General features: G+C 42.4%; 1 protein-coding gene across 1 annotated transcript; it reads left to right on the top strand.

The window, feature by feature from the left end:
• The first annotated feature begins 36,016 nt into the window (after positions 1-36,016).
• GRAP2 (GRB2-related adaptor protein 2) lies at positions 36,017-53,592 on the top strand. Its single transcript, XM_009574033.1, has 8 exons — positions 36,017-36,094; positions 39,276-39,367; positions 41,706-41,825; positions 43,556-43,724; positions 45,388-45,519; positions 47,651-47,770; positions 50,031-50,206; positions 53,248-53,592. The coding sequence occupies exons 1-8, from the start codon at positions 36,017-36,019 to the stop codon at positions 53,252-53,254; spliced, it is 894 nt and encodes a 297-aa protein (XP_009572328.1). The 3' UTR covers positions 53,255-53,592.
• The last annotated feature ends 17,713 nt before the right edge of the window (positions 53,593-71,305 follow it).

A 71,305-nucleotide genomic window follows, 5' to 3' on the forward strand; every position in this document is an offset into this window, starting at 1 on the left:
TTCCTGCTGCAAATTCAGCTCAAATGAAATTTACAGCGTTTTAGAAGATTATCTGAACAAAATTAACTCCTGGCAATATTAATTATTCAAAAGTTCCCCCTCCTTTCATTTTATCGTTTAAATGTTATGTAGAATTATTTACTCATGAATAAATAGCCTTGATGTTTTTTAGACCTCTGTAATATCTGTAATATGTAAAAGCTGTACAAAAATAACTGAAAATATGCTACCAGTGGGCAATTTCTCTTTGTTTTGTGGCACAAAGCCATACTGATTTAGTTAACACTAGCATACAGTCATCATATTCCTATGTTATTTCACAGTGAATATCATCTGACATTTTATTCTGAAACTAGTGATCTACCTGGAAAGTGGAGGACTTTTTTGAATCCTGCCTAAAACCCAAAGAATTAATTTCTCCTTTTGCCTATATATCCTATATAGTTTGTGTAAATACCAGTAATCTCTAAATTATGCAAAACATCTGTAGCTGGGATGAAGCATAAAGAAAGCTGTGTTACAAATCTACTGTAACCATTCTATTGATCTCTACCCACCTTTTCAGAGCATTTAAGGAAGCATTACAGCTTCCACAGCCTGTTCTTCTAGTATTGGTCTCCGTACTTTTCAGTCCCAATGCCATTGCACAGTTTGAACAAGAGTCCATTAAACTGGTTACTTGTTATTCCCCTACTGATACTCTTCCTAGTTCTGTACAGGCACCTCAGTCTTGACCCAAAGCAATTCTTTGTTTTCCTGGTTGTAGAATCCCAATGCACTTTCTGCCAAGCTATTTTAAGTCTAACCATCAATAGACCCTGCTATTCCAGTTTTGAATGAAATCTTTTAATCAAACCAAGTTGTACCAAATAGTGACTAAGACAATAGACAAACAGACTGAGACAGAGAAATGTTTGCTAGATTTAAACACCCACAATACAACTCTATTTGTGACTACACAAGAGAGTACTATAACAGACCCATTACTTTATTCCTAAGTGCTTCCATTTTCCCCTTTTTCTAAAACCATTGACCTATAGTTTTTATTGCATTGTATGGATTTTTAACATTTATTTTTAACAGATAGCACTTTTTTAGCATAGAAAGTAATTTCATTTTTATTCAACTAAAGTTTTAGCACATATATTCTTAAAATTTATGCTTGAGCTGTTGAGGTTGAAGTTTGTCTGAACCAGGAAATTCTGGTAGGAGCTGAGAGAAATACAATGTTGATGAACAGCCTGTGATAGTAGCCCTCTTAGGGGACAGCATAACATAAGAGATACAGCATCTAGTTGTGTTTTAGTTATCTTGATGCCTGTTTGTCATATTACTACTTCTGATGCTGTCAGGAACCATAGGAAAGGGAAGATAAGGCAGATTTTTCCTGGGTTTGGCATGTCGAGCAGAGACATTAACATATGCTACAGAATGCCTCAAGAGACAGGTTGCAGAAACTGAAAGACCTCTGGCTTCCTCTTCTCTAGAATTACAAACCTGAAAATTCAGTACTAAGATCTCCTTCTCTGTGCATTACTTCTTCTCCTTCATTTCTTATTTCTATTGTTGATAATTTTTTCAAGCACTGAATCTGATAACGTCCTTAGTCTCCCTGTAGTGCCACACTGATGAATTCTGCTCTGGAGTGTCCTAAATAGACTGACCTGATGGACAAATTAATTGGAGTTGCAGCTGGTAGTTCAGGTGGTTACTTCAGGCGGTCTTTGATGAGTACAGGGCTTTGAAATTGCTTTTCAGAGGGCTTTTGAAGTTGAGATATTTTACTTCACAAATGGGATGGAGTAAGACTGCATGTATTGTCAGTTGTCAAAACTCAGGTGAAGGGCAATAGCTAGTTAAGACAGTGACACACCTCTTAGAACTGAGTGACCAAAGGTTAGTTGGTTCTTCTGACTTGTTCTGAAACCACATTAAACCACATACTACTTTCAAGTTAAGCAGTGATGAGGTGGAAGCACATGCCATCTTTTGCCGAGGGAGGAAAGAAGGGCATTGAAATGCAAATTCTCATGGTACAGTTAGAGTTTTCCTTAGTCTAATCTCATAGCCCCCAGATTTTTGTACAATCATTAAACAGTCTTGAATTTATCTCATCTATCAGTGTAAAATCAAGCAAAATCATTATGCACAGCTGTACTAGAGAAGCATTACAATGCAATTATTTCATTGCACAGAATGGATGCATGCTGTTGGCACCTCAGAGCCAGGAGGAGCTGCATGGAGCTTGTATCAGCAAAAAAAAAACTTTCACATACATCACCTGGGGACATGAAAGTGCAATGTGACAGGCCCATCACTGCCAATAATTCAACTAATTTACTACGGCAAGGTGGATACTTGGTTGTGTCTGAAAGTCAACAGATCAGTGACTTCATCTAGCAGCTCATGCTGTTCCCAGCAGTGCTACATTCCTACTAATAATTTAATCTTGTATTTGAAGTTCAGTTCCTAGCAGTTTACCTCCTCTTTCTCTTTTTTTTTTCACTTCTACTTAAAAATACAATGGTCCATTTCAGCAAAATTAACTGCAATTTCATGGATCACTACAGGAGGAATAAGTAATCCACACATACATATTACATAATATTGTCATCCATCTATTTGTTCCCCAGAATGCAAATTGACTTGATGAGAAATTCTGTGTCCTATGTAAATAACCCTAGTTCTAATTGAGAATGCTGTAATTTCAGTGAAGAAGGGGGAGGGAAAAGAAGATTGTTTCTCTGGCTTTGACTTTCTGATAGTTGTTGCAGGATATTTCATTTAAACTTTAAAAAGTCTATCATATAGAAAATACAGGCAACTGCTACCTTGATTTCTTTTTGAATGAAAACTCTGGTGCTCTGCTTGTGCTTCATTCTTTCTTTTCCTTAGAAAAAGTAGTTTTCAAAATTTGGATTCTCATATAATATGCCAGATGACAATATCTAAAATACACAATTCCTCTATCTAGTAGATATCCAGTTATCATATGGGCAGGAATAGAACATGACTCTTGTTCTTCCATCAGTGTGTCAGTAATGTCCAAGAAGAAACACTCTGCAATAGGAAGAACAATAGGAAGTTCTCTTTCCATGGCCCCTGTTACATTCAGATTCTCTGCAGGGATTGCCAGCAGGTGGAATAATTTATATGAACTGGATAATTGTCTTTGTAGTGTGGCTACTTTTCTACTATGTATTGATTGGCATTTCCATTTCTATTCACTATGAAGATATTAGTAATTATCAAGAACTTCTTGCAGGTTCACAGCTAAAAACAATGTCTAGAGATGATGTTGAAAATAAAGATAACAGCTTTTATATGCTGTTACAGGTCCCCTAAACTACAAAGTTTCTCAACCAATGTGATTAATTATGAAACAGAAAAAGTTACTTAAACGTCAATGGTAAAGATGTTTGAGTGGTAAACATTGAGTCTTGTCTTTAAATGTAAACTTCATTGAACTACTGACTTGAAGTCCCTTAAGTTAGCGTAACCTAACTTCTCCAGGAGGAACAAACCTAAGTTATCAAAATTACCAGGTAGTAGTTTTAAATAAAAAGAAGGAAGTATTCTTCCATACTGTGCATTAAGTAAATTGTGGCATTTATTGCCAGAGTGTAGTGAAGGGCAAAAACGTAAATAGACAAATTTACAGAAAATAAGTGGCTCTTAAATACAATTGTTCAAATACAATCTGTGGCTCAGAAAGTCCCTAGATTGTTGCAGGGAACAATTCTTGGAAGGAATGTCGAGAGAAGGCTCACTTTGTTTCTTTTCTTCCTGCCCATTTTCTGTAAATAGATCTTATTGGCACTCTCAGCTAGAGGACACTGGGCCAGATGGGCCTTTTGCCTGACCCTGTGCACTATTGTAGTGCTCTTATCTGCATTACGGCATCTTTAGTATGATTTCCTGGCAAAATCACATTTGCTTCGAAACCAACTTGTTTCTGCCAGTGGCATCTGTCAGAACTGCAGAATGAGCAAACCTGCTGGCTGAAACTGCTTCAGCAGTTGCTTCCTAACTGACGTACACCTGGGGTGCTGCTTAGTAACTTCTCTGGGCTATTATCACACTGATCAACCACGTTAATCACCCTATTCTCATATTAGTACTCGTAGGAATTTGTATACACAGATTCTGTCTGTCTTCTCCGTTGCAATTCCCTTCATTAATCTAGGAAAATATAGCTATGAGAGAGCAATATAAACCCCAATCTATTTTAATATGTATTTTAGAGCCAGGAATTATTAGTTTGTCTTGCTTATTTTCAAGCCATTAATTTTCAGAAATGCCAAATGGATGCTAATTTCTTTTCAATTTTTTAACATTTCAGCTCATCTGTCTTTATATTCAAAAATATTTCCACTGATATGTAGGCCTAAACTCAGCAGTGATGTCATTTTTGCTAAGTTCTTACTTGTAATGGTGTTGGTATAACATGGAAAAGTCAGTTTTCCTTACTCTTTTTCTGATTTCTTTGTGCAGCTGTAATTACTTCCTATCTTTCCTTGAGCAATTAGTTTAAATAATAGACCCCAAACTTCCTAATTTTAATTGACAGGCCTTCTCAAGTCATCCTTGATTCCTTCCAGTGTTGTCCATATGATGAAAATTCTTCAATGTCTCAATGTTGAACAAGCCCTGTTGACAATGGTGTCTGACTTTCTCTGATCCATTATTTATAAAATAATCCAGCCATGTGAGGCATTTACACATATGCCTCCAGTTATTTCTGCAGTCATTGATCCTGCGGCATACCATGTCCATAATCTCAGAAAGAGAAACTGCACTGTATGTTAGTTCACTGATCTCTCACACTAGTGAACTTGGGGAGCCTCAAGAATTGTTAGACGTTGCTTCTCTGACTTTTACTTTGGCCTCAGAATATTTTTTCCTAAAGTTCTTCAGGTGCTTCTTGTGTGCCATAGGTAAAAAGTTATTTTGCATCTAGAATCAGTAAGTGATGCCAGACGTTTCTCGTGGTGCTTATGCTATTCTCCAAATCAGAAAACTCGACACAGTTCTACAAATGTATCAGCTCAAACATTGTATCATTCACTTAAAATTTTGGAGAAAGCAGAAATAATTTCATTCTCCATTTCTCTGTGTAAGACCGCCAACATTGGGATTTCATGGTAGCAAAATTAATGAACAGGAAGATAGAAGAGACTGCTTTTTGCAATAACCTTTTGGTCCCATTCAACTGTCCTTAACCAAAAATACAGCAACCACGACAGACCCAAGGAGGATATACAGAGAACATGCCTAGCCTCTCATTTTGGCAAGATTACAGTTTGACACCAAACTAGAAGGAAAGTGGCTTGGTTCTACTCAATAATGTATGCCATAAAAATTAAGTGCTTTGACATTTTTAGCTTGAAAACGCCATATTCAAGTGTTTCACAATGAAAAGTCTACCAAGAACACAGAGAGCACTAGCAAGTAAAAGAAGAAATGGATAATTTTATTTTCCAATAAGCTTGTTTAAATGTAGCCTAACACCTTCAACTATTAAACCACAGCTTCAGTTGATTTATGGTGCTACTGTAGCTAGCATTTTGATCACACCTATAACAAGATCCAAATGCAAATGTCAGATCCAGTGAAAATTACATTACAGCAAAAGGACAATATCTGCAACTAGGGAGAAGGGAAGGAAACGTCTCGAGTCAATCTATTGCAACCCTTCTGTCTATGGAATTGTTGAAGAGCTCTGAACAAGAGCAGAGAGGTGACGGAATTAAAACAAGAGCTTCCATTTGTCTGTGAATTGCTCTGCTATAGTGTAACAACAGTGTTTCTAGACTGATCGGCTTGGAACTGTCAGCTTTCACAGCTGGTATACCCAATAGGAGGTGCATTTTAGTCAATGCAATAATAGCATAAAAAGGGAATGCAGCCTCCAAATGATTTAAATGATGCTTGTGAATTGTCATTTCACAGCTTTACGAGTTGTTCCTGTTCCCCTCCCCTCCTTTTATTAGTTAGCATCAGGCTGGGTAGATTCCTGTGCAATTCCCAGCTGAGTCACCAGAGAATGGTCTGCCTTCATCATGTATCAATTTGATTTCAAGCCCTGACAAACACCCAGCCTCAAGAAGGGAGACAATCTGTAATACATTTTATGAGAACAAAAGGTAAAAATATTAAAATTCATAATAAATGTTTGTTTTCTACCTGAGTTCCCTCCCCACAGCCCCACTTTTGAGCATGCTTCTGCTGTCTGCTAGCTACCACAGTCCAGATTGAGGGATATTTTTAATGCAAGGATAGGCATGAATTTCAAGTAAAAGATCAAAACGGTACCTTTTTAATTTTTTAAAGAATAGAGCTAATTAACCTTTTTATCAAACTACACACATCTTCTAATGACTTAGATGGAAAATATATTGGTTTAATCAAGATTTCACAGGGAGAGACAGTTGCAAACGCTTGGAACTGAGAGAAAGTGGGATCTTTATGAGGAGGGTGCTGTATGTTTTACAAGTCCCTGTGTTTCTTTGTTGTTTGTACTTCAAATGGAGTCCATTTTTATCTGTCTTTCTCCTGCTGAGAGAAACTGATTTTATCATGTGTTTCAATGAAGCTATTAAAAACTTAAATCATGAGATTCCTCTTTTGCCTTTGTATGTTTCTCTCTCTTTCTGTCAGAGTTGCACTGTGACATTAGTTATATGGCAGCATACATTGATTTGCTTTGTTTTACAAGTCGGTTAGATAATCCTCCTGCAATCATAACATGTTTTCCTTAGCTGGGTCCCCACTCAGTTTGATTTTTGTAGGTCTAGGATTTTGTTGGGTATGCCATGTTTTCTTCTGTTTCTTTGTTTTTAGTAAATGGTGAAAAGTTCAAGAGTGACAGCTTGAAGTTCTATACACATACAGAAAGAACAACATGAACAATGCCAGCATATACTTCCCCCTCACTTCAGGAGCTCAGGAATATTTCAGAGGTGTAAAAAGAATGTACTACAGTGACATGGCATTACAATACAAGTATTTTGGGGGCAATACCACACAGGACTTCTACATTGACAGATCATATACTCTTAATGCTCAGATGTAGTTACTTATCCAGTACTCTAAGACACTAAAAGGGTAGGATGTGCTAGGGATAAAAATATGTCAAAATAGTTGAATCACCATTAAAACAAGTTATTAGCCTAAAAGATCCTTCTCTGACCAAAAAAAAAACAAACCCAAAACCAAAGCAAAACAAAACAAAACACACACAAAAAAACGAACTGAAATATAACATTTGGTAGATTTGGTTTGCATTTAAATAATATTCAAATTGAGCCATTGAGACTATAAAAGCCAGAAGCCTGGATACAGCCATGCATTAATTTCCTGTCTTTTGCTTTTGTTTGTCAGTTAATGTCAGACAAATCATGTCATATAAATGAAGCTGAACACTGTTTAGGTCTTAGTGTTAGTAGACAAGACATCAACATTTGATTCTTGCATTCTGTGCCTCTGTTCTTGAGCCAACTCTGTGTGATTAACGCTACAATGCTGCATATATAACTGATTTTTAGTTTGCTTGCAAGATTGACGTCTCTAATGCAAAACAAAAAAATATTTTTGGCTGAAGAGTTGAGACTATTTTATCTTAGGCCAAATGGAAAGTTGTGTTTTGCCCAAAAATATTTTTTATTGCTTAAGGTGTTTTTACTTTTTATTCAAATCAAAGTAAATTTTGAGATAAAGAGCTGTTTTAAGCTGAAAAATCAGAACACTTCATACTGGAAGTACTTAAACCATTAAAAATGGCAAAAGAGTAATTTAATAGAAATCCACAAAACAGCTTAATCCTTCTCTGTAACTTTTTGGACAAAAGATATTAAGAATATTTTTTTCAATATTAGATATTTCAATATTATCAATAAAATTTTGCCCATTTTTGTTTGTAACACCTCTTTTAAGGGACACAGATGGAACCTGAGCAATCTGGCTGCTTGTTCTTCAAAGTCAACAATAATTAGGAGTTAAAACATTTTTTTCTGCTGCTTTTGAGCAGCAGGCTGGAAAAAGCACGGACCATTTGGCCAGGCTTTGAAGCATACTCAAGGAAATGGAATCCCATCCAGAACCTCAAACAGGTACAAAGTCAAGAAAAGCGGCTTCAAGAAATCTCTGTGTGTGGATCTCACTGACTCAAGAACTCGATAATTTATGAATCTATTTCAGCTGCAGCAAATGGTCCTTCCCTGGCTTACAGTCTATCACACAGAATTTAGATTATGTTTTTAGGCTATGATTTTAAGTGGTCTTAGAGTGATGGCTGCAGGGAGAAATTGCACTTGATGTCAATTCCTTTTTACTTTTCTCTGAAATGCCTGGTGCTAACGGCTCCAGGCACTGAACCAGGCAGCCCAAGGGCCAGGGCAAGGGCTGTGTTTCCTAAGGGGGCTTTCTGCTCTCCAGTAGCAACCAGTTTTCCAATCACCCATGTCCCTTCTCCCACAGGGGACCTGCTGGCCCCTGGCAGCCTTCAGGCAGGACAAGGGACTGGAGCTCTGAGGGCAGGGAAGAAAAGGTGGGAGGAAAACAGCCTTTTGGGAGGCCAAGCTCTAGCAGGGACAGGATGAGCATAGGACAGGGATAACTCTTGCCCCAGTGTAATTAATGTGTGGAGTTAATTACCAATGGGGTTGATGTAGGTGTGGACACATGGATGGACTCATACCGCCAGGACCAGTCCTCTCATTATCCCCTGTCCCTGCTCCTCATTACCTCAGGAAGTCTGAACAGCAGTGACTGTTGGGCAATCTTTTCCCTGGGAGATTCAAACTGCTGCCAATCACCTGCAAACACCCACCCGCTTTCTCTCCTAATCCAATCAGAATGTTTTCAACCAGCCCTCCCTTCCCCCATAGGGTCCTTGCATTCAGAGGGGCTGTCAATCACTCCTCAAGCCCCACCCCTCCCTGGCTTCCAGCCCCTGCTGTGAGGGATGGGAGGCCCTGCCATTTTCTGTAGGGGTGGCGGGAAAAGGAACTGACAGAGATGTGAGGGGGTCAGCTTAGTGCGGTAATGCAGCAGTGTCTTTTCAGCCTTTACTCATCTGAGGAGAAAGTCTTAATTATAGTTTTATTTCTATGGCATTTATGTGGTCCATAAATATTTTGCCATCTGAAAGAGCCATAGCACAGGTGTTGGCCAGACAAATCATCACTGCTTTGGGAAGATCACAGTCGCTCTGTCCAGGTCACCGGCCTCCCGTGATGCACCCCTGCTAGTGACTAAACTGATGCAACAACGGAATAGGCAAATGTGCCTTTTCTGTGTGCTTATAAGAATCAGATTTTCATGCCTCTTTTCTCACAGCTTGAAGACAGCCCCCCAGTTCACATTAATCGCAGAATCTGATTAAATCCTGGACTCTTTCTTATATCAACTCCCCCTTGGCCTGTGCCTGCACAGGCACAAGATGGTCTTTGTATTTGCCTGTGTTTGCTTACAGAGATACAAGCACATCTTCGTGTGTGAGTGCACTGTGTGTATGCACCCACGGACTCTGTCATGTCAAATGGGATGTGTGGCAGGCGAAGTGTTCCACAAGTGCAAATGCTGATAGCTTATGACCACCACTGTCACCCCATATTAGAGAAGAGGACACATTTTAGGAGACCTTTGATGGCTTGTTCCTGAGGATCACTACTTGTGGCCAAAGGGGCCAGTGCTTTCTAGAAGATACATTAAATAACTGAGCGTTGAGCAAGTTATGGAGTGCCCCAGTGCATGATATGCAGCCAGAGCAGCAAACAGCTGTAGCATTCAGAGAAACTGCTCTAGAGCAGCTGTAACCCTCGCAATAAGAGAATAAAACCACCCTAAGCTGAGTCCCACACCCAGCTTGGTAAGCTACGGTGCCTGTGAGTTCCTGCGTGGTTTGCGGTTTGCACCCTGCCGGCTTGATTGGCTGCGCTTCACGAAGGAGAGGCGAAGGTGCTGTGGCAAAGACTTCTGTGTCCCGCATGGCTCCGCAGACTTCAGCCCTTGCTAAGCATTTGCACTGAAGAGAGGAGGCGAGTTGGTTATCTTGTTAGGAGACTCATGCCATTCCCCACTGCTTTGTCTCAACACAGATCCTGAAACAGCAGAGTGCAACCACCTGCCTCAAAGGTACAGATCTGCTTGGCTGCTTGCTTCTTTCACTGTGAAGTTTTAAGGGTAGATGCGTTGGCTAAATTAGCATCACATTTTCTGCGGAGTTAAACAAGTAAAGTCTTAGCTGCAAGGCTCAAGATTAAGTGTGTTTTCATTTCCACCGCAGGTGCATCAAGTTTTTCTCCTTGTCATTGGGGGATCAGGACTGTGCTCAGAAGGAGGGTATTTATTAGAACAGGGCAAAGAAAATAATAAATGGGGAACTTTTTTTTTTCAGTCAGAAGCACAAAGCAAAGAGATATCTAGATTTCCCAGAAACTTTAAGGTTGCTCTGACAAAGATCAAACTATTGTGTCTCTGAGACACACAATGTGATCATACTGACTGGGGCAAGATGCCTAGAAAGAAAAATGCTTCTGGCAACTGTAGATCTGGCATTGTTGACCCTCCTTTTGGTGTCTCCTGTGGAATGTGGTGGGGTCTCGAGGGGCCAGGCATGAATGTAATTTCTCCTCAATTGCTTTTTAATGTTCTTGTAAAGCTTTTTGATGCATTTTAAGCATAAGATACAGTATTGTTATGAGACATTTCTTTAGAATGGAGTGCTGTAGAGCTGTATGGCAAGGTCTGTGTGTGTTTCATGTGTGTTTGTGTGCATAGAGAAAGTTCATTATACTTGACTTGTCTTGTAGTTAACCTGTGAGCAAAAGGGCATCAGTCTCCAAGACATGATTTAGTAGCACCCTATAAGCACAAAATTTTCTTAGAAAAAAAAATAATTCAAACTCTTTTCAGCAGCAGCAGGAGAAGCTGTCACATTTATATTTGTCTGGAGAAGAAAGGTTTTATAATGACTGAGTTTTTAGTAAATGGGCATGGCAGGAGGAGCCGGGTTTTGCAATGAGAAAGAGTTGCCCACCAGTTATGTTTTGGCATGGAAGACTGTAGCTGATGCAGCTAGCAATGCCAGTCATCCACTTGTAAGCGGAAGGAGAGAGAGGCCCATGCTTTAGCCTCTGCTCCCAGGTTTCTGAATAGGACATAAACCCTGGCTATGATGTGATGGTGAAATGAGTTGTGGAAAATATATGGAGAAAACATGTTCCCTTAGTAGTGGCTTGGTGAAAAAATGCTGTTGGTGTCCCAGTGAAGCAAGTCCCCTTACTTTCCTATCTAGTGACATTTACTTCTGTTTCTTTCTTGCATCCAAACTTGACAATCCCACAGAGAAGAGATTAAACATGAAATAGAACTGTGTGCCATTCCCATTTTTATCAAGAAGGCAGAATAACCTGGAGATGGATGGATAGGCATTGTGAAATGTACACATCTAAACTTAGCTTAGTTTTGTTGTCTGGATTTTGAAGTTGTTTTCATGTCTACCTCTCCCTTTCGCACACATCTCCTAAAATTGTTAAGACTGAGGGATCTGCCTGGGCAAAACAGAAATTGGTCTTTCACAAGGTATAGTTTTGTACAACTCCCAGAGAACCAGGGCTCTGCTGCTCAAGTTAGCTGTCTGTCCTGATCTCTTATACCTTGTTACATTAGTTTGCAGAAGGTACAGAGTTTCTGCAAGCTTGCCTGGTTTTTATAAGTTATAGCCATTACTCTAATAAAAGACATCAATTTTCTTTTCAAACTTTGTCTTCCTTTACCTAATCACACAGAATTTCTTTTTTTTCCCCACACTTACCTTCTACTCTTGCAACCATACGGCAGTGCCCTCCGTTTTTGCTGATTCAAGGGCAACAGCAGTGAGGATGTAGTGCCCTCTGTACAATGTTATACTTTGACCTCCTCATCAATTTGTAGCTTGACAGCAGCTCTCTGTGGCCACAAGCAATATCTGAAATTTTGGCAGGCAAAAGGTTGCTATTAAGCCACAGGTCTGGAACTACTGCTGTAGGCAGTCTCTTTTGGTTTATTTTTACTGCCTGACATAATGAAAATTATCTTCATTCCCTTCACTATGTTTCTTCCCTTAACAGTATTTTCACTTGAAATTCTCCTCTTAGTTGAGCTGAAAGATATATACCATAAAATACTCTCACCGGCAAGTTCAGTCTCTGACATTAGTCAGAAGGGCCTACCCTCTGTGGCTGAGAAAATGCCGTATGTTTTACCAGTAATGAAGTATTGCTATCAACACTTGATATGCCTATGTCTTTGGGGCTCATTTCAGTTTCTTTAGTTGTTACAATATAATATGGCCCCATCTTCCTCTACCTTTCTCGCTTCTCTCCGGAGTCTGGTTTTGGTTTAAGAGGAACGTAGCTATTCTGTCTTCTTTCAGTTCCTCAACTTGCTATACACAATATAATGACTGTCACACACTTGATCTAAAGCCCAGGGCTGGCTGCAAGCCAATTCCAGTCAGCGCAAATGGTATCCATAAATCCCTTGATATCTTTCAAAAAATCTTTATTTTGCAGCTCCCTTGAAGGAGACTTCTTAGTCTTTTCAGCTTAGTTTTCCACCATTCTTTGTATGTTTGGGCAGCAGCAAAGGAAGTCTATTACCATCAGGGGCTATATGGCAGTAACTTTGCCTTTCCTGTATAAGCCTTTCATCTCAATGTCTACACACATTTTTGCCTATTGATGGGCATTTTGCCCATTTGCCCTTAAGACAGGCTCTTTATAACTCCTACTTTATAACTATAATCAGGCCCATGTACACGAATGTAATGACATTGAGATGACAGAAGCACTACAGCCATACTAGCTTAACTAACTTGACAATCTGCAAAAATGAACTGGCCTCCTGAGAAGGCAGCTTTATGGCTTTCGGTACCCCATTCCATTTAAATATCTCCATGTATGGCTACACCGTACTTTTTAGATGTGTCCTCCAGTACAGAGAGGTGAATTGACTTGCCCAGGGTTGCACAGCAAATCTTTAGCTGAGCTGGGCATGAAACTGGATTCTTGATCTTCTTTATTCATCACTAGACAAGGCTGCCTTGTTTCTGCATTTTATAGTGACAGTCTAATTTTAAACACAATTTCAAATAAGCACTTTTTTAAAAGAGAGAGGGCAGGAGAGAGAGAGACTTGCACAAACGTGAGTAGAATCGGTAGTGATATTAGCTAGGCTAACAAGTGTATGTACTATAGTCTTCATGCTTCAAAGTACAAACTGATTCCCATGATATAGCCATTCTAGTGGGTTGATGCTTTACTCAAATGCTTCTGATGTTTGGTCACTACTGTCCCATGGATGTCCGACTTACCTAGCTGGGTAATCTGGATGAGAGGAAGGGCATCTTTCTTTTCTTTTGGCTTTAGCCCAGAACACTATCTCTGAAGTGTAGTTCCTGTAAATACTGTTTCTAAAAGGATTTCAAATAGATGAGGAAAAAAAAGTGATCTTGGAAGGGTCTAAGTTCTTCCTGTAGCCTTAAATTTTTTTAATTGTTCTGCTGATTAGAGAACCATGCTAAAATACCATTTAAATAACATCTAAGCAGCGGAGAGTAACCTTTGAGGAATAAGCTTGCTAAGAATGGACACATTATCCTGGCACTAAGGTCACAGGTCAGTACTGCGAAATATTATGAGATGAAAGAAAATTACTCGAATGCCTAAATGAACAGTATGCGCCAATACATGATGAAATTCTTTTTTCCTTCTCTTGGAGCTCCAAGATTCATCCTTCCTCTCTCTCCCCGACTCTATAACCTTTTTTACATATGGCTTTATCTTTTCGGAGCAGTGTACAGTACTAATTACACGCCATTTTTTTCCCTGAGGCACTGTATGCTTTACGTTCTCTAGATTTTCCTTTCTAGTTCCCCAATTTTTTTTTTATTACCTCATCATGACAAATCCACCAGTAACCCTCAGAGTACAAACTCTAGCCCTCAGAGCTCTGGCATTCCTTTTTTATTTTTTAAAAACTAGCCACATAAATAACATCATGTATCCAGTCATAGCCACTCCAAGCTACAGCTGAGTTCTGGCACAAGAGAAACACTCCATAACCCTGCAATCTAAACAGGGATTATCTTAGGATGTGGACAAACTTCTAAAATTGACTCTGTGCATGAATGTGCCCTGGTAATTGTTTTTTTCATGCAGAAGTGTATAGTGTATAAAGATAGGATACTGGAGATACTCTGTCTGACTGTTTGTACACGGCATTTGCTGTACCAGATCAGACTATTTGTTTGTCACATCCAGTATGCTACCCAAATAGCGGTCAAAACATAATGATTCTAAGAAAGGTGACCGAACCCTCTGTCAACCAAGTGTGCAGAGCTCTATGCGGGAATGGAACAAACACTTTCTAACTCTAATAGGGTAATTAGTTTACAGTTTCAAGTTGTATTATCAAGTTTCATTATCATTACACTGACAGACAGAAATAATGCCATCGTTGAACCATTATATGCTTGGATTCTCCTTTCTTGGTAATCCTAATAGTGTAACAGATCTCTGAGATTAAATCCATCAAAGCAAACAAAAATTCTCCCAATTTACTCTACTGTCAAAGAGAACTGAATCTAGTCTGAAAATACTTTCCCATATTGAACAGAAGGTGAATCTTAATTCATTGAAGTCATCAAGTACTTCAACATTCTTAGTAGAAGGGGATGAATAGACATGCAATATTGCATTGCTGAAAATTATATAGGTGTTGTCATAATCATGTCATTACCTTCAGCAGAGGCACTTGCATCCTTTGCCTGCTATCTCCTGTATCCAAGTAATTACACCTGTGCAACATGCCTAAATGGTTTAATTCTATCTTCTCCTTTTCCTGTAATGAGCCCATTCAATAATCAAAGCCTCTGAATGTTTGTATTGTCAGATTAGCTTTAAATGATGTTCAAGAAAATATTTTTCTTTTCCCACGACATCATAACAAGGCAGTTCTCAGTAGGGTTGATACCACAGCTCACAGTTAAAGTTTCATCATTCAGAGCAGCAGCTGCTTCCCTCTGTTTCCAACAGAAGTGAAGCCAAGTGTCCCTGTTGAAAAATGGTGGAGGCTCTGCTGTCTACCGAGAATCCTGGTGTGAAGAGATGAACATTTTGAAAGGGCCATTCTAGCTGTGGGCAGCTCAGGTAGCTTGAAAGCTCCGTTTGTAGCATCATCTGAAGGACTAAATTAAACACCGGGCTTTTTTTGAAGGGAAAATTTTTTTATAAGAAGATGAAAAAAAATCTTGGAAAACTCTTCATATGTTGTCAATACAAGGTTTTTGTGCTCTTTAAGTACAACAAAAATCTCGATTAATCAATCCATTATCGAAACAAACAAAAGATCAAACCCAAAGTGTCAAGTTTCTTAAAGAACCCACATTTAAGAATAACTTTACTTGTAACTTCTCAGGAAATTCATTATGTGCCCTTACAGTTAGTGCTGTAATTCTTAATGTACGCCATGCTTCTCATACATAGCAAAACCACCGAATCCTTATTTTAAATGCAAAACTCAGATCAGCTGTAAGTACACACAAGTACCTCTCCATAGTATATACTAATTAATTTTTTTTTTAACTGTTTTTCAACACTGTTCTGATTTGCTCCCTTTGACTGTTGAGGTCACTGTGGGAAACGGGGTTGAAGCAACCACAAGATGATGTCTGTAGAAATTAATCATTCATTAATAACTGCAACTGAAGAATGGGATTAGGAATATTTTCTTAAATCTCCAGGGCTTCTGAGGGTCAGCTCTTTAAGTATCCTGAGCTTTATTATTAATTAGTTCTTTTACTAAGGCTTCAACTGACTTTCAGACACTGGGTGTTCTGCACTGACAGAGATTATGTCTTCATTGCCAAAAACAAGCAGTACTTTAATATTCAGGTGGTTTACTCCAGGTATATTCCTTAGTGTGGAATTCTCAGGGAAGAGAAAGCACAGGTGATATTATGGCAATGTGGCTAGCTGTGGTCAATACAATACACCTGCCTGGAAGGTACCTTAAACAGCTACATCAAGGTAATAACTCCATTGGGAATTTACTATGCAGTAGCTGTTTTGATTAAAAAAAAAAACAAAAACAACTAAACACATCAGTTCTTGAGGTGCAGGCAAAGTCATAGCAGGAGAAAACCCAGGTCTCAGCAAGCTCTCCTTCTAAAGAGAAAGGTAAATGAAGAGTGGGAAGTAGAAGGGAGGAAAGATGAAGGGCTTGTTTGAATGAGGATTTGTACCAGGGCAGTTGTTTCAGGGCAGTTGTTTCAGGACAGTTTTTCAGGTAGCCATTGGTACTCCAGAACAAGAGTTCCTTTTTCTGGCTTGATTTCTATCTCTTTGGTAGCACCTCAAAGCTCCCCACACCTCCTTTTACCTGTATTATTACTGTCTCGCTGTAATAAATCAGAGGTACTGCTCTCACCTGAAGGATTCCTTTCCTCTCCACAGCCAGCTAAAGAGCTTTTACCGTTCTTTGTATACCATAACTTACAGAGACACTGGGAATCGTACCACACTTGTAGCCACTGCTTTGAGTTCTCTAAGCACTTTTTGATTTCATCTGGTAATTTAGGGGAGATTTCTAAGGAAACCCGCACCCTCCCAGCACTTCAGGAGATGGTGTTAGTGACTCAGAGAGAATCAAGCCCTTTCTTCTAAGTCAATACTGAATAATATGCCTTAGCACATTTCTTGCACATGAGACCCACAACTGTAGGTTGATTGCCTGTGGTCATCAATCATCCTTCAGCTAATTGCATAAGTCTAAAGGTGTTTGCCCTGATAGCCCAGGCAGATTTCAGTTTGCCTTCTGCACATCTGACATTTTTATTTTAATTGGGCAGTTGTTGCTTCTGCACCTAACTTGCTGTGCACTGCTGAAAAGCACTGGAGGACAGATTTCATTGTTAAGTGGAGGGATAGATACAGAGTCAGGGAAAGCAGCAGCTAAACTGGAGGTACCCTCCAGGGTAAAGCTGGGGGTCAAAGGACATGGTCATCATATTTTAACGTTCAGGCTTACCAGCTCATCTAACCCATACCAGAGGTGTCCAGAGAAGTGTTATTCTCAGTGAGGCTGTGGCAAAAAAAGAGCTCATAATAGGGCTTCTTAATTAAAGTGCTGGGTAGTTTTAGCAAGAGAAGCCAAAGGAGCAGCTGTAATCATTTAAAACACACCAGGGAGAAACTACAGCAGTGCCTAGCACTGCTGCATCCCCCTCTGATGAAGCCTATCAGGATACCAGAAATACAAAGTGAGTCTGAATTTAATTCATGATTGGTGAAATGCATTGGGAATCTCTTGGGGTGAACAGTGGTTGTTTTCTTAATTAATACTGCTGTTTTGAACAGTTTCTGTTCGGTATGTTTAGTTCTACTTTTTTGTTTGAAATGTTTTTTGGCTTTTGAGCAGGATCTTCTTTTGAAATGTTGCTCTCCTGTTCAGTCTAAACAATCCTGGCATGACATTTTTAAGGGGGTGGTTTTGAATGTATCAACTTCTGCTATGCAATCTCAGATGCCTAATTGACTTGAGCTTTCAAACGGCTGAGCATCTACCTCTTCCCTTGACCAGCTGCAGAGCAAAGTCCAACCACTTTCAGACAGAGCAACCAAGGAAACAGTATCCCAAAATTCAGCGAATGCTTTGGGGATATTTGGGGATTAGCTTCTTTTACAAAGATGATCACTTTATTAAATATAACTATTTTTGTAAAGCTAAACTAAAAAGCAAGGCACATCTTCAAGACAAAAGAGACAGCTTACCGTAATCAAATATAGCAAGATATGCAATAGTAATGAATCTGAACAGTGCAGTTCCTTAAATCTGATAGCAGGTAAAGTAGATATGAGTAGAAAAAACTAATAGAGAATGGAATAGAAAATGGAAGTGCAGTGAGCATCATAGGGCTTTGGTTTTTTCATATGGAAGCAGAATTGCAGTGTTGATAATGTTTTTAGATGTATTCAATTTGGATAAAATTCACCCCATTCATCATAGAAGAAGTCGCACTAATCCCTATTTTGAGGGGTTAAATCTCCTTGTAGCAGCGCATGGGCCTTGTTTAAGTCTTGTGACAAGTAATTCTTGCCATTGGCAGGTTTCTCACTGCAGAGCCCTTACCACATTCACAATGTATCTTGAAGGGTGAGCGCTGCACGGTTCCTACAGTTTGCAGCTCTCAAAACTTTCTTCTGCAGACTTTCTAAGGTACGTAGAAGAGGAACACCTTCTTGAAGGCTGTATGAGGTACATGACATATAGCATTTTCTACAGTGCCTAGCCAAGTAATTTGTTCTTCCATTCTGGAATTTTCTCCTTCTTTCCTCTTTTGCCTTATTTTCTGAATTTTATGTATGAATAATCATTTTTTTAAAGTTACATAATGAGGGTGTTAAGCACACAGAAGTCAGGAAATAATGATTGTAATGCTAGCCTCATTTTAGTGTGTGTTTTGATAATATGCAGTTGTATAATTGGAGTCTAGCACTGAAGTCAATATCATCTTATGAACGCATATTGAAAGGAAATCTCAAATCATTTAATGCAGATCTTCTACCTAGATGATTTTCCATATGTCTTTGATCTAGACATGCACATAATTTATATCATTGCCTGAATGAGACTGGTGTTCCGTTAGAGTAGTCACTGCAGAAAAATCAGGTTACATTTTCATCTTGTATAATTTCAAAGTTAACCCTGCTGTGAGCAGGGGCTTGAACTGGATGATCTCCACAGATCCCTTTTAATCTAATTATTGTACGATTCTATAAACAGCTCTGACCCATTGCTTTTTGTTATGTTGCACCATATGGAAGAATACCATTTGCTTCAAGTAGTTTGTCTTATGAATAGGAAAGACAGTGAAAGGGTAAGGAAAAGAGATATAACATAGAAACACAATAACCAATCCAACAGACTGTCAATATGATATCAATGTCCTGATTTTTTTTAAATTTTTTTTTTTTTTTTTGCTCTCAACTCTTTTTCATGAGGTGATTCTCAGATGACAACACTGCCATCAGCACAGTGTACTCTGGAGCATAACTGTAGGAACAACTGTGCATGATGTTTTATTGTGTTGTGGAAGAAATAGCATGTTGTCCTCCCCTCATAAACCATAATGTAATGTTGAATGCAACAGCTGGCTTCTTTAAATATGTACACACCCATTTCTCAGCCTGAGAACAAAGTCGAGGTAAAACAATTGTGCTCTCACGGTTAAGTGAGCTGGTGGGATGAAAGCCAGTTCTCAGGGGATCTGTGAATTGGTTTGTAGCTGTTGTTGATCATGTTGTGCCTCTGCCCAAATTACCTATGCTATGGTATCCTCAGCACATCCAGAGTTCCCACTGCTACTCAAGACCCTTACGGGTTATGCAGAGTCCTTTTGTGTGGAGTCTCCCCTCATTCCAACACCAGTTCCAATGGCTGCTAGACCTTTATGTACCTCAAGAAGTGTGCCTTGGAGTGGACTCACTACTAAAAATTGGATTTCCATCTCATTCCTTTTTATCTTCTGTACAAAGCCAATACAAGCACAGTGGGTAAGTTGGAATTGCAACAATACACCTGCAGTTGCCACCTAAACAAATGTAAGAATACATTTTTTCTAAACTTTTTGAACCAGAATTGCACTCACTTCTTTATTTAATAGGACAGAATCTGCGTAGAGTAGGCCCAATGTTTAGGCTTTCAGATAATGAAGCATATGAGACTTAATATGAATACAAACGTCATGAATGTGCACTTTTGTTTCCGTTAAAGCAATTTTACTTGGAGATGTAAGTACCACCAGTGGTTTGTATGCAAACCATGGCTCTGAGCAAAAAAGACTGAAACTGAGAGAGACAATGTCTATCCTATATTCACTCACCAAGGTTAATTGAGTGTGGTATCAATAACTTGCAGAATAGAGGTGGGGTGGAGGATCTACAATGCTTTATGCAGTAAGCAATTCTTAATAATTTGAAGGACACAATAATTTGGACATTACCAAAAAAATAAAAATAATAACGCAGATCTTGGCAGTGCCCTTTACCTATGCGACATTCTGCGAGTCTGTTGCTCTGGATGCAAATACATTGTTAGCTCTGTGCAAAACCAAACCTGACTGATTTTAGCTTGAGGCAAGATACCAGACCTCTGCTTGCCCCACCCAACTGATATTTCATCTCCTCAAGAATTAGTTCGTGTGTGGCCCACTGATTCCATATTCACAGTGAGATTCACCATCTTCAGTATAAAGCACTGAGTCCTTGTGACATAGCCTTGAGTATCTTACGAAGTATCTTTGTTTGCCTCTTCACCCTCGGGAAATATTTCCTGTGAGGCATTTCATTAGGATCTTTGTCTCCATACTGATAGCTATTTTTTTCTTAAATGAGAGCTAAGTCAGTGTCTTTGTCCGGAGTTTCAAACCCAAGTGCTTGAACTGAGGGTCCTAAGCCTCAGAGGTGAGCAAGTACTTTAAAATGGCTTAATGCTTAAAGTTGCTAAATATGCATGGATCAAACAGACTTCAGGGTGAGCTATAAGAAGTCAGACTCTCTGCAAACTTGCACTTTAAACTGGAATTATGACCAGGAGTGAAGGAGCATAGTGTTAGGCCAGATCATACTTTGAGAGGTTGCCACGTATTCTTTCCATGGAAATCTTTAAGTAGGTGGTTCACTGATGATGGTGTTTGACTAATGTATGAATTCCAGCTTTAACTGACACCTGCTCATGCTCATGGGTTCTCCTTGTCACCCACATGCACACAACACACGTACCTAGCCTCCAAGTGTACACAGACCAGCTCATTTACAGTTGCTCAGATTTGTATTTGTCAAAGAAAACACAACACGCACACCACCTGAAGTATGCTCGTGGAACCTCGTTCCTCCATTCAGGCATACTGGAAATGAACGTCTTTGATTTATAAACAGATCCCTAGAGATACACATGTTCAAACATACTTCTGCTGAAATGTGTTCAGGCTTGCATGAAGAATGCCTACTCCTGTATGAGAGTAGAAAAGGCACTTCATACGATGCTGCGTTCACCCAGTCATGCATGTAATCCCACATTCTCATGCACATGCAAAGTCTGCAATTTTCCATATGTGTATTGTAGCAAATAATTTAAATCTTTTTCTTCCCATCCTGCTTAACATGCAAATGTGGATAGCACATCAAGATTAGAAATAAATGTAGCAGAATGACTTCAGTCAACCTGAAATGTCGAATGACTCATTCACACCCTTTGCGCAGTGTTCCCTTTTTGCCACATGCAATCTATTGAATAGTCTGAAGGCTGTGCGGTTCCCTGCTGCAGAGCAGCAATCGATCACTTGCTTACTGAAGGAGTGGGACCATGATTATTTTTGCTGGGTGTACAGGGGTTACGCAGTGAGGCTGCAGTTAGCCTCATTGCCACGAAGGTGCCCACGCTGTAGGAACGGGAAATGTAGGATGTCAGGCCTGATCTACCTATCAAGAATGTTATGTGTTTAATTAAGTCTTAGTCTGCACGTTAGTTCAGTAACTGATATTCCTACATCAGGGTATGACCTGGGTATTTTTATTCCAGATTATGAGTACCTATTCCAATTTGATATAACTCAATTTTGGATTAAGATAAACAAGAATGAGTTGTTCCTACTTCAGAGTAAAAATGTCTACATGTTAAATCATTCAGGAACTGGTGTTGCACTTTAATTTCAAAGGTATCGTAATCCAAGTGAACTAAAAAATGCATAGACAAACATGAAATATGTTCCACACTTCCACTTAAAATTGTACGATCGCTGTGCAGAGACAAACCCCAGGAATAGTAACAAGCTGGCATTCACATTTACCTTATAATGAGAAGAAAAGTTGGATTGACTGTTGGAGTTACATTTTTAAACGTATGAATTATTGTAATTGATTGCTTTTAAAACCCTTTCAGAAGCATTCCCAAATGCAGACGCACATGGGCTGACTTTATAGAAAGGCTGTTCTGTAGCACTTAGGCCTTGTAAAAGGCATTCTGTCTTTAAATGAAAGTAGAGCCATGAAGATCCATTAAGCAGAAAAAACATAGTTAATACAACACAGACGCTCAGAAGGTAAATATGCAAGTGGTGACATTATGCAATGAAGCTACCACAGCAATGCTCGTTATACCACATGGCAGATACCACTAGTAGCATTTCAATTTCTCTGTCCTTACTTAAATGTGAAGCTTTGTATACAAAGTGTATCAGATCTTCTTCTCAGAACAAAGGTGGCTATGAGCTTAAATCATGTATAACGTGTCCAAGATAAGAGGGCTCTGAGAACCTAATTATCAGATTTCCTATGTTTGTGTTTAGATTATCATAGCTAAATGTATGTTGGACTAGACTTTTATATATGTCATTCTTTCATAAAAGCACAAGAAGAGAGGAAAAATATATAAGGGAAAAGAGGTGAGGCAAACTTTTCACAGTTTTTTTCCTATTAAAAAACACAACTTGTGCAGTCAGATGCGATTTTGTACAAAAATAGATTTATGGTTAAAAGAACAAAGAAACGTTACCTTTTCTTACTGAGCTAACTGTAGTTCTACTTTTGTGCAAAATCATATCTGTTGGCACACAGTGTAATTTGAGTACTAGAGTTCCAGATTTTGCACAATTATCTGTGCTGCCAGGATTAATCTTACACAAAAAATACCAAGGAAAATAGCAGTTTCATCACTGATCTTGCTCTTCTTCCCATTTTAGACAAAATTTTATCAGCTGACCTGATAAAAGAAACATGCAGTAGCTGATTTGAAACATAATATTATGCACCCAGCAGTATATACTAGCAGATTTTCATACCATTTTGTTCACATATCCCACTCAAATGTATTGCTATACAGTAGAGTCCAATATAAGATTAAAAACTGTTTTTTACCAGATTGGATTAATACCTTAATGTAATGAATTCCCTAGGTTATGCTATGCCCAGAAAGAAATTATAGCCTTCTGTTGCATCCCTCATCTTTTATATATGAAAAGAGGAGTTTCTTAACTGCTGTGGAAATGAACCAAAGACATTAAGGTGAACTTACTCCTACTTTAGCACAAATATTTACAGATTTTTTTTCTAGATTTCCATTTCACGTTGTGAAATGCATGATCGCACATAGACAAAGGGAATTTACATTCACGTGCACATCCAGTGTATATTCATATGCAGACCTGCATGAACGCCAGAATTGCTCAGCTCTTAGATACAGTACAAGAGCTCAGATTTACAGAACAGCGTGTTGGATACTGTACGTTTTTTGGAAATGTCTCTCTGACGGTCAAAGCTGGAGACAATGAATCTTGAGTATTCTTCCCATATTTAGATACCCAAATACAAGGAAAGCATCTTGGAGTATCTGGATCTAATTGTAGGTGGGTTTTATTGTCAGTGGTTGGTTGGTTGTTTTTAATCGAGTCTCATAGTACCAGATTCTTGATTCTGGTTTGACTCCTTTGCTTTGGAAGTGACTTTTGGAAAGTCCTTCCTGATAGGAAACATGTCTGAAATATAACAACACTCCTCATCCCAGTCTCTTGTATGATCAATTTGAGAAGTATAATTCTCCATCCAACTTGCTGCTAGCAGAATGGTTTCCTGGAGCTGTTCGCAGCTGGTGTGATTCAGAGGCTTTGAAGGTACTTGTAATTATACCAAAGACCAGTTTTAGGATAAATAGTCCCATGATTTCACAGAGCCCAAACATGGTCTGATGCCCCCTTGATCCCTCTCGACTGCAGTCTTTTACTAAGAGTAGATCTTCTCGGAGGATAAAGATTGTAGAATGCTACAGCTGCATGAAAGCAGATGTACGTACATGTGCATAGATTCCCAAACAAATTCAGAGGTGTATATTCTTGAACTTGTTCTGATCTATATCCATTTATCCTCCAATGAACCTCCAATATTAGTGCAAATACGCTAAACACACATGGTATTTTGATATATTGATATGGTATATTGATATAGAGGGCTGTCGCAACCCTAAATTCTGTGAATCCATGAAGTGCAAGATCCACCTGTACACAAAAGCAGATCCCTTGCATACATATGCACATGCACAGTGGGAACAGGATTGTTATTCTGATAACCACACACTTGCAGAACAACACATATCAGCCAGTGCTGAAGCTTATCAAGAAAAGATGAGAAAAATTGAGAGGCAGTTAGCTAGATAAGGTATGAGGGGATTTTTTAAAAAGCAGCATAGAAGGAACTGGCTACATTTTTCATACTTTAGTTGTTTGTCTGGAGGGCTTGAGAAGGAGCTGCTTGACAATTGTGCCAAAAGAGACCGTTCAAAGCAACTTCCCATCAGGCGGCTTTCCTCAAGTGTCTGCTCTTTAAGAGCAGTCAGGGAAAATTCATTCTGTGGGAAGCAGTTAATGGAGCTGCATTACCGACCCCTTATGGCTCCGTCTGATAGAGAGACAGCAGGTTCACTTTGGCAGCTCCAGAGCCCTGATCAGTTCAGATTAGGGGCGCATTGTCTGTCTGGCTTAATCAGGCATGTTTAGATATATTTATCATGATTAGAGGGGTGTAGCACAGGGAGGGGGAAGAAATAAAGAGTGAGTTTACTTTTCTCTAGCTTCACATGGAAGCTTAGCAAATCCCACTGAGTCACTAGGTGCTCATCAAAGGGAGAATTTAAATCCTGGAAAGGAATGTTTTGTTGAATGCTCCAGCACTGGATTCAAATCACTGAACAAGAGTCTCTTTTTCTTTCTCTCACTTCTTTTCTCCCTCTACTGCTTGCATGCAGCAAAGAAGAAAATCAGCAGCTCATGCAGCCCGTGTTGATTTTGGCTTGATAGTCATGCAGTCCCTGCTTAGCTTATCTGTAGTTCAAATTCTAATAACGTGATGACAAAATTAGCTGTCGTCATAATGGCCTAGATGTCTGGCTCCTGTATTTTTGTCATGTTTATCTTTCAGGGACGTGCAGGGTACCATTGCAACAGCCTTTAGGACTTATTTTGCTACCTGTTAGTGTTCAGAAAGGATGATAATAAACAAATTGTAAAGACTGGGAGGACGCTCCTTTTTCTATCAGTAGCAGCGTTTCTCTCTCTGTCTTCACTTGGCTGGTTTTTTGGATTCAAACACTGTAAAGAAGAATTAGCCGAATGTATTATAAAGTCAGATGTGCCAAATTTGCTGCTGGTGTAACTTGGTATAGTTCATAGATGATGGTGAAGATCAACTGATTAACTCTTAAGATCCTCTGAAAGAGGTGGTGTTGGCTCACAAGAAAGCAGTAAGGAGGAGGAAGTTTCCTTAGATCTGTCTCAGTGCTGAGGGTGATCAGAAACTAGTCCTGCTGGGGGAAGGCTCCAGAGCAGAGGTCAGGCTGCAGGATCCATGGTTTCTTGCCCTGAGTAACTCGCCCTCTTTAGCTCTTAGGAGAGATAAATGTACGACAGGCTTGGAAAAAGTGCTGTTATGAGGAGCATATTCTGTTCATCTTTTCCTGTGGTCTCCAACCTTTTTTGGGCTTGCAGATTCATCCAGATTTCCCAAAGAAGGCACAAATTTCTGTGTGGTGAACAGAGGCTTCCTTGACAGTGAGATGGATCTTTTTTGGTCTCATCTGCCAATCCTTAAAAGGTAGTTCATGGGCCCAAGCTGATATACCAAGCAGAACACTACATAACACAGCAGGCATGATTCGGCTGTGTGTCCTCAGAGCAGCTGGCAACACAGAAGCTGGAAGGCAGTTGCTTCTGTCTGGACTCTTGGGCAGCAATGCAGCAGTTAAAGGAAATCTATGGAAATCCGGGAGAATTGTTTGGTAGTAACGGAAAAGAAATCAGAACTTCCCTTTCTCCATTGTAATCTGCTCTTCCTCCTCTGCTAATCCAGTCAATTCTGTGACCGTTCAGTTTTTGTGATCTTGTAATTCCTGTCAAGATGATAATCTGGGATGTCACGAGCATGGCTCAGTGTAATCACCCTACAAATGCAGAACTGATTAGATACAAACCTAACTGATTAGATACAAAAAGCTGCTAGTAAGACACTAATAATTCAGTAATCAGGAGTTATGGCATGGGGAACGTAAAAGAGAAAGTTGGCAGGTTTGGAAGGATTTGAAGAAAATATTTAATATCATCAAGTTTGCCAGTACTTCTTTAGAATAGGAAACTAGAGGATCATAGCAATATATTCCCAAAGAAAAATCTCTCAGAAGTGCAGAGATGCTCATCAGCTGGAATGGTAGGGGGTATCTTTGGAGATGAATTAGCAGAATGATGGGAAGGGTTGCATCAATCAAATAGCAAATTAACACTGTTGTTCGTGATTAAAGCCACATCTCCTTGCAATAAATGGTACATTGATGGTACCAGGCAGTTAAAGTTACATGCTCTTCTAGTGCATGCACAACTGTAGAATTAGAACAGTACTCTTACAGTTAAAGCTTATTCCTGTAAGAGAAATGGCTTCACACCTTTAATTGAAATAGTTGTACCACATGTGCAAGCACACTAGGCTGTAGTCATACCAGCTAAACTGAATGTGGTTTATGAGGGTGATGGTGACAAGACCAGCACTAGAATAGTGGCTATAGCTATGCAGCTGATGCTGTTGACTGAGCTGTTTGAAAAACCTAGGACATAATCAAACAGGACCGCTGCAGGTGAGCAACAAGGTGCAGAGCTTTCAAGACAATCTTTGCTAACAGGAAGCATAGCAAATTGGGACAGAGCTCTGCCCAGATCAGTTCATGGAGCTCTGCAGAGAAGCTTTTATAGCACTGCCACTCCTGTGCACTCAGTCCTGAAAAAAATAACTGCCCACTAATGACCTGTCACTGTGGACAGCCTGAGCAGCTGTTTGCAGAAAACAAAACGGCAAGAGAGGATGAATTGCTGCGTGTGCAGCATATCTGAATGTGGGGACAGGAATAGATGGAAGATCGGGAAAGACCAGACAGCTTCCATTCGTAACATTCAGCTTTATGTGGATTTACAGCCCTGATGCTCCTGAATCCACAGATGCTAAGTTGTTTCTTACAACAAAATATAGCAATCGAAATCTCCCTTGTTTCCACACTTTGACTTCGGTCTCCCTTGTTGGCAATGTTACTTTCTGGAGGCAAACTAATTAAGAACATGGGGAAGTAGTTTACATTGAGGACAAACGAAACCTAGCCACTTAATCTTTCAAATTTTATCAACCTAAACAATTCAGAGTAGGCAAAATATTTAATTCATATGTTTTATTGGAAATCACCTTTTTTTCCTTTTCTTCCCTTTTTTTCTTTTCCCTTTTGTTTTCTTTTCTTTCTGGCTGCTCCCATGCTTCCCAGATAGAAACTGGGAATAAAATAAAAGTGAATAAAATGCCTTGGCAAAAGTTTTTTCTCTTGAAAATTCCAGCCCATCAAGAAATTACTAAAATTTTGTGAGACATTGTATTCTTAGGCAGTTTTCAGACATGTTTGCAGACACATCTCTTTTGGGCCATTCATCTAAGTGTAAAAGCAGGTGTAAGTTTATCTGCATCAAGCTTTTTAAATCTAGGTCTTCCCAGACTGTATCATAGCCACGGTTCAGCTATCCCATCTGGATTGTGCCAGTAGTAGATGATGAAGTAAGAAGTCTGCAGCAGGTAGTTGTGGAATAACCTGTCAGCATGGGTTGGGCTTTATCCAGATGTCTAATAGAGATTGGCTAAAACATGGAAGCATGGAGTCTAACATCCCTCTCATAAGATTTGTTTCCATTAATTACGGCTGAAGTATCTGGATGTTTCTTAATATTTTTCAACATAGCTGTGATGCATGTATTCCACATGGTGAAGAGGTTAACATGTACCATAACTGTGACAGGGGAGGAGTATATAGAAATGGAGAAGAAAGAAAAGAGAGTTATTTCCTATCCTATCTTATTTCCTATCCTTTCTTGTTGTTGGGGGCTTGCAACTATTGAGTGTTTTGTTTATGGTATGGAAAACCACATCTTTTATGGCTTCACATTAAATAGATTTAATATTATCATGGAATAGTTCTGGATACCTAACAGGAATCTAGACAGTGTTTTGTGACATTGTCAGGCAGCAAGCATGAGTGACAGCTCACAGCAGCGTTCTTGCTGGGGGGCCCATTAGGTCACACCATGGTAGAAACAGAGAAAATAGGTCATTCTAATGTGTAACATAATGTAATCTGTCAGGCTATTCACAGAGCATAAGAATGAACATAGCTTAAAACCAAGAAGACTGTGAGGATTGGTGTCCCACCTGCCTGTACAGATTCCTGATGTGTACAGTGATAGCTGTAAAACGTAAAATGACAAAAGATAGCTGCTGTATTCTTTTTATGGCCCCCTGCTTTCTTCACCTGTGTATTTTTTCAACAAAATATATTGGGGACTATCCTCTTCAGAGGGAATTCCCATTGTTTCTACCCTTCACTGGTTTGAGTGCTTCATAATTTACAGCCTACGTCTGTTTTAACTAACAGGTATTCCAGGGAGATTATTGCCTCCCCAAGGGGTGGTCTGTGCAGGGACTGCCACTGCCTGCTGCTGGACTGCTGGACCGATTGTCTTAGACTAGCACTTTGTGGTGTTTTTTGTGAAGTACCATGGCTCATAAGAAAGGATGAATTGGGTCAGGTTGCAGTTCCACGCAGCCCATGATGTTGTACCCAGCAACAGCAGTTTGGGGAAGGAGGGTAAGAACAGGGCAAGTACACGGTCAAACTTCTTTCACTAGGGCCTCCCAGATCCTGACACTCTTGAGAATGAGCTCCTAGTGCTTATGTTATGAGAAATGCTGGATTTCCTGTTTGCCTTTTCCATGAGTCTCATTATTTTCTACATTGCTTTTGCATTTATCCTTCTAACAACTTTTTTCCTATGGTGAAGGATCCTAGTCTGTTTAATTTGGTCCTTCCTTGTTCGGAAATTTTCTGTTCCTTTGGTCATCCTTAATTACTTTTTCTCTACTTTTCTAATGCTACTGTCTCCATTTTTGAGATGGAGGGATGAGAACTAGCTGCTGTATTCAAGTTACAAATATTCAAACAGATGCCCCAGGGATTTGTACAGTGACACGATGTTGCTTTCTGTTTTGTTCTCTATCGTTTTCCTGATTTTTCCTAACCTGCTTTTTTGACTTCCACTGAGCTGACACTTTGATAGAACTATCCACAGCAACTCAAAGGTATCTTTCCTGAGTAGTAATTGCTAATTTTAAGTTCACTGCTGTGTTCATATAGTTACGGTTGTTTATTCCCATGTCCATTACTTTGCAGTCATCAGCACTGCCATTCATCTTGCATTTCAACAGTATTTTGAAAACCGTCTGCAAGTCTGTCATCAGATTTAATCTGTATTACCCTTATTTTTTTTTATTATCAGTAAGCTTTGTCACTTCATTTTTTCCAGATCATTTATGAGTATGTTGAACAGCTCATTCTAGTGGTTTCCTAACTTTTAATCAGTTGTTAATCCTCTATAGGACCTTCCCTTTTATTCTTTGAGAGCTTAGGAGGTCTTTTAAGAGTCTTTGGTGAGAGACTTCATCAAAAAGGATTTAGAAATGCAAGTTTTATATCAAGTGATCACCCGTATCCACATGTTCATCAGCTCCTTCAAAGAACTCAATCAGATTTGTGCAGTATGACTTCCTTCTACAAAAGCTATATGAGGGGCAATTGCTATGTCATTTCTCTCTTATGCCCAGTAATTCTTTTCTTCATTATTGTTTCTACCAATTTCAGACATACAGAAGTTAGACCTCCTGCCCCTTGCATCCACCTAAAATGCTTTTCAAACATTGGCATTGTGTTTGCTGCTTTTTCTCCTAGTACCGAGGCTGGGTTAGGTCTTACATTGTATGCCATAGTTTAATTGCTCAGCCTTTATTATTTCATGTTCAGTTTAGATTTCAGTCAAGATTTCTAAAATATCGAATCTTTGGATTTACTCTTGTTCATTTACTGATTTGTCCTAAAACCTTTTCTTCCAATTCTTCAGCTTGAGACAGTTCCCCTGGATCTTCTCTGCAAAGAAAACCCCAGTGTGGGGACCTCCTTACATCCCTACAGAAGATGCATGGATGCAGATAATTCATTTAGCTTTTGTGCTTCATCCTTATCTTCTTTGAGCACTCTTTTTACATCTCAATCATCTGTCAGCCCTACAGACACTTTGGCAGGCTTTCTGCTTCTGTTGTCTTTGAAAATAATTTTATTATGTGTTTTTATGTCTTCAGCTACTTGTTCCTCAAGATATGCTTTTCAACAGAATGGTTTCTCATTTAACTTACCAGATCTGTGCTCTTTTCTGTTTCCCTTATTTGGGTAGAACTTGCACTTTTTGAGGGACAGTACCCTCATTTATTCAGCTTTTAAAGCAGCCTGGGCTGAGGCAGCAGCAAAGGGCAGGTCCTTTTGAACTGACACCACCATTTTAAATATGCAGTGTACCAAATATTTCCAACATTAGACATTGATAATTGTCCGTGTCCCACTCTGTCCTGTGACAGACATTGTTCTGTGCCTCTGCCTCTGTCCCCCATGCCCACTCCTGACTGTCCTTGTCCACACATGTGGACCCGTTACTGATGTGGCACACTGTCACTGCAGGGAGGAGCCTGATACAGGCTGAGCTCTCCTTCTCTTCCTTCCCTTAGATGGTAACACACCTCCTGCTTTCTAGCAAAGTGCCAGAGGAGAGGAGAGCTGCTACAAGGTATGGGGTGAGCGTGGCTCTGAGACGAGTGGGGGGAGCTGTGTGGGGAAGGTACTAAGGAGGAAAGTGGGGTTTTGGGAGGAGAGGTAAAGTACTGTGCAGTAGGGGAAGAGCATGGGATCCCAATGCCATCTTGTTCATCAGCTTCAACAACAGGGCAGTGCTTTTGCAGGACAAATCCCTGTGCCACAGCCAAATCTGACCAGCTGGAAACTGAGGGAGGAGGTGGGCAAACAGAAGGAGGTACTTCCCCTCACCCTAGTCCTCCACACCAATTCTTCCAGCACAGCAAAGATTCATTATTTTATTCTCTCACAATACTCTCACTGTGCGGTATTGTGCTACTCTCTTTGGGGCTGCTGTTGCACAGGCTTCCCAGGTGCTTCACAGCTCTACTCTGTCATGACTGCAAGTAGCACAGAAGACCCAGGTTCCCTAGGGAGATTAAGCACCATTCTGGTCTGGGGCATTTCTTACCAACTGCTGTTGGTTATAGAGTCCTGAAAGTTTGTTTGTTCTGTGAATCCTGTGAGGCTTATTTTGTCAGCACACAGAGGCTCAGCTCAAGTCCTATACATTGCTCTGGATGGCAGGATAGCCAAGACTTAAATGCGACAGTGCTGAGTGTTTTAGTGACTTGTTCTCCCTTATAAATTTTACCCTCTTATCACTGACAGTCAGTGGAGCTGCACCGTTAACTCTGTAGCAAAAGGTTTGTGTTTTTGGAACGAAATATTCCCATACCACTTGTATGTGGCTTAGCTGGTGAAAACAAAGCTTTTATCTATCACAGCTCTTCTACATAACAGATCCCTTCTCCATTGTTTCTGCTGAAATGTCATCTGGAGTTTCTGTACAGATGTTCAGGGTTGAATTCTGTCCCTGGTTGCCCGTCAGTCCGATAGGTTGCTCTTGCAGAGCCGAACAAAGACACAGTAGCTCGCGCTGTATATTTCAGTGCAAAACCTCACTGGATGGAGCTGCAGGCTGGAGATGTGCATGCTGCAGGCATAAAAATAAAAACTTTTGTTCATATGGCTCCTTTAAGTGGGCACATCGTTGCAACTATGCCCTCCTTCTGTGATGTTAACATGTGAGATTGAGCAGGTCTGAGCCTGGGCAGTCCCTGAGTGGTAAGCTCTTTATAGGTGGTCACCTTCCCTGGCATTGTTGTTACTGAATTTTGACCCAACTTGATGTAGGGTAATGGTGTTAAACTCTCTGGGATGCTGCTGCCAGACTATGTTGCTTGCTGACATGATTTAGGCCTTGGCTCTTTTCATCAACGGAGAGATGCTGATGTTCTTGCTCAAGGAATGGCATTCTGCCAAACTAAAATACCTACCTAGTGCTCTCAAAGCCACGCTGCTTTTCACTTCTCCTTTTATGAATCTTCTGCTGCACCAGTCCCACAGAATTGCAGTAGCCTTATGTCCCTTGGATCCGCCTCATTACAATGGGGAACCACAGAGAAAATTTGCCTCCATGCAGAGAGCCAGCACAAAACGGAGTGTACTGGTCAACTCACACTCAGAACTGAAAAATCCTCCTTTGAACATTGCATAGACTTCATGCGAAACTCTGTACAAAGGTGATTTTCACATAGAACATTATACACAGTCTAAAATTGCCCTTGGTTACTCGAAAGCTTAAAGGACTTGCACCAGGCAGTTAAAAGCGGAATCTGTCTCTCTGTCTGCAAACTCAGTGCTGTCCTTTGGGATAAAAGGTGTTTGAGAAATGTAAGTTATGACAATAACAAAAGAATTCTTGTCTTTCTGTGTTGTGGGGTGGTGCTCCAAGTCACACACATGCAGAGAGAGAAAGAATGGGCCCCAGGCAGGGGAGTTTTCATGAGGGTCCAGCACTGACCCATGCAGAGTGAGGATTCTCAAGTTACAGATGGAGGGAGGAACAGGATCAGAAAAACAGAACTGGTTTGAAGTTCAGGTGATGAAAAGTGGTAGGCTGGAGTTCAAAGACAGGATTATTGGCTAGTGTTGCTTTAGTAGTTGGTGGGGGAAGAGCTTAAGGCCACAGCATTACTGCATTGCTGATTTATCAACACAGCCAACACTGTGTATAGTATTTGAGTCACTTCTAAATCCAGTCGCTGGCAATGAAAAGCACATTTAATCCATGTGTTAGATTGTTTGAAGAGGTGTCTGTCTCCTGGTCTCTCCCCGAGGTTGGGATTGCTGAAATTGAAAAGAAGGTGAGGGAGGAGATTTTAACTGTTTCACAAACTCTTCTCCTTTTGAGGGGGTCACTTATCCAATAGCATCTTTAATGTTTGGGATATTGAAAAATGAAAGGCTCTCTCCCCTCTTGCCCCCTGCAGAGAGAACCCCCACTGTCTCTTCCATGACTAAAGGGCAAAAATCAAAGACAGGATTTGTATTTAAACAGTTTATTGTTTTTAAGTGTGTTTTTTTTCTCAAGCTGGGATTAGTGCTCTGCACTTAGGAGTTCCAGGATTCATCTGCACTGTTGGCTCTGATCTCTCTGCAGCAGCCCACCGCTGCAAGATAAAACACTGAAAAACATCCCTTATTAAAGTAATTCTCCTTTAGTCTTTTTCTTCAGTTCTCTTCCATGAAAGAGTATCATTGTTTAACTAGTTCCCTCAATGGTTAATTCCCCTTTGATTTAATACCCATACGCTCTGTTAGCATGCAAGGGGCTCACACTGGCTGTGGGAGGTTATAGACTGAAGCTCCAAAACTGTCAGTATGAGAACAGAGGGCAGTTCTCGGATCAGGCCTGAGTTGCATCTGCAGAGTTACACCAATGGAATAAGAGTGGGGCAATCAGGGGGCGAACCTAAGCTATATTTGCAAATCTGCAAAGGGTATCCAAAGTAAGAATTAAAGAGCATCAGTAAGTCAACAGAGAGAAAAGGGGGTGAAAATGTTTGGAATAGCTGGAAAGCTGAAGACTGAGAATAAAGCACATTGGTAAAACATAGGGTGTTATGGTTCAGTGTTGATGAGGCCCGCTAAGGCAGTGGGCTGGAATAGCAGGCATATAGCAGATCAGAACTGAGCTATGTTCTCCAACCTACATGGTAGGCCCCAACACTTAAATAACCCCAGTTGCTGTAGGACGGGTTCATGCTGAACGAGCAGAGCTGTCTGTGGACTGCTAAAAAATTTGCCTTGGTGCCACATAGCTCACATCAGTCACATGAATACAAATTCACCTATAAGCAGCAAAAAAGACGGTGCTAACAGAATCCAATAGGAAGCATGTGAAGATCTTTTTATAGTTAGAAATGAGATGTAACAAATCTTAGAACTAATCTCCAGTGATGTTACAGCCCCTCTTGTGGATCTGGGCATCTTTAGTCAAGTGCAAAGGGACTCTGCAAGCAGGAAATAAACGGCTTAGCCAATAAACTGCTTTATAGAGTTAACACACAGAGAAGCTACCTAGGATTTAATGAAATATTAGGCTAAGTACTAGCATACTCATCACCTGTGTAAAGGCAGCCGAAGAGTCTTTGCCGGTGAGGCAGGCATCAATCAGGAGGTAAGAGTCGGCCTCCATGGTTGCTATCTGCCACCAGCTGGGTCAGGACTGATGGCGCTGACAACTCAACTCAGTGACCCCAATGATTTGTGACTGGTTCCCAACTAAACCTCCTGCTTTCTGGTTTTGTTTTTCCTCTGAGATTTTATATCTTCCCATGTTGATTTTTTTCCTCTTGAATCCCTGGGCTACTGCTGGTGCCATCTCAACAGTCCTATCTCTGTCTATAATTTTTGCCCTGCAGACTTTCTCCCAGCTCATTCTCAGCAGTTTGAGTCAAGTTGCACTGTATCAGAGCTGGGCCCTGGATCCTTGGGACACAGGTAGTTAAATCCTGGGTTGTGTGTCAAAGGAAGAAGCTTACAGCAGGTATTGCAGAGAAGGAGGATTACAGTAGCCTGTTGATTTTAAAGTGGCATAATTTTGGAGCTTGCTCAGTATCAGCCCTTTATATTTTGGGGTTCTCATCTCAGTTCTAACAGGAGACAAGAAATAGCCTCCTAACTAGGGTTGTTCATATGGTTTCTTTCTAGGGCTTTCTGGTTAAGAACGTTTTGGATCAGGCAAGTTGGCACTTCTCAAGCCGTAAATCTGGGTGGTTTTGTGAGAGGTGAAGTTAGGTAATGGAACCTTTGGCTTCAGGATCATTGTTCCCAGATGAACATAGCTTAGTAACCATAAAAATTACTTCTATATTGGAGCTGTCTGATGGTCTTCACAAGCTGGACTGCAAGAGCATCTACCAGCAGTGCACTTGCTTAATGTGGCAGTGCCTAGCTGTTTCTTGTCTTGTCACTGGCAGCCTCACCACTGGGTTGCAGGGTCCATGAGCCAGCCATGGGAAATGAGTAACTCTTGATTATAGAAGTGGTCCTGCTGGGGTACATCTGAGTTACATGAGCAGGAAGTGGTGAAGAAGCGAAACTCATATTGCTACTTCCCCTGCCACATCTGCTCCGCTGATGAAAAGCGGGCTTTGGTTTGCAGGCTGTCTGGTACATTTCAGGCTCTTGGGTTACCAACACTGAGGTAGGGTAAGTGCATGCCTTAAATTCGTCAGTGCTACAGTTTCACTCTCTGTCTGCTCCAAAATAGGGAATACAGCCTTTCTGCAAACAATTTTTCCTAGCTGAAAGTTATGGTCACCCATGCTAAGCCATCACAGAGAAAAGTCTTTTTCAACCTTCAGTATTGTGGCCCTTGTCCAAGAAAATATTGTATTTATTGCAGGCTGTTCATTTTGTCCACAATTTGTCTCACTCTTGAAATAAAGAGTAAGTCACTGCAGAGGGCAAATGCATTCTTCTACTGCATGACAGAGTCACTTGCTTTATTGGGAAATGTGACAGAGTAGTGGATGGTCTATACAAAAGATGTTTCCCTGCTACCAGCTTATTTGGGTGATGTGTGCAAACTTCTCTGTGAGATTGCTGCAGAGAAAGAGAACTGAACCCATTGTTCAAACAATGGGTTGCTTGAACTACTGACTTGAGCTAATTATAGTCTCTTGGCTGTGCCATGTCTTCTACCTGCTAATGTCTTTCCATGTCTAGTAACTAATGTCTACCAATGGTTGGTGCATGCTCATCCATGTACAAATCACAGCATTGCCTATAAGCTTTCCAGAGGCTAGACTCAGCAGTCCCAGCAGCTCATAGATGTTGATAAGCATATACTTCTTCCAGCTTTGCTCTGCCACCGAGAAACAGTATGGAAGCCATCGCCAAGTTTGATTTCAGTGCTTCCGGAGAGGATGAGTTGAGCTTCCAGGCTGGGGATATGCTGAAGGTAAGTGCAGCCCAGGCTTGACTTTCTGCAATTTTCTGAGCAGCAACATTTCTGAGAGTGTTGCCAGATCTTTCTATGCTCCCATTTGCCTTGACAAAACAGATGAAGGCAGATGTCTATAAAATGGGATACAAATGCAAGATACTCATCTCCCATAGGACTTGCTATAGGTCAACCAATAATTCCCAGGTCGCTTGAGTCTGTGTCCACTTCACTTGATTTTAGGTCCATAAACTATGGATTTAGTTGCTCTACAGTCCTCCAGTAGTCAGCAGGGAAGGATAAGTGCCTTTGCTGGGGCAGAGATCCAGTTCTTCGGTAGACAGATTTTGAGGGTCCCGTTTTCATTGACTGTGTACATAGTCTAGGGTGACTACGTTTAGGATGACTATGTCTAAAGGCAGGCAGGAGGAGTGTGGTCCAGAGAGATTGCTGTCTTCCTTATTTCCAGTTCCTAAACTGTTTAAAAGATAGTTATCATGCATTATAGAACTTACACCTAACTTTTCACTGTAAGTAATTAGTTACCACAGGGGTTTGGGGCAATTGCAAATAGAAGAGCAAAAGTCCATGAGACAGTCTGTTACACACATAATGGAAGAGTTAAGAGGTCCTGGGCTAATAATATTATATACACCCTTGCAGGAATTTAGCAGTAGGGAAATGGCAGAAGTAGAGTTGATCATACCCAAGACAGAGCATGTGAGAGTCTCTTTAAAGTTGATTTGCCTGCGTTATGGTAGAACAGTTCTTGTTAACCCTACCGAAGTCCCACAGATGAAGTCACACGCTGCTCCACCCTAACTATTTACCCACTTCTCAGCCCGCAGCGTAGCTGTTCTGTTTCAGTTGAAAATGCCTGAGTATAACTCCTCTCTAAGGCCTTAACTCCTCCACTGTCCAAAGGGATGCTGTACAACAATAGGATCTAAACCTTTGTTTGGCCAGGGAGCCTTCACTACCTTCCTGTACCGTCCCTGCTTTTCCAGTTAATAACCAGATGTTGGGTCTCAGCCTTGCCTCTTCCATCACCACCATTTTTTATTTTATTGGCCTCTTAATTCTTGAAGCTTAGACAAAGCTGATGGCATCCAGAACTCATTAAGATCAAATACCGGGTCTTTCCAGACAGCTATGAGAAGGTACTGGAGAAATCACTGCCTCTCTTCAGCACAGATGAACACTCTCATTCCTAATTCTTCCTTAGGTCAAGAGCAGTCCCCATGTCCCTACTGTCCCATGATCTTTACCTGGTATCTTTTTCCTCAGGAGACTGGGGTTTCATCAAGTCCCTGGCCAGGGTGATGGTGTTGGCCAGATCACTTTTCCTTCTGTTCCTCAGTTTCCCTTCCTGTAAAATCATTAAAAGCTAGAGCTTCCTTTCAAAGTACGTTGGAAGCTACTGATGAAAAGTGTCAAATAACACTACACATCTGTGTCATTATTAGTTGTCACGGAGACTTCACTACCAGAAAACTCAGACTGCCTCTTGCTTTAATGTCCTTGAGGTAAACAAAGTAATACCTTAGCCGCCCTAGCCATAGTAACAGTAAATTAGCCTGAGTAACATCTCTCTTCTGGCATACGCACACGTACATTCATACCCCGTCATGAGCCCCCTCCTGCCGCCTGCACAACCTGCTGGCTGTGTTTTCTGATTTATAAAGGAGATAAGATGAACAGTATTGATGTAGAGATTAGAAAACAGGAAACATGAGGCCCTCAACCAGCAGTGACAGGAGGAAATTCACCCTCTCACCGCCCCCCCGCCCCCCCCACATCCTTCCCTGAGAGGATGACACACTGACAGAAACCTGCCAGCCCTGCACCGAGAACCAGCAGGTGGGTCTTTCTGGAAACTTTGCCACCAACAGAGCAGGGCCTGAGCGTGAGCAGGGAGTAGCTATCATCCCCTTTGGTTGGCCACAGCAGCGAAAAAGAGCCTTAATCCAGCACCCAGGGATGGGGGAAGCAGTGACTATACAAGCAGGGAACTACACAGCTTCCCATTCCCCAACCTTTCTGTATCCGTAATGCATAAAAAAGCCTATGTGGCAGGCAAGGCAATGGAGCATCAGCCCCAGAGACAGTAACATCCTGTTGCCAATGCCAAGCAAGTTAGAATGTGCGTTAGGCTCCCGAAAACATGATATTGGCTTACAAAACAAGTATTATTATTGTTAAGAATAGATTTTAAATTAAGTCTTTTCCACTTGCTTTCTCCTTTTAAAACTGTCATGGCTCATGCTTTCAGGCTCCTCTCCAAAACCAGAGAGAACATAAACTTGTTCTATTTCATAAAGCGGAATTCTGTCCCAGGAGTTGGAATGTCAAACAAAACACCAAAGACCACAACATTTGCAGTAAAATCACAATGTGGTTGTATCCCTGTCCTCTCTCCTCTAGCTTAGGGCTGTATCAGGGACCATCAGCCAGGGAGCAGTGAATTTGGACAGTCCCTGGTCAGCAGTGCAGTCCCTAAGGACCATTACAGTCAACATTAATGTGAGCACCACTTGAAGCTGCTCCAGTGTGTGCTGTGAGCTGGCTTCCTGCTATCTTACAATCCCTTAAGTGTTATAGTGGCTTTAAAATACTTTTTGCCTCCTTCTTTTATCTACCTTGGCAAAGCTCAGGGCAGCTGAGGACTTAACCCACTGAATAATCTCTTGTGAAATGACATGTGGGAGCACATGGTAACATCTGTGCAGTCATAATGCACACACACAGAGATATAGCTGTATATCCCTCCATACCCATACATGTCAGAGGAGTTTTCACAGATTTTCTTTCCTCCCTTGTGAAACTGAGATGCTCCAGTACCAACTACTAAAAGCAGCACAGAGAACTCCTTAAGTCCCTATTAAGTCCTTCAGAGATGAATTTCTCCATTTCACAGACATCAGAGACATGCAGATGGTATCCCCAGCCACCTGGACAGGCATTCAGATGAAGGGATAAAGTTAACAAGCAACCCCTCTAATTCTACTTGGCTTTCTTTATTGCTTTGTTTGCTCCGAAGTGGTCATCAGCCACTAACCTTGCTGCACCGTGGGTAGGAAGTAGAGCGTATGTGAAGTTCTCTTCTATTCTTACAAGAAATTCAAGGTTTCTGCCTGAGTCTTGGTTACTTTTGCCTTTCTCAGGAGACATGCTTATTCCATCCATCTCTCCATTGCAGGTTTTGAGCTCCCAGGAAGAGTGGTACAAGGCTGAGCTCAGAAGTCAAGAGGGCTACGTTCCTAAGAACTTCATTGATTTTCACGTTCCCCCGTAAGTGTCACGGAAACTGTGTGCACCTACCATGGCACATTTCCACAGAGTGCTGTCAAGAGCATGTGTGTGTGCATCCACAAAGGAAGACATGACAGAGGAAGCACTGGTTATAACATACTACAATTTAAGGCTGGCAAGGATTGCCATAATGCTATACGCAGTTCTGCCAGCACACCTTATTTCTACCCTGAAGCATTCTCTGTTCCTTCAGAGCTGAATGGTTCTCAATGCTCTCTATCACTCCCAAGTGACTCCTTTGTTACTGTTGCTCAGAGGAATGTCACTGGGATGTGGCAGGAGGATCTTCTCGGACAGGAGGAGAATAGTCATGATGCGAAGTCTTGGCAACAGAGACAGAGGCTGAGCACAAAAGGAAGAGCAAGAGATATCTCTGAAAATGAATTACAAAAATGTAATTCCCTCCCCCCCCGACTCTTAATTACATTAACTCCCCACCCTGCCACCCGCATTTCCTCCCCCCCGCAAAGTGTGTGTGTTTCTCTCGATACACTAGAGGTCAGTGCAATGCTACGTGAAATATGACAGCTGGTGTTACTCATGGATTGACAGAGATGATAGACCAGACATGCCGCCCTGCTCCCACACACATGCAGACACACACACACACACACACACACCCCCTTCTCCACGTTTCGTGACTGCACACCCAAACATAGATCTGTCAGAGGACAGGCATACCTTCATTTCTCTCTTCCCACTGAGTAGATGGCACTGCACTTTCAGAAAGGACTGATAGGTGTTTAAATGCATGTTAAATGTGCTGTCCGGCCCTGTGCCATAAATATAACAATGCATGGCATTTTTACAATCTTTTCCTTTCAGCTGGCAGAAATGCTCCCTTGAAGCCTCTCTAACGGTCCTCTTTTGAAAAAGTGCTGCAGCATTTCAGGAGCGAACAGGCAGAGCATGCACCAAGCCCGGTACTGCTAGCTGTAACACAGTGGTGCCCTGAGCAGGCAAGCTGGGAGTGCAGAGGGATTTTGAGGGTACAAATAACTGCCACTGTCCCCTTTGGAGGTGGCACTTACGGGCCTTTTTGGATATAAGCCAGTCTGCTTGGCTGAGCTGAAGGACATTATTAGTTTGCTGTGCAAATATGGGCTTGTACTTTTGGGCCTCAGGGGGATGAGATCTCCCAGTCAGTTTTTCTTGTTCACTCTTTCACAGGGCTGTGGCATCATGCAGCGACACTAGCAGCTTCTTTTTTCACACACATTTTTCTCATGATGCTTTCTCTGTGCAAGAGCTGTGAAGAAATATTTCCACTTTGACGCTTTTCTAAGAGTAGCAGGTCTGCACTTTGAAGCAGTTCAGGCCAGATGCTAGAACCAGATGTAGGGAAGAAAGCTGTCTCCTATTTTTGATGGGCTGGGTTTTTTTGTCTTTGTCTTCTCAAGTAATCATTGAGACCAGTTATCAATGCTTAATAAAGTCTGATTTCCCTCTGCTAATGATACATAGGTAAACTGTGATGATAGTAAGAAGTATAACGAAACTCACAAGTGGAAATGACAGAGCTTATGAAACTATCAGTCCTTAATTTTAATGCAATACAGACAATTAAGCATTACGTAAAAGCAGAAGACGGCAGATTGTAGATCTTATTAGCTCTGGAGTGGATATATATAAGTGTACATGATCATTTTTTTCTCTACTGAAAAATTCCTATTGGCACTGTATTGTTTTACTATTTATGGTGACTTTCTCATTATTTGTCCAGTGCCTTATACTATCGTTTGTTATGCCTGGCTAAATTTACACAAGTGTACTTATATATTCTGTGTTTCTGCGATTTTGTGGTATTATAACTCTTGCAGGAACCAATTTATTAGTACTAAAACTTTCATGACTTGCTTCTGCTAAAAATTTGTGTGCCACTTGCAATATATCCATCACAGTCCAGTAATTTTTCATCAGTTTACCAAAAGCAATTTGATGTATATGTCTGAGAATTATGTGTGTATGTATATATACATACACATTTGTAATTTAAAATTTCTTTGACTAACACCTTACTGTACTGTGCCTGTAATTACAGTTTCAGCTGAGTGTTGCCTCTTAGCAGGCCAAAGCTTACATTGTTCTCTTTGCATCTACTGCTTTTACTGCTCAAAGAAAATGGTCTGCACCCATCAAAACCCTGTACCTTCGCATGTACGTGGCCACTGGGAGTAGTCATGTGGGCTCCTCTGATCCTTTTGTTTTGTCTTTCCTCCACCCCGCTTATTCACGTTCTCCCTACCCTCAACTTTTTTGTTCCTCATCTTAATTCACAGTCCTTATTCACGTCTCCATGATTTTTCCCACTTGACAGCTGGTTTGATGAGAGGATATCCCGCCACGAAGCCGAGAACATCCTCATGAGCAAAGGAGTTGGCTCCTTCATCGTCCGAGCCAGTCAGAACTCTCATGGTGACTTCTCCATCTCTGTCAGGTATCTGCCTCTCAAAGCATTTTCGTGCTTCTTTTCCTGTTTAATGGTGTCCCTAGCCTCCTCTTGACAGGATTCCTAATGTGACGTAGCCTCCTGGGAAGTTTCCATACTGCCAGTCACTGGCAGTGCTGCTGTGTTGTGAATGAGAACAAATTAGGCATCTGATTCCCAAATGTTTCTGCCACTTTTCAAGTGACACAGTGAATGCCCCATCCCCTGGTGACCTGCTTCTCTGAAAGAGCTGCAGCAAAGCAGAGTGGTACATGGGACATGTCCCACAGTGTAAAACATGTGCCTTCCATTTATTTTAATTCCCTGACAGCTCTGGTTACTGAATCCAAGAATTCCACTACTACCCATTAAAAGATGACTATTACGTTGTTAATTTATTTCCCACAGGTCACTAAACAGCCATTGGACAGGAATGGCTTTTAGCTGCTTGCAGCCAGCTGCATTTCAGCAACTTATTGTAACCCAGCCCTTCTCAGAGCATTTGCTTCAAAGCAGAGCTCTTAAATGATGGATGGTTTCCCAATTTTCAGTCAAACAATTGATAACCGGTTTTAAATTAGAGTAGTGGTTAGCAATGTCTTTTCCAAGCAGTGTGCACTTTCTGATTCAGGGAGCTCAAAAAGTATCTGGGAGGAATGCAGGAAAACATTCTTGTTACATCTACACCAATAAATTAAGTACAGTCAGACTCTTTCTCCGGCCCTGAGGTCAAGCAGTGTGGCAGAGCTCAGATCCATATGGCTAAACCCTCTTCAGCCCACACAACAGAACAGCTGTATTCAAGCAGCTCACTGCGAGCAGTTCCTGGTCTACTCTGTCCCTCTAACCATGGCCCAGCACTATCTAGGGGATGGCTTTTTGGTTTAGACCAAAACCATGCTAACACTTTGACAACTTGTGTGACTGTAGCACTCCAGGATAGCACTCAGTCCCTGCCTGGTCCCTGTTTAGTTTATTTGTGCAGATGTAGCCTCTGAGACAAGTGTTTTGAATTCCTGGAGTTGCACAGAGCAAGGAGGCAGGTACCAAAACCAGATCACATTTGGTGCAAAGAGGAATTGTCCAAATCAGACAGGAGGTAAGAGGAGAGGATTTGCAGGGGGGAAGCAGGGGCAGAAGGTTGAGACTGTTAATTTGGCTTGTAACAGCAACTAATAATTCCTTCTTTTTTTTCTTTTGGTAGGGAGAATGACCAGTAGTAATGATATTACACTAGATATTATACAATTATAAAACTCAGTATATGGCTTCATGTGACTATGCATGTAGTGATGATGCCCATGGTGTGAAAAGGTATAATACATCTCTTATAGTCAGTGCAGACTGGATGTTAACAGGAACCTGCAGAGGCTGGTGGGTAAACTACAACTGCACCTTTGTCTCCCGAACAAAGTATGGAATAAAGCTATTAGCTATTTGTGGCCCTGAAAGCTCCTCTGGCCTTTATTTCAAAGGAGAGGCTTTAAAACCCTATGCTTTGTTCTGATAGTGCTTTGTGACTGGGCAGCCCTGCAGCATTCCATGTTTGTAAATTGATGAGTCTTTTGAAATACAGAGCCACATCTAGGTCTAGTACACATAGGGACTGCCATTGCTTTACTTTCCAGAAGTCTAGATTTGGCCAAGCAAGAAGCTTTGGTACTCTTCTGGAAGACTTTTTCAAAAAAGATAAAAGTGCAATCTGGTTGATGATGTCTTACTTTTCCAATTGGATCCAGGCATGAAGATGATGTGCAACACTTCAAAGTGATGAGGGATTCAAAGGGTAACTATTACTTGTGGACAGAGAAATTCCACTCGCTAAACAAGCTGGTGGACTACTACAAGACAAATTCCATCTCCAGGCAGAAGCAGATCTTCCTGAGGGACAACAGCCGAGAAGAGAAGGTAAACAGAAACTATCCTTAGGAGTTTCTCGGTAAGAAAACTTTCTGTGGAAGGAATTCAGCCTATAAGAATGTCTCAGAGTGGCGGCGGAAGAGTCTGTCCTTGGAAAGCCAGTCGCATCACTACACTGGTGGGCCCTCCAACAGAGATTTTTAGTTGATTCAGTGGTATGTACAGTTTTATATAATTGAGCAGAATTTTCTAATTCTGTTTTGGATAGCAATAGGCAGTGCTGCAAATCTGCATAGAGGTGCTTTGCTAAAGCTGTGATAAGGCCCCAGAGCTGAAATTCTAAGATGCCTTACACATCCAAGGGAAGCAGGACTTACCTTATTAAAATGCCTAGATTTTATAAGGACAGGTACTCAGCTGACTGGTAGGTTGTGTCTGAGAAGAATTTGAGTCTGGTTTCCTAGTGTTCTTGAATGCACCCAGAGTGCAGCCGTTATTACAGTTGAAAGTTGGTCTGCTCAGAAGAATCGTCCATCTTCTGTTACCAAGCAAACACAGTAAGGAGTGTGGAGCAACCAGGGGCAGAACCCGGAGCAGTGGCTGGTAGGAACTGAAAAGTACTGCTGAGAGGAACATAGCAGATTGGGAACAAGCTGTGCATTCAGGGAAGATGTAGTAGATGTTTGAGAAGGCAGGGAAATCCCAGTCCAATGAATGCCTGGTTTTGTGCCAGGGGAACAAGCAAATGACACTGAGACTGCTATGCATTGCACACACATACTGGGAGTGCACATGCCTGGTCACTGCAGTAACCAAAGTCCTGCTTTACTGGGAAACGGATTCTGGTATTAAATTACCAGGATGTGCAGGTAGAGGAAAGGCAGAAAGTACGTGACTTGCTCACTGCAGCAGTAAAGTTTTATAAGCTGCATGCATTTAGAAGCCACCATTCTTGCTGGCTCCAAAAGAGAAAGGATACATTTTTCAGTCTGAAGAAGGGGCTTGTGTTATTGTCTCCTTCTAAACCACTTACACAGAGCTTTAAAAATGCATTAGTAAGGTATAAAATAGAGGCTATGGAACCTATGAGAGAGAGATCACAGCGAAGAATTGTCTGCGGAAGGAGAAAGGATGACTGTATGCATGTATATCAGTAAACCTGTTTGGGCTGACTGTGAGCAGGAAGGGTAAGAGAACAGCATTTGCTCCAAGATGCAGACAGGCAAATGAAAGAACAGGAGTCAAGTTTGCTTTGGCAAACACTGTACATTTGTTATGGTGATGGGCTCAGCAGGGTATGTTTAGCACTCTTCACAGTGGGTTTTCTGTTCACAATTCAAATTTCTAGGTGCTACAGCCATACGACAAAATGGTAGTAATATACAGATTTCAGTGCAGAGACAAATAAAGTCTAAGGGAAGTTTTTCCAAAAAGAGCCTGGCTCCTGTGCCGGCCCTCACATCAGTGGCCACATTTTCAACCCAGCATCTCCCATTACTACGCACTCTTCAGATGGGGAATGGCTATGCAAAGATCTAAAATACAGGATTCCTGATTTGTCCTTCTGTTCAGAGGGGCAGGAGCTTTCCTTTTCCTTACTCCAAGGTAAAGGGTAGTGGTAGTGATCAGTGTGCAATGATTGCTAAGCTTCAGCCAAGGATGTGGTGGGAAGCAAAACCTGACCTCACTTTTCTGATCTTTCTTTCATCAGGAGAGGCATAGTGGGAGCCTGGAACGGATGGGCTGGGAAGGATTCCACCTGGGTGGAGCAGCTGGAGAAGATCATTCTTCTATAGCCAAGAGATATGTAGAGCATCCTATCCCCATACTGCAGCAGCAACAGGTACTACCAGGAATGACGGGCTAGGACATCAAGCCCAGGCATATGAAACATTGGCCTTAGTTGCTTGGTAGCGAGTGAACCGTCACTGTCAAAAATCTGTGATGCTTAACCTAATCTTAGGAGGCAGAGTCAGTTAGGTCTTCGCATGGGAGTAGCAGTGATGATGGTGTTGGCCTGGGGAGCTCTTTTGATGTGTAATAAATATGTGGGCTTTTATTTAGTTCTATGACTGGTTGACAAACCAGCAAAAAATAGAAGTCAGTGTACAGTGGCCCTTTCACTGGGAACCTGGGAGTACTCCTAGGGAGTTTTTGGGGCTCCATCCAAAAAACTGGAAAACAAGGAATGCTGTCATGTTCTTGCTTTGCTTAGGAAAGGACATAAAGTATCATCAGTGAGAGTGCAGAGAACCACTCCCAAATCTTGCAGACACACACATACATCGTTTCAGGAACTCCTCTCTAGTCTGTAGGACAAATGAAACCTTGTTGCCTGTTTCTTTTTTCTGAGTTATGCTACTGACATTCAGCACCACAAAACACAACATGGGGATGAGAAATTACTATGGTAACCCTAGGAGAGTTTGGTTTCCTTCAGAACATTCCTCCTCCTCCTCCCTAATTTGTGCCCTTTCTGCCCTCTTTCATCATGTTGCATCCCTGATGTGTGAGGTTTCTTTACTCCTTTGCTTGCATATGAATGGAGAGGACAAGAGCAGCACCTGGTGCTATCTTTGGATTAATTTGCAGGGAAACAGTTTTCCTGGGGTTAGCTAGGGACAGTGTAGCATCATCCAAGGAGAGGACTTGTCCTGCTGAAAACTTAAGGCATGAGAGCTCCCATATAGCAAGGCCAGGGGCAATCATGAAATGGCTATTCTCTCATCAGATAAGCAGTGTTGCCTGTCAGGGGACCACTGATGCAATAATACAGCTTTTGACAAAGCTGAGGGCCTGCACTCTTTGGAGCACAGTCTATGCATGAGTCACATCCAATATGGAGCAGAAACACTCATAGGAGTGAAGTGTCCATGTAGTAAGTCTTGCAGCTGCAAAGCCAGATTGAGTTCACTCACTTTCTAGCAGGGACAAGTGAGGTGCAAATTGTGCTCCAGTCTCAGGCAGCCTCAGCAACCTTGTAGGCTGGCAAAGGCACAAATGAGACCAAGGGAGCTTTTGGAAGAGTATGTGCAAGAAAGGAAGCAGCAAGAGGGAGAAGATGAAAGCTGTTTAAAAGCAGCAGCAAGCACAAGCTGTTGTTCTTCTCCCCCTCTGTTGACACAACTGATCAGACCCTGTGTCACTGAAGCACTGCTGTAACCTAAGCTAACATGATAGCAGATTCTGTCACACCTTTATCATGAAAAAAGCTTAGTGCATGCACTAAGGGCCTGGAGGGATGAAGACACTCAGCACCTCTCAGCTGTGCAGTCAAAAGAGAACTTGCTCCCTAGATGTTGCCTAGTTCCTCTCTCCGCCTGTCCGGCTTGATTTGTGTTTATATGACTTCAGATGTGTGGTCATATGGCTTCTTTTCTTTGAACATTATTTTATCTCTGTCCTTTTTGGTTAATTGGGCTACTGGATTCTCAGGCCTGCTCCCTGCCCTTTACAGCATGGAGCAGCCCAAGAAAAAGTAAAGTAGTGAGTCCTCAAATATACAGTCAGCTGCATCAGCATCGCTGCCATTCCACCAGCGTATGGGACAGAGGAAGAGCAAGGAGTGGGCAGAACTGGGCCATAATAACTCCAGAGTGGGAAAAGTCCCACTTTTTTGGGCAAGCATTGCTTTTCACCTGTGAGTTAGAACAGCCTTAGGTTTTCTCCAAAAGTCCCAGGGGCCAAAAAAGCCGCTCTCTGACCACTTTTCCCAGCAGCTGTGGAACACAGTTGAGGACAGTCAACTTTCAACTTCTAAGAAGAAAAATCCAAAATAGAACAGTCTAAGGTGACGTCTTCCATGAGGGGCATTGCTTGCAGGACTGCAGCACAGGGACTGTATTGGAAACAGACATCTAAGATGATTTACTTGAGGGTTGGACCCTGACTCCCTGGCCACCAATGACTCTTAAAGCCCCTCATTTATACATCTCAGCATATACATGACTTTTCTCTTGCTGTTTTCTTTCTAGGATAGGTATGGTGGGAGTCTGGACAGGAAAGATGGGCTGCATGGACTAAGGGATCACGGCCAAGGAAATGCAGCAGCTATGCAACGGAGACACACAGACCCACTGCACCAGCAGACACCGGTAGGTGATACACCTGGAAGACCCCATCTGCCCAACTCAGTGGGTCCCTTAGCAATGGCCAAGCAGTCTGGGCAATGTCACCTGCACAGAGGTTGCATGAGGAACAGTGCATTAAGCCTGCCAGGACATATCTTAGAAGATGTTTCTGAGTCTCAAGACTCTATCCCAGCCACTTGAATCTGCTTCTGGGGCACTCTGAGGGTAGGACTTTGGTGTTATACGAGTGTAGTTCTAGGACTGCTCTCCAGGCCAGTCTTAGCTAATATGCAGACTTAGTAGAAGAAAGAACTTAGCATGAGCTCAACAAAACAGACTTCTGGGACATTGTGAATGAGCCCAAGCTCACCCATGGGTTTGAATCAAGCATGGTTCCAGTCCAGCAGAAGACATTTCTGAAAACCTAATGATCTTTCCTAGAAGGGCTTCATGTCCATTGATGCAAGGGACTATCAAGTATCTTGCCCACCACAGCCAGGCCTTCCTAAGCACAGTAGCTAGATGTACAGTACTCTTTTTAAGTCCTATGGAGAATTGCCTCATGATACTGTGCCATGCTACTGTGCTCCTTCTGTCTTGCAATGCATTTGTAGTCACACTCTCTCTTCCACTACTTTTTGCTTCAGTCATGAGAAGACCTGTCATCATTCAGTTCTACTTGTCTGCACCTGGCACATCCTCTTGGACCTACTATGCCATCAAAGAGGGACTCACCTACCTGTCACCCTTATCTGTCAGAGCTTCCTAGCACAGTGGATGTGGGCATGATCCAGATATGTCTCTGCAGACATCTCAGATGGCTCCCCTACCTGGATCCATACCTGGCAGTTGACTTAAGTAACCACCTGCTCTGCAAATTCCCACTATGTGAATGCCTGCATAGAGCATGGTGTCTTTCTCTGCCTCAGCCCATGATTCCACTGCCAACTCCAAAGTATTTCTCCATCAGCTCTTAGGAGTGTGACCTAAGAAGGCACATTTCTCTTCCTTGAGGAAATGTACAGCTTAGCCCAGAACAACCAGAGAACCTAGATCCAAGGAGAGAAGAGAAGGACAGCAGACCTTTCTCAACTGTGAGAGAAAGAGGACAGATTGGATTAGCAAATTGGGAACAAACTGGGAAACAGAGACATATCTTCTTTTGGCAAAAGCCCTAAATCTTTATTATAATCCAGCTCAAAATACAATGGTTTTTATCCCTCAGAGGCTGTGGCAATGAATAACAACATGCCCTTGCCTGCCACACCCCATCAGTGATCTAGAAGCCACAAATCCAATTATAGGAATATCTATATGTCCAGCCAAATAACTAGGAGCCATGTCTAAGCAGGGCCCTGAATGGAAGATTCAGCAAAAGTTAGTCTGTCTTCAAACAGATCTTTCCATCTGTGCCCACAAAATATACCTCCCAAATTGTCCATGCCCCATGGTGTGGGTGCCAACAATTTCACAGAAAAGAAGCCCATGCTATGTCCTTTAAAATCTGATTTCCAGTCAAAATGGGAGATGATTGACTGCAAGGTCTCTTACGATGAAGTTCTCATATGAAAAAAATCTGACCATAGTGCTCATTAAAGTGCAAACCCAAAATAAACTGATACCCGAACAGTTCGTAAATCCTTTTGATCTCAGGCGTCTGACCTTGGGGAGAGTCCAAAGAAAGTTTAAGACCCTCCCCTATGCCTCAGAGGTGCCTGAAAGAGCAAGTATCATTCTTTAATGTTCACCATGTTCACTACAACGTATGTCTGTGTGCTGGCTCTCTTACTGTATCTCTCATAGTCCTCTGCTGGCCAAGGACGCATTTCTATATCCGTACCAGCACCAGCTCACCTCCCTACAGCCATTCACTTATAGTGTACAGCCCAGCAGGACTCAGGCAGGAGCCCGCTCTGTGCTCCCATAACTGGCTTCAAACGTGGCTACCACAGCTGATCTTACAGGGTGGAGGAGAGAGAGCCATGTGAACACTACTTCCCAAGGACTTGGTCTCAGTCTGACTTTTCACCGTATGGTGTGAATACCCACGAATATACTGAGGCTGCTGAGAACCCAAGCACCATCCCTTGGGTGTGCCAGTAAACTGGTCCCTCCTTCCTGGCATCTTGGCCACTTCCTGGTTTAATTGCAAGATGGTCTCAATTTCAACATTGCTTGTCCTCTCTTAGTGAACATAAGTACTGGGGCATAAGAGGGGTGACAGGAGGATAATCTTTAAGAATTGTGCCTCATTGTTCCCTGCCTGTCTCTATCTCCTTTCCAGAGAACGCTATGGGTCCGTGCCTTGTATGACTTTGATGCTGTGGAGCATGACGAACTGGGCTTCCGCAGTGGAGACATCTTAGAGGTCCTGGACAGCTCCAACCCATCATGGTGGAAAGGACGTCTGCGTGGGGAACTGGGTCTCTTCCCTGCCAACTACGTCACACCAGTGCCCCTGTGAGGGCACAGTATGCCCCAGAGAGCCATATTGGAGCTGCTCTTCTGACATGACAGGGACAGAGAGGGAGTGCATCTTCCCTGGCCCCCAGGACATTTTGGTTTTGTCTTAATTTATTGGCAATTGATCTTTTGAAATGTTGGTATGAAAGGGAACCCTTTGAAGAGGATAGGAATTTTTTCCCCTATTTTTCACATCCATGAAGGGGAGGGAGCATCCTGGACTATCCATTGAGACCTTGCTGGATCCTCCCTGCCCTGTGACTTCTTTGGCTAAGTATTGATAACTTCCTGCAATTAGGTTTGTTCTGTGGAAATGCACCTCAGACAAGTCAGGCTTCAGTATTCAGGTAGCCCTACCCCTTCTTTTTGGATCTGGTAGCACTCATAGTCTCTTCAGGCTCCATTTCACCTTTCTTTCAGAGGCAGGAGGAACACCCAGGTGAATTAAATGATCATTGGTAATCACATTAATCTTTCAGGTAGGGAAGGAAAGTGAGGGGGCCTTAGGTTGAGGTGCAAGGCAACCTTGACTTTTCTAAATAGTTTCTGGCTTTACCCTTCTAGTACCTTCTGTGGGTATGGACTGTATGGATATACCAGATGAAGGGAAAGGATCCTGCAAGCTTTTGTACAAACAAACCACTGGTAAAGGTATGGGAGGGTGAGAAGCTACTTTCTTTGCTTCTTCTGATAGTCCTGCTCTTGTTTCTGCACCCCGTAACAACAACTTGTCCCATTTTCAAGCTGCTCTCTGAGGTACCTACACTTCTGTTAGATATCCTGGTTAGAGCAGGTCAGGCCCTTCAGCTAGAGTAATATCCACTGGATCAGATAACAATTAATATCCCTCACTGGTTCCTTTTGTAAAACCAAATTGGGGAGGGGTTGGAGAGAAGAGGTTTTTCTGGTTTGGTGGCAGAAGTTCTTTCGCTGAGAACATGGGGTGTTCAGGATCACCGTGTACAAAATTCTGATTTGCTAGTGGAATGCCTCATCCAACAGGTTAAGCTGTTACTTTACAGCATGTGGAGAATAAAGTTGTGGCCATCATATAGGCTGTTCTCTGTTCCAGATTCTTTTGGATAAAATAAGGTAAATGGTTTTCAAATCATTCAAATCATTGCTAAGTGAATGCCCAGATGTGATACAAATATACTACAAATGCACATTAAAAATGATCAAACCCTGTGAAGGAGACACTGCTGCATAACCACTGTTCAGGCAAGTTGATATTAAACAAGCTGCCTGAATTTTTCACAACATGTGGGACCTCAGCGGTCAGCAAGGAAGTGATGATTTATCATTCTTGGGAAAGAAAGAAAAGGCAAGTGAAAAACTCTAAAAACAAACCAGACCCAGCAAGAAAAATGTTCTTATCTTTTGTTAGTCCCAGTGGGAGAAGAATAATCCAGGAAATAGGTTCTTGGTAAAGTCCAATTCAATGTAGCTGGCCTAAATAAAGCTGCTAGCTAGACAGAGTATTACCAGAAAGAACCCATTGTCAAATTTTTGAGAGAACTCCACCAAAAGCAGATTATTAATGGGTGAAGTAAAATCAGAGTAATTAACAAGGCATATAAGCTCTAAATAGAATAGGAAAACTTTGAAAGACACTTTAAGAGCTTATCTCCATTGGCTACCAGGGTAGTTCAAGAAATGGAGAGATACCATATGACTTCTTGGGCTGGACTTGGCCCTGTTCTCTTGAAGGACCTCTGTTCTGGGCCGTTCACATCTCCTTTTGAAGTGAAGCCTGTGAGGCTTCTTTTGGAACAAGCTACCTTATTATTGGGTTGGTGTGAGGGTGTAACCTCAGCGACTCCACAGTCTGAAGTGTGTTTTGTTGTGATTTGCTCTTTTTTAACTTTTTTTTTTTTTTGCTAAGGTAATATCAAATTTGGAAGAGAGAGGGTTAATATTCAGTGTGAGAGAGGATTAAGACCAGGGGAGGATGGAAGCAGAGAAACCAGAGACCAGCAAAGGCAGAGGAGGGATATGAATGATGAATCTTTCATATTTAGGTCTGGCTGAAACAGAAGAAATGGTATTTTCACCCTTATTCCCACCATGTCAAATCATCTTTCAATTAATTCTTTTTTTTGATTAGTTACTTTTAAAATTAGAAGCAATGTCTCCTTTTCCTTTCCTCAGCACTCTAAAGACCCTCTTGGTAGTGAAGATGTAGTTGCACAAAATTAATTGAAGATAATGCACTTAGCAGTTTGATAGCTCTTCACACATTTGAAACCCCTTTACACAGATTAACTAATTAAGCAAGTCTAAGTAGTACATTGTAAGTACCCCCATGTTAACTCATGATTCGTTTGAGGAAGAGGTAAATTTTCACGTGATTTTTTTTAATTGATGTTTAAGGAATTAATACTTAAGGTAATTAGCATTAAAGGACTGCACGCTAATTATGGACAACATACCAGAACCACAGTAAAATCACGACTTCCCATTATGAGCAGCATCTAATGACACCAAAATTACTAGGAGGCAAAGGTATCATGGCGTCTGTGACAACTATACTAGTGCCATGTTCTGCACTGCCTTGTGCAGCTGGCGAAACTTTGGTCTGCAAGACCCAGTCTTGCTTGCCTCTGCTTTTGTCCTTGCCTGCTCCCCGGAGTAGAGGCAGTGCTACCTGCATTTACTGTACATGCCAGCAGCTGGGAGGCACAGGCATCAGACTGCGTTTTTGTACCCTCCCACAGTAAAAGTTGTTTTCCTCCCCGCAAAACAGCACAGAGAAGAATCACGGCCCTTCCCAAATCAATGGAGTCTCTGGATACACGGAGAGGTGTGGGCAAAGGTGGGAGTTTTGCTGGGGTAGAAGGTGCTGTAGCCACAGGATGGAGGTGTTTTCCATGCCCCGTGCCATTTTCTGCTGTAGTCTGCCCGTGAAATGATATCTCCCTTAGATCAAGTCACTTAATAAGGAAAAAGAGAGAGAAAAAAAGAGAGAGAGAGAGAGAGAAAGACTCCTCTCCTCCACCCATATATTCTGCTAACTTTCCTGCTCCTTCTTCCAGCAGGTTTTAATTGTAACACAATCCTTGCTAATATTGTGGTGCTTCACTTATACCTGTGCTGTGAAAACCTCAGATTCTATTGCCCGTGCAAGAGGCATGTGTTAGCACCATAGGACAGGAGACTTAAGATGACTGTGGTGCACGGAGTTTACCTGACATTTGTCAATGATTTGTAAAGAACTAACCCTCCGTAACAGATCCTGAGAGAGTCCACTGTGAAACCAAAATGGGAAGGAATAAAGAGGAACCCAGAGAAGTACTTTGTTTGGTATTTTTCTTAAGTAAGAAAGACAGTTCATGAGAAAAGAGATTGTAAACAGCGATAAAAGTAGGAAAAGTATGTGGAAAGGCAAAGAAATGAAACAGAGGAAGCTGGACTGCACATGGAAAAATAAGTTTGATGAGCACAGCTGAGCTGTGCTTTCTCCTGTCTGAATGAACTTTTCACCTACATTCTGCTGCAGATCCATATTTTGCTTATAAACGTCTCTGTGATTAATAGGGCTGAGCAAAACACAGTAAGTGGAAATCTCCTTTCATGCGAAAGCTGTCCAGGTGGTTTTCTGTTCCACGAAATAGAGATGTCTCTGTCTTGGTGTACATGCTTGCTATAACCACTGCAATCGCTGGAACGTGCTGTGGAAACAACGGGAACATGTCTGGTTTCCATCTGACTGCTGATAGCATAAGAGCACCAGGGAGATGATCCTCAGTGCTGCCACACAGCCAGCATCTGATCAGGCTGCTAAGCCAGTCCCCCTGTACCAGGGATACAACAAGTTCCTAGGTTGTTGTTTTGTTTTGGTTTTTTTTTAATTGAAAATAGTTCTCAATTTCAGTGGGCTGTGCAGGAAATTTGGAGCTTTTCACAAGAGGCACCTGTTCATCATCTTTTCTATTCAGGAGCACCTCTCATCCTTCCTCCCCAATTGGATCCTGATGCTGCAGGCTCTTGGAAGGCCATTTTGCCTTCAGCCCTTGTGGAGAGCAACCAAGAATGGCAGAAGCAAAAGATCCAGCAGCCAGGACCATGTGGTCAAGAGAAATCAGCCTTGAACAGCAATGTGGTATCAGCTGGGACATTTTGCACTGCAGGAGCAATGCCCCAGCAGCTGTAGTCCAGCAGTGAGGTGCGGGGTAAGCTCTACACTGAGTGGGAAGGGGCAGGTCTTTAATTATATCAATGTCACGTCGTACGGACAACAAGGATGTCTGGTGAGACAGAGATGTGGCGATCTGGGCTAGGGCTGTCCTCAGACTTTTGCTCCGCTTCTGCAGCTCTCTGCCAAGGAGCCTGGGTTGCACCAGACTAGGTGTGAGAAGTATTTGGCAATGCTGTTCCTTCCGATGCTGCCCGACCCTGCCCAATGTGTCCAAGAAGCCTCGCCGCACCTCCCTGCAGCTGCAGCCCAGCACCTCGCTGTCCCTGGATGTACCAGAAAGCCCATCACCCAGCTTTTGCCTCTGAGCTGATATAAGCAAGTCCTCTGCAGCCACCTCATTTCAAATACTTGTTCAAAGCAATTGGCTTAGCTGCTTTTAAATGAAACCCTATAGAGATCAGTTGAAACCTTTAGCATTCCCTAGATGATCCAGGCAGTAACATTTACTGGTTAAAACATAAGCATTGACTAAAGAGCTTCTGACACCCAGCCCCTCCTTGCTGCTGAAAGCTTTGCGTTTCAGTGGGGAAGCATGAACTGAGTGTATGATAAAGCCTTTAATAGCACTGAGGAAGAGGGCAGAGCATTGCCAATTTCTCCAATTTTCAAAGGGAGCTTTCATGTGACAGAATTCAGGAGCCTTAATTTGCATCAAATGCAAAGGAAGTTTCTTATATAAGCAGAACTGACAGTAGAAAACAGCTGAGGACTTATCTGCGAGCTACAGGACAGCAGGGAAACAGTCAAGTGAGTAGGAAAAATTCACTGACCTTTGTGCAGAGGGAAAATTCAAAGCACATTGTCTGCTGTCATTGTGCAAGTGAGAGCTACTTGGCGGATGTCCAGCCTGCTAACATGAAAATGCAAAATTTCACAAATGGCAGGCGTGCAGGGATCCTTGTAGACATGCAGAAATAAAATTAGCTCCGCAACAAAGGGAGGAAGAAGAAACAAATAAATTAAAAGATCTCTAGGTACCTTGCGGCTTCTTCCCGCTAGTCCTAGCAGGCCCATTTCCACCAGGATTTATGAAAGATATAGCCATGGCAAGTTTGTTTGCAACAAATAACAATGAGAGCAAATCTGTGGGAAAAAAAAGTTTAGGACATGAGTCTACTACAGTGCACTTAAAGCTATAAAATGGTGACAGTGTCCTGATATGACTGAAGTTCAATTCCCTGTTTAAGAGGCGTTTCTGGGAAACCATTCAGTCATATCCAGCCACAGATAAAGAAAAGAAGGAAAAAAATAGAGGCACCTTCTCTACTGATCTAGAGGTCATTTGCGTTGTATCTTTTGTGTCTGTGCTGTACTGAGTGTGTCTGACTCGGACCGTAACTTCCTTGTGGTACTGGCCAGTCCCTCTCCCTTGTCAAATTCCAAGAACGGTGCTACTGCAGTGCCAACAGATAATAACAAACAGCAGGAACCAGTCCTCAGTGACCCTTCTCATGACTGAATGTTTTCTGCCAGGTGCAGCATGCCAAAATGCTGAATTAGAAGGAGACTGCAACAGCCTTTTTTTTTTTTTTTTTTGGTGTCATCAAAATTTATGGGGAAAAAAAATCAACTGCAAGTTTGCTACCAGCACCAAGGGGAAGGGGAACCGCCCTTTGCTCTGCCCCTTCTAGAGTCATTTTCTTCAGAGCCAAATGCATGTGTACCACCAACAGCTCATTCTGAACTAGCAGCTTTTTACACTCACTTGGCAGAGGTATGAATAAGAGGGATATGTGGCAGCAGAGAATCAGCTCTCCGGAGCTGCATATCTATATATCTGAGCTTGCCATTGTGATGGCAGTTATTTATCTGTTATCGGATGAAGATAGTCTGCTAATAACAATGGCCGTGATTTCATCAGAGCAGGTGATTCAATCTAACAGCTCACTGCCACCCTGCAGAAAATGATCCACTTGTTTTTTGCCGGGTTAATGAGTTGAGTCAGCTCACCAAGGGCAGCGTAAGGAGGCCCAGAGCCAGCGCAGGGTGAGCAGTGGGAATGCACAGCCAGGAGGGGAAAAGGGAAGACAGAACCTCCCAGTCCTGGCAGCAGGAGCTATTAGATCACCTCATCCTAGGCTGCAGACTTAGCAAAATGAAAACTTACTTGGTTTTGAGGTTGCCATAATGCCTTGACACGAGTAGGGAATCCTTTCTTTAAAGCTTGTTTGGGAGATCGGGGTGGGGGCAGGAAAGGGGGAAAGAACTCAGATCTGCTACAAATAGTGCATCCTACATCTCCTCCATGGAAGCTCATGGAAAGTCTTTTCATTTAAACAGTAGAGCTGTAAAAGTTTGTTATTTTTTGGACTGTAAATTAAAGCAGGAAAAAACTAATTCCTAACACGGTCACAACAGTAAAACTCTCGGTCATTCAAGCTATTATCAACATTACCTCTGACAGGAATGGACCATGCACAACCATGCAGAAAAAAAATAATAGCAAGAGGTACCTTGCTGCCCTGTGAAATTGCTAAATTAGTGCCACTTGTTGCTGATGCTTCTCTTTCTGGGTGGAGTGTAGCTATCAGTCATGTTTATCAGCTTGGAGAGCACACCAGTGCTTACAAGTTTAAATCTTCAGCATCAGCTGACCAAAATGATAGCTGCATATTCTTATTTAAAATGTGCATGACTTGAAGAGCACAGGTATTTCACAACCACTTACACAGCAGAATGCACTCTGGAACACCAGTCGTAAACATGTTGAATTTAGGACTCCAAACGTAAGAGGTAAGGCTTCAAGACACACAAATGGGTGGTTTGCACCGACTTTAGACAAATTCTGATTAAAAATAAAACGTGTATTTAAAAGAGAAGGTTCATAACCACTTGCACAGTGTAGCAAGCTTGCTGTGGTTCTCTACTACACAGTCTCCAGCTCAAGCCTGGAAAGAGGGCTGGATACAAGATTTACAGTGTGAAATGCTCTGACTTTGGTTATGGGAAGCTGGAGAACATGGTCGCGACTGTCCCTTCAGTCTTCTGACGCCTTTGGCTCTGTCAGTGCATTGAAGGCCAACCACTATGATGAGAGATACCATTACTAACAAAAGATTGGTGGTGTTTATTGTCCTTACAATAAACATTTAAATATGAAGCCTATTTTTCTGAAGTGCTGGCTTCCCCAGGTCTAGAGAAAGCTGTCTCTGAACAGCAGGCTGGTTTAGTCCGAGTGTGCAGCTGTGGCACACACAGGCTTGAGTGTGACGCTGGGAGGAGGGGGGACACCTGAGAAGACATCTGAGCAGGCAAGTGGGACTGAGCTTTGTCTGAGTAAGTCACTATTGTATGTTTTAAGTCCATGGGACTATTCTGATTTTTACCAGCTGAAGTTCTGCCTCGTTATTCCAGAAAGAGATCATAATTTAATTTGATAAGATCTTCATGTAGGGAGCCAAAGGGTGTGGGTAGTGATTTACTCCTCTTTGAAATTATAATTATCATCTTTCATCTATTTAAGAATCTTTATACTTACCTGTGTAAGACAGTCTAATATGGTCAAAGCCTCGTGGTTTTCTTTTCACATGACTCAGGCAAAGCTGACCACAGCTCCAAAGCTCTTCTCAACATACTCTTCATATTATGCTTTATTGTTTCTACCTTCCTTATTTCTGCAGCCTCCAGCTTACTGAAAAAGCTGCTGCAAAAGTTTTTTTTTTCTCCCACCCATGTCTGTACAGGGAAAATGTGTCATTTAGGAAAAACAGCTGGTTAACTTAGAGCTAGTTCAGCTCAGTAAATAACTCAAGCTAGTTGACTGTGGCATGACTGTTTCACAGTCAGTGGTCAAGCCAAGCATCCTGCATGGATGCACACAGTCCACACAGCAGAAACGGAGGACACTGTGTTTGGTGGAGGCCTGTCCAGGGTTAAATAACAGACCTCACAGGGGAGTCAGTGAAGAACAACCGTGTTGTAAATGTGCATAAATTACTATCCCATACAAAGAAGAGCTAACATTTTGAGGAATACAGTGCCCAGGGAGGCTGAAGACTAGCATATACAGGACATGTGTTGTATTCAGAGAGCATTAACCAAGACTGACTAACCCCTTTTCAATGCAGCTGTCTTTTATTCATGCAAAATTCTAATTTATGTTGAGCATCCTGTTACTTAGAGCGTGGGTGCAAAACTCTTTCTAATAGGATGTGTACTGCTAGGATAGAGAAGGCTTGGCTGGCTCAGCAGTGCAATCATATCAGCCTCCTATTTGCATCCCGCCACTGTCTCCCTTTGCACTCCCACATTAGCTGAAAGCTCTTGTCTTCATCATCGCAACTTCTAATTCCTTTGTCCTGCATCCCCAGCTCGAATGCTTCATTATGATCCTGGAATTCATTCTGCAATGTTCCTAAACTTCATCATCCCCATCACCTTCTCTCTCAAGAGTGTGTAGATTTGCTTTCCATTTCATTTATTACACCTATCATTAGCTCTTTCTCTTTCTTTTTTTTTTTTTTTTTTTTTTTTTTTGTTTTCTAATTTTTTTTTTTTTTTTTTTTTTTTTTTTTTTTTTTTTTTTTTAGGTTTGCTAATATTATTTTAGTATTTATCCCTATTATTTCCAAGTTGCCATAAGCACTTGGAAATACTAAATCCAGACCAAGGCCCTGTAGTGCTGGCACTATGGCCATACCCCAGAGCTCTTGCAGCTTCCAGCTAGTGGTAAGAGGTGCGTACGGGCAAGTAGACAGGAGTAGCACAAGGAAGCAAGGAGGCAAGATAGATCACTGCGATGGCCAAAGCAGCAGGCATTTTTGACTCATCTGAACATCTCAGTGCATGTTATATGAGTAATGTATTTCTCTCCCTGACTTGAAATCCCTTTTAAGACTTGTTCATGCTACAGGACCTACAGCAGCACCATTATGCAAGTAGTAACTCCTCCGCCAGTGCTCCCTGGCTCTTCTCCCCTCCCGTCTTGCAGCTTTGCTCCCAATGAAGCAGTGTGGTTTCCCCACTTCCAGTGAATGGGGCAGGGGGGAGCTGGACCCCTCCAGACATGCACAGACATGTGCTGTGAGTCTGGCATGGCCTTGCCAGCACAGGTGCTCTGCTGGCAGTCTGATCCTTTACCCCCTGGGTAAAGAGCACAGAGGAAAGGAGAGTCCTTAAAGCAAAGACCACTTGTCTATGTAGGACCGCAATTTTTACCTGGAACAATCACTTTGCCTCACCTTGTCAATTTGTAGTTTGTAAGACAGGGCTGGCCTTCCCTCCCTGTCAGCACAGCACATAGACACTCAGGTCATGAACTAGTCTGGAAGTTTGGGTCCTGTGGTATGAATGATTGATTGTAATTAATAAGGAATGAAGCTGAGAGGACCCCTGTGATGTGGGAATCCAGAGTCAGCAGGTTTGGCATAACTCCGTGAGGTTTCAGCCTTGGCATCAATGTCTGTGTTTTAGGAAGCAGCAGCCTGTGCTGGCTCAGTGGCAGAGCTCAGACAGCAATTAGAAATTAAAAATATATGCCAACTAGGGGAAAGAAAAAAAGAGACCGCAATTGTTCTAAAGCAGAAATTATGAAATGCAAAAAAACTGACATGGAAAACCAAATACATCAAGGACACAACCCTGGCTGGAAAAGCTAAAAACAGTAAAGGATTTTAAGAAAATCTGGAACAGGAAAAACTCTAGCAATGATACAGACTTAACAACATTTTTATTGATACAGAGAAAACACGGGGCCTTGTGTCAGCTTTTATGGAATAAGCAACGTATATTGAACTTGGCAAACTCTGTCATATAGCTTTGTCCCCAGTCCCACCCAAAACACAAGGGGTGAAAGGAAATCATTTGCCTGGACATATCTATGCTGAGAGAGGACATGACACGTTCAGAAACTAAGACAGGAGGACCGACAAAGGGGGAAGAGGATAGTTTTCATTGAACCATGTCCCAAGTCCATGAGAGCCTCAGTGTCATGTTGAATGGAGGACAATGAAATGGGGAGTCACAAAGGCTCAAATCCTTAGAGAGGTCTTTGTTTTCATGTCCGGTTTCTTTATATTAATGGCATCTAATGCCCATTCGTTGCAGTGAAGCTCCCTTGCATAAGTGGGAATTCAACGTCTAACTACACTTGAGGATCTGACCCTCCAAAACGGACCCCACCAGACCCTGCAGAGTCCCTGGAGCCTCTGCTGTGCCAGGGCTGCCGCGGGGGAGTACCACGGGGGATGGGAACAGAGCATCCTGTCCCCGCGGTGCAGGGCAGTTGCTGCACACAAGGTACTCTGGCACAGACTGCTGACATCCTGGATCAAAGTTAATTACTCGTGTCTTCATTTTCGTTCTCTGGCTTTCCCACTAATGTTTCTTCCATATTTCCATGGTTTTGTGTCTGCAGCTGCCTGTGGTCCAGAAGGTCTATTATCTTCCCATCCTTATATCTCGATAGGCAGTAGAACGCGTCAGATAGAGCACTAAGAGGTAATTAGCATTCAAATAGGTCAGGAGCTCGCTTGGGGGTTGTGCATCACTGGGTTTTCCCAACTTCTTGTCAGAAACAAGTGTTGATAGAGTGAGGGTGGTCACCAGTGGTGAAACTGCAAATACGAAATCAAACCTCGGTGGTGGTTCAGAAGAAGTACATGGGGGCAAGGAGGAGTTCACCTTGCACATTTGCTCATTTGCAGGAAAGGAAGGTCATGAAATCCTGGCCAGAAACTACAGAGCGTGCTGCAGAGAGCTCGTGTTTGCTTCCTGCACCTGTCCTCTGCTGTCCAGGCTGATCTCATGTTCTGAGAAGTTTCCTTTTTGGTTGATGTAATGTGTCGAGCGCCTCTCTCCCATCCTACAGCAAGCTTGCCGGTCCCTTATTTTCGGTGTACACTAATATGTATGTAGACTACTGTGTGTATGTGTGCATTTGTAGAAGATATAGTTAGTATCTGCTTAGATTTGTGGGTATGTGTGCTTGTTAGGAGTTTCATAATTTCTCCTGGAGTTTCCTTATGTGTAAAATGAAGATAATAACACGTAATTACCTACCTTGCAGGGCTGTTGTAAGGACAAATTAACCAATGCTTGTGTGGGTGTTTGCAGATGAAAAGCATGATATTAAGACTAAATATAATGATTGAATGTTACAGAAAAGAGTTTGTATTTATTACGGTGATTGAATACGAGAAGAGAGTGCTTTGTGGGTGTTTATTTCTTGTGCAGTACCAAGTATTTGTGGAAGGTGGGAAACTGGGGGAGCTGAGTTTGGGGTAGGTGTCAAAGAGATGGTTAAAGTCAGTCTTTAACCTCATAGCCTACTGACTTTCTTCCCCTCTTAACTAAAGCTGATGCTGATCAAGGGACAAGAGAACAGAGGAATGAAAACAGGGCCAAGCTATAGAGGAAGAGAATGAAAATAAAATACAATTGAAGATCATTATTTCAAAGAACAAAAATGTAAAAACTGAATGGGAAAATAAAAGCTAGAGCAAATGAGGACAGAGGAGAGAAAAGAAACCTCAGAGATTCATGGTGTTAAATTATCTCAGTACACGGAATTACAAGAAAGTAAACACCAATTTAAAAGAGGCATCAGAAAGAATTGATGGAAAGCATGTGCAGGGAAAGAAAAAGAGAGTGGAATGGGAAGGAAGCAAGAGATGTTCTTAATTATTTTTTGGTTTTGTTTCATTAAGTGTAATGGCATCATTCTTTTATTTCCTATGCATTGTCGAAAGGCACATCTTTGCAAATCTTAAAGATGGTGTCAAGTATTTTAGACCCTTTTTCCATGTGTTCCATAGGCATGCTGGTGAGAGTTAAGGTGTGGATGCTTGTGTCAGCCTGAGAATGGCCCTGTCTGGTTTCATTTGGCTTTCATGCTGTCTCTGGAGAATTAATGGAACAAATTCATTTCCATCGACTCCAGTGAAGCTGTACCAGGAGTGAATCAGACTCATTCTCCCTGCTAAATGCAGCTGTTGCCCTGTGAAACCCTGATCCACAGTCTATTTCAGGTTAAACCTGGAATGTTTTGTGATTAAACACAAAAAGTATAAAATCAAAGCTTAATTGTTATGATCTCTCGTTGAGTACGGTATGTGGGTGTGTGAGCTGCCCGGAGGAGTGGCAAGGGGAGGTGGACCATGAGAAGGAGTAAGGGGTAAATAACCACTACACTGCAGAGTTCAGGGAGCAGACTGACTTTCTTTGCAAATTGTCCTGGGTTGAAATTAAGATCACTGGCCAACATCCCTTCAGGGTCCTGTGGCCTGTTTGCCTTTGCTCCCTCTTGTTCGCCCTCTCTCATCCCCACCCTCCCTTCTTAAACATCTCTCCAAATCCAGGATGGCTCCAGTTCTTCTCCTGGTCCTTGTTTTACATCTCTTCCTTGCACCCCAAAACTTATTTTGGGCTGACTCACTCTCACCTCAACTCATCGACCTAAATTAATGCTTTGTGTAATTCAACTGACTAAAATTGACGTAAATGGAGTTACATCAGAGCTGAAATTAGCCCAGTCTGACTAAAATAGCACCTGCCTTTTCTACCAAGCCATTGCCTGCCTCTTCCCCACCTCCACCCACATATCATGATTTTAACATTTCTTTCTCTTCATTGCTCTTTCTCTTATCCCACTGCCATAAGCAAGCTGTGTTCTCAGTGGTCGGTGTTGCCCTCTCCACTCCACCATCCTGTTCTCTTTCATCCCCACAGCAGAGGCTGTCGGTCCCTGTTAACAGACGAGCCTTGCCTGTGTCCAACTCTATACAACAGCTTTTCATCTTCCATTGGATTTTGCTGTCCTTCATGATAGAGATGCACCGCCTGAGTTCAGAGCCTGGTTGCAGTGGGCACTTCATATGCCTGTAGAAATGACAGTCTTGCTCCAAAGAATTTGCAAGTCAGAGTGCCAAGATGTACAAAGATGAGGAGGGAAGTTAGATGAAGGTGAAGTGATTTGCCAAAGGTAGCATAGCAGGATGATGGCAGAGGCGTGGATGTCAGACTCAAAGCTCCTCTTCCTTTTCCGTGACTATCTTTATGCCAACATAGCATTTCTCATCAGCTCTTACAATCTTTCGTCCCTCACCCTCATGCAGTGGTTAAACATCTCCTTCACTTTCTTTCTCATCCCCTCTGGCTTTCTGACTTTTTTCAGCTTGCCCTTGGAGCCTGCTCATGTTGGCTAGGCTTTCTTCCCTCTTTTTGCAAAAACCCTGGCTGTTTGCAGCACACTCCTCTCTGGTTGAGCCGTACTTTATGTTTGGCAGCATGCTCCACCATTTGCACCTGGCTATCTCTTTGGGGCAAGGATTTATTCTGTAATTACCCTAGCTTATTTATTATCGTGGCATATATATCTGCAGTGTTATGCAAACTGTAAAGGCTTCTAGTTCTAAAGGTCACCATGGGCGTACCTTGTGTTTACCTTCCAAACGCAGATGAGCTCAGAACAAAAGGGACTGGCAGGCCACTGAGTAGATGAAGGCAGGGAATCACCCTGATCTAACTAATTTGCCAGGCAGTGTTCATAAAAGTAGGTTACCTAGTGCTGCAGACAAACAACCCAATCCAAACTTGCCTTCTTCCAGCCAACTGAATTAATTCCCCGGTACTGCTGTGTAGTCCCACAGCAGTATATAGCTGCATGTCCTGAACATCCAGAACAGGAGCCTATCCATTTCCCATCCTAAATGTCAGGCCTGCCCAGTCTCCCAAACTGGGGCTCACGTATGGTGCTTCTCGCTCTGCCGCGAGTATGACGGCTGCCTCTCATTCTGCATCCATCTGCACGGTGGATGTGGCCCCCCAAGCTCAAAAGAGCCTTGCTGCAGCTAATGCTCTTCAGATGAAGCCTAGCTGGAAAGCCACCGTGCTACCTGGTGACCAAGGCCACCAGTACATCCCTCACATTGCTTGTCACAGTGTTGCCCCAAGCATTGGCATGTGTGATATTCGAGCTGTAATTTGCTATTCACATTGCTCTGCAGCGTTGAAAGAGGATCACGAGACAATTACCTTACAGGAGATGAAATGACCCCACTACATCCCATACACAACTTGCAGGAAGACTAGAAGGATAAATTAAATGTTTGTGAGAAATGCAAAACACCAAGCCATTAGTTGCAGACCTTCCCAAGATCATCCGCTGCCTAATTGCATTTCCTGCCTTACTGTGGCTTAGGTCAATTGTCAGCATGGGAAAAAAAAAAAAATCCAATCATCGCTTCCTCTACTAATTGGCAGCCTCAACAAAGTGGAAGTAGAGCCATGAATACTGGACACTCATCCTGCTTGTCAGAGCAGAGATACTCTGGGAGGGATGGGGATCTGCCACAGGCTGCACTCTTCCCTAGGGGATGCAGCTGCTTCTCCAACAGAAGGAAATAAATACAGGAGGGTGGGGAAGAAGGTGTGGGGGTCCGACAAGCAGAAACATGTTACTGAGCCAGCCTTGCTGGAAGAGTAAAAGGAAAAATGCCCATGGTCACTCTCAAGGGAAGATTTTTAAATGATCCCACAAAAGGATGGCATGGCAAATAGAAAAGAGCAGGTGAGGAGGATAGGCTAAACACAAGGAGAGATCTATGGATTCTCTATCGTCAGGAGAAGAGGGAAAAAGGAACATGGATAAGCTCAGAGCTGTGGCTCATTTCTGCGGCAGCTCCTCCACCTCCCTTCCTCCTATGCATTTTGCATGAGGGTGCAGCACGGTAACCTACCGCAGCCTCAAAATAAAGAGTAGTCAGGGACAATCTATCTGAAAAATACCCCTCTGGAGAAAGGAGTCTCTTAAATACAATGATCAAACTGTTCAGATATTAACAGATGAGAATGGTTTATGAATCTGGATTAGCTCAGAATCCATTTGATTATTTTTAAGCCTCTAAGACTGAAAGCTATAAACCTTCCTAAGAGAAATGCCACTTATTTTAAAATGAGCAGCGAAATCTTGATTAATTGAGTTGCAAAAGAAATGGATCTAAAAACAGGCACTGGAAGAACATAAGTGCATTATGCATTTGGGTTTTGCTTTTGGAAGAACTCAAAACCAGATCTTTCTGCCAATGCTGATCTGAAGAGATGATATTCTAAGCCTGAATTCAGGTGCCGTAGACCCAGGGAGGGACAGCCTGGGTCACTGTCCCTGTGACACTGTCTCAGGACCAAGACCATCACCATGCCTCAGGCTGGCTGGCTTGGAAGCTCTCCCCTGCTGAAGTCCAAAGCAGGAGTGTCTCCTATATCAAAACGTAGGCACTATGCTAGTTTCTCCTTGTGTGGCTTTGGGGTGGCCAGAGTGCACCCCTACTTGGGGCAACGTTGTAGCCTGGGGTAAGTGCTGCTGTGCAGTGTCTTGGTCAAGCAGAAGGGTGATTTGTCCTCAGAAAGAGCAGCCAGGACAGAGGCAGGGGATGTCACCTGGTACATTCTTTATAGCCTTAGTTCTGGATTTATAAGGCAAAAAATTAAACAGCAGATTTCAAGCGTAACTTTCTGTAAAGTTTTCCTTTCACACCTACAACACATCTCTCTGGAAACAGCCTTTCAGGAGGGAGGTCTGGTCGGCTCCTTTTATTTGTTTTTTTCTGACTCACGGGAGTCGCTTGCACCCACTCCATCTGCCTTCACCATGGCATTGCTGGACAGAAACACCAGCGAGTGAAAGGTAAGGATCCTCTGGAGCTAGCAGTGCTTCTGATAAGATCATGAGCAGCTGGCTTCTTTATGTTGCCTCGCTGGGTATTTTTAAGCGAAATACATATCAGAGGCCAATGTATACTGATCCGTAAAGGGCATCTTCCAAACCAAATAAAGAAACTTCTACCACATCTTAAAATCTAGCTGTATCTTTCATTACGTTCATGAATCACGAATCTCCGTGTTCCATCTCCAGGTTTAAGCCTACACTTAAGCCTTCTGTATCTCCTCTCAGAGGGTTCCCTTTTTCTTTCCTATGCTGCTCCCGTCACAGTTTTGCATTTATTGTGGGGACCAAATTGTGGGGACTTGTCCATTTTTGTACTTTAGGGCCCACTTCTAACTTCTCCTCCCCATAGCCAAGCCTCACAGTTCTATTCTTTCCCTCCCTTAAAAAAAACAGGGCTTCCTTTTTTGCCATGGCTTTTTTTAGCCATCTTCCAGGATGGCTGTAACTTTGTGGATGCCAGAGCCTCATCTCAGCTTCCCACTGCTCTCCTTTCCTCCACAGATTATGCAGCTTTTCAAATGAATGTGTTCACTCTTGGACATACCATGTCTCTTGCATTCCCTCCACTGACTCCCTCTTATTGACCACACAGCATTGGGACATCTCGTCCTTGTCATCAGCACATAGCTCCATCTCCCACCTCATCTTGCTGCACTGGCTGGTGGCCTGCTCCACCATACCAAGACTGTTCCATTAATTGCTTCCTGCCAGTCTGCTCCCCATCCCTCCAGCCTCTGCCTGGGACACCCATCCCAGCCTTCCCTCTGTGCGCCACTCCTCTCCCCATCAACTCTCGCCTGAGCATTATCTTCTCCAAAGACTCGGTAGCAATGCACACTGACAGGTGGCCAGTACACAAGGTAAGTACACGATGCTGTAGACTTGTTGCTGCCTTAACTTATCAGCACTCCCATTCCTGGTGTTCCTTTGTCTATAAAGCACACTGTGATTTGAGACCTACATAATTATAGCTGCAATTAAGCATCCAATTCAGAGACTGCATTGCTTATTCCTCACTGTTTTCTTTAGCGAGAGCTTCCATTCAGGGTTTGGCTCATGTGCAAAGGGACTCTACAGCTGTCTTTTTAATCCCCCCCTTGCAGGAGAAACCACAGTAAAAGTAGGTGATGTTGGTTTGGGTTTTTATTTTCTAAGCTCTTCCCTGTAGCAGTCCTGTGAAGTAGAGCAGCATTTTCCTCGTTTTACAGACAGGGAACTGAGGCACAGCAGACAACTTGGCCAAGGCCCTGCAGGGTAGCTCAGCATTGCAACCAGTTTTGAGTCCTTGCCTATATGGGAGTTGAAAGATTAAGCAAGAGACCTGGGTCAGCACTATTTCTTACAGGAAACTGCCTCAAACTGTTGCCCTGTGAATGGGAGCAGCCGGGGAAAACAGCTAAAGGCCTTTCTGTGCGTGCTCAGTCAGCAAATACCTTGCCGCAAGAAATGAGCCCGTGAACACAGTTGTTCCTTTCTGCTCTTTTCAGAGGACTCTCTTACCTATTTACTCTCACACGGAAACAACAGCTGAAAAACTGAGTGGGAGGCCAGAAGCACTTGACTCAGTTGCGGCAATTCTCCAATTCAGCAGCTAGGTTTTCTCCCTGAGGCAGTGTAATATGACAGAAAGGAAGCATCTGAAAGCATTTCTTCATCCTCCGGATTGCAGTCTGTCACTGATGCAGCAGAAGTGACACACCTACCTTCCACCGCCTGCAGCTCTTTGGGTCGCTGGAGGGAGAACGGTGAAGGCAAACACTTCTTCCTCTCCACCCTGAAATCACCTTGTTTCAGGCTTTTTAGCTCTGCCAGTACTTGGACGTGACTAATGCACCCATTCCTGCGCAGGGTTGGCAGCCCCTGCAAATTAAATTTCAGGACAAGCAGAGCGCGGCTTGCTGCGCACGTAATAGTCTTCCCACAAACTCCTGGATCCCGGCTGCAGAGAAGAGAGTCGAGAAGATGCAATCTCCACCAAGCCTTTGCGAGTCTTTCTGTGGTGCCAGCCAGCACAGGGAAGGAGTGTAGTGTTTAATAACAACCATGGCACAGGCACCTATTTGTTTACCCTTCCATTTCAAGATGGCAAAGCCCCATCACCTCAGGCTAACCTGCAGCTGGGACACTGAGAAGTGGAAAACACTCTCTTGTATCCTCTATCACGTAAGCCATCCTGTTTTCTTTCAAAACTCATTTTTAACCAGTTGCTGCTTTTTATGGAGAGAAAAAAAAAAACAACAAAACAAAACAAAAACCCAAAAGGTAGTATGGTTGATCATTTTGGTAAATCATGTTGTTTTGTTTTGGAGGATTGCCCCCCCCCCAAAAAAAGTCTTCTACTATACAGCTCTCAACCACTTTATCACAAAATGATCGTTTCTTTTTAACACCTTCCTGTTTTTACTCCTATTTTGCATGTAGATGCTGACTGCTCTTGGGAGAAATAAGATGTAAAGAAAAGGTGAGGGGGAAGGCATCAGAATTTTATTCCTAAAGAGCTGAGCACCCAAAGGTTTATAACAAGAGCTTGTAGCAGTTTATGTCACAAGAAAAACACTGCTGGGAAATTTATCAAAGAATATATCGTGAGGTGGGCTATTTAGGGACTGAAATTACACAGGAAGGACTGGCAAGACATATGTACGCTCAGGACAAGCGCAGTTACAATTAATGCTAAATATAAGGTGTCATATCTTTATCTAATACACAACCTGCACTGCCTCGTAAAGGAAAGTGAAGCAATTAGGCCCAAGCAACCAGAATATACGTGGGAGGTGTTTGAAGGCAGAAGAGTTAAAACACTGTAATGGGGTTGGGGGAGGGTTACAATAAGAGGTAATATTTCCTGACAGGTTAGTTTACATCCTTTGGAAAATGTTTTGGAACCAGACCAGAAAAGTAAGCAAGACCTTAACCAGGACTTGGCTGGGACGACACCCAAACAAAGGCGAAAAGCAAAGAGACCCAACCCTGCCTACGCACATGCAGCCCCTCCAGCGGGTAATCCCCAGGAACAAAACAAATCAAAGCATTAATAGTGTAGTTCTGTGTGGACTTGCAGCTGCCTCAGCCCAATTCAAAAGCAGGCTTCCCCTTTCTTCTTTCTCTCGAGCCAGTGCTAAGGGCAGAGAGGAAAACCTGAGCTGAAACAATAATGACCCTCTTCTAGAGTGGAAACCGGAATTCACTCCTCGATCCCAGAGAGGCAGGGCCAGGCACAAGTATTTCCCCCCACCCTGCCTGCCACGTTTCTTCTTCTCCAGTCCCGAAGGGTTGGGTTACCTCTGTGACGGAGAGGGCAGTTTGTTTGCACAGCCCTTTTTACCAGTCTTTGAGGTGAGGCTGTCAGCAGGAGGGGTCAGGGTATATCAAAAGGGACTGAATCATCAGACCTTATAAAAACTCCATATAGGAAATACGCTTGGTTGGAATGTATTGCTGCGAGAACAGGGAGGGTGGACGGGAAACGTGCATGCATTGGCAAAGGGTCTCTCTCAGCTTTTGCACAGCTCCTTGCCCCTATTTATCGTATCAACACACAGACAACACTTTGTCTTGTAGAGTGAGAGATGGGGGCTAAACATTTCATCACAACAAACTGAAAAATCTCTGCTGCTTTTACTTGGATGTGGGAAACGTTCGCTTGCTTTTAAATATAAAACTAAACATATATTTGTGAACCTACTGTTGCTTTCATGTGGGAGCCTTAGCTGAACACAAAGGATTACATTGTGCAGCTGCAAATGAATAGAGCACCTAGGATTAAAGAGATTTTATTTAGCCACACATGAAATAGCAGAGCTGATGGCAGCCTCTGGTACAGAAAAAAAACCCAACAAGTAGTTTAGTGAGCACTGGAACTAACAAAGCCGCATCTCCTGTGTATTTGTCTATTGTGGTTGATTGACTAGGGTATCTAAGATGGCAAAAACTTCATTTGAAGCTTTTCATACAGATCAGGCACTTATTAGTGTTTTCACTTTTATGGAATATCTGAAATCTAGCAAGGCGTGAACCCATGTTGTAACTTTCCCTGTCGGGGACTGTGATAGGGTCTCTTTTTGCTATCAGGCCATTTATTTTCACAAAATCTGTAGGGATGTAATTATGCTTCTGTCAAACTTGTTCAAAATCAGCCAGTGGGTTCAAAAGTTATTAGAGAGATGGACAGACAGGCAGACAGATGCAGACATCATGACCACGTAAGCCTCATTTCCTTTGGAAATCAGGCTAAAAAACCTATATTGAAATTAATTTTTAAAGGGGCATTGATAGGCAGAGGAGTAGACCTCTGCAAAGTGCAATTTCAAATTTTAAGTGAATTTCATGGTAGGAAAAGCTATTGATGACAGTCTGGAATACTAAAATTCTCCCTTCTACCTAAAGGAGAGGAACAGCACAGGATGAGCTCCAGTGCCCCACCTCATCTTTGGATTTTTAAGCTAACTCACACTGAGCGCAGGCAATTGCTTATAGAGAGGAGACAAAGAGCAGCTCCAGCAGCTCTGTCCCTACGTTTCTTTGTGCACGTGAGCACTTAGGGCTAATCACATATGTAAAGCGCTGAAAATGCCTCTGAATGTTTGTATTTCATCACTGCCTTGCCTTTATTCCCATTTGCTTGCTCATCCCTGCCAACTTTGTCCCTGGACTGCAAGGGGGAAGCACTGCTTTTTATCCTTTGTGTATGCACTGCAAACCGCAATGGGGCCTCAATCTTGATTAGGGCCCCCAGCAACTATCGCATACCACACAAAAATCATAATTCAACATTACAGCCCCTAGTCTCTCGGCTGGGACACGTGTGTTGGGCCGGGGGTATTTATTCACGCTCCCAGCCAGGGACTAGGAGCAGGGCGGGTTTTATTCCCAGCTCCAACATCATCCTGTTGGGCGGCCTCGGGCAAATCGCTCTGCCATCTTCCCATCTGTAAACAAGGTACCCACCTCCTGCTTTTCGGGAGTCGCTAAGCTGCTACTGCTGCTCTGTGAGTGGATTTGGAGAGGGCCGGCTAGGAGCCAGCTGCGGCTGACGGACCATGGCTTGCGGCCACCATGGTGCTCTGCCCGTGCCCCCGGCCCCACTCACGTTCCCCTGTTCCCCATGAGCATCTCCTCAGGTGGCTGCCACGTCTGAAAAAGGGGGAAAAACCCCTCTTAAACAGACTTTTACATTTGCACCCCAAAATCCGCCCGCGGCCCAGGCCTGGCTCTCCTCCAAGTGCTGTGGTCA

This window comes from Fulmarus glacialis, unplaced genomic scaffold (genome assembly GCF_000690835.1).
Source record: "Fulmarus glacialis isolate BGI_N327 unplaced genomic scaffold, ASM69083v1 scaffold9570, whole genome shotgun sequence".
In the NCBI taxonomy this organism is placed as follows: Eukaryota; Metazoa; Chordata; class Aves; order Procellariiformes; family Procellariidae; genus Fulmarus; species Fulmarus glacialis.

What these genes read in the sequence shown, in the direction of transcription:
- GRAP2 (XM_009574033.1), top strand. Translation starts at nt 36,017, where the DNA reads ATGGAAGCCATCGCCAAGTTTGATTTCAGTGCTTCCGGAGAGGATGAG. An exon ending in ATTGATTTTCACGTTCCCCC is followed by an intron (nt 39,368 to 41,705) that starts GTAAGTGTCACG and finishes CCCACTTGACAG; the next exon opens with CTGGTTTGATGAGAGGATAT. An exon ending in GACTTCTCCATCTCTGTCAG is followed by an intron (nt 41,826 to 43,555) that starts GTATCTGCCTCT and finishes AATTGGATCCAG; the next exon opens with GCATGAAGATGATGTGCAAC.